General features: G+C 41.7%; 1 protein-coding gene and 2 long non-coding RNA genes across 3 annotated transcripts; all 3 read left to right on the top strand.

The window, feature by feature from the left end:
* The first annotated feature begins 17522 nt into the window (after positions 1-17522).
* LOC105089952 (potassium channel subfamily U member 1) lies at positions 17523-30681 on the top strand. Its single transcript, XM_031440120.2, has 7 exons — positions 17523-17625; positions 22973-23034; positions 24069-24159; positions 25369-25480; positions 26409-26484; positions 27648-27723; positions 30484-30681. The coding sequence occupies exons 1-7, from the start codon at positions 17587-17589 to the stop codon at positions 30679-30681; spliced, it is 654 nt and encodes a 217-aa protein (XP_031295980.2). The 5' UTR covers positions 17523-17586.
* A 13030-nt stretch (positions 30682-43711) lies between these two features.
* On the top strand, positions 43712-48139 carry LOC135318900 (uncharacterized). The gene is made up of 3 exons (XR_010377325.1): positions 43712-43856; positions 46943-47055; positions 47425-48139. It is a non-coding gene; the product is annotated as an uncharacterized LOC135318900 (long non-coding RNA).
* A 2921-nt stretch (positions 48140-51060) lies between these two features.
* Positions 51061-61029, top strand: LOC116149129 (uncharacterized). Its single transcript, XR_004132741.2, has 3 exons — positions 51061-51141; positions 51282-51379; positions 60879-61029. It is a non-coding gene; the product is annotated as an uncharacterized LOC116149129 (long non-coding RNA).
* Positions 61030-63465: the final 2436 nt, after the last annotated feature.

Here is a 63465-nt window from a genome sequence, read left to right as displayed (position 1 = left end):
TGTACGTGTAACTGGAATTCACTGTACACCAGCAACCAGATGGAGTGCTTTATCCCTGAATGCACAGGTACGGGTCCATGAGGTCAAAGTGAAAGGATTCCCTTCTATTTTTACACACATAATAACCATCTCACAAAATTTCATCTTGTGCAGCATATTAATAAACATCATTGTTTTTGACCAATATTCCAATATCACAGATCTCCTTTTGTTTTGTTTAATCGATTGCTGGAAAAGCTCAGGATAGCCAGGTGTGTGTTACAGCATCAGATTTAATGGAACCATTGTTGAGTCTTTAAGGGGAAGCACTATTCTCCTGAAACATTAAAATCTTGAAACCAGAGGAGCCCAGGGTCTGTCTTGGTATCAGACAACAAAAGATGGTATATGGCAGTGATAACTCCTTCTTTCTGATGATTATCTGAATCTCCTTTTAATACTTGGGGAATTCCTCACAGTATGAGAGGAAGATAGTCTCCCAGTCCCCTCTCCCTCCATCAATCCTAGCCTCTGTCGAGACTGTTACACAAACAGCTAGGTTTGCAGAGAACAATCACTCCACATCATTTAGTTAATTTCTTGGGACTATAGGTGGAAATAAGTGTTCCCTTTCCTCTAGGAGAGCATCCAAGATAATCCCACAATGCCCTGCTTCCCTGCTTATTTGGGTACCATCTGGACCCTCTTCTCTTTACTGCTGTCTCCACTCTGGTTCTCTTCCTGTTCGGGACATCTCATCATCTGGTATGTTCCCCACACATTCCTGCCCCTGCAAAGCCTCTGCTGTGCACCTTGGATCTTTTTATCTGGAATCAGTAAACCCTCCTCTAACTCTTCATGGCTTTACCTTTGTTGAAAATTTTCTCTCTCCTAAGAATTCTCAAGTGTTCTCAGTGGGAGGCCTTTGATCTCCCACTCATCCTCCACACGCAGGGCAGGAAGGCAGTGTGAGTTTTCCTTCCTACTGCCTCTTCCACACCACTCCTCCCTCCTCCTGCACGGTCCAAGCCCCTCTGAGACTCAGGCCATCAGCATATACAGAGATGCCACCCCTACCTCCATCGCTGCCGTCTACAGAGATGGTGCTTTCTCTTTCCTTCACTGAAGAGGTGATTCTTGCAGCTTCTGCTCAGATCCCATCTTCTTAGAGGAGCTTCCTAGGACCACCCCATCTAAAGTCATCCTACCTCCTCCCCATTTCTTCTCTAACTCGTCACCCTATTCATCTCCTTCATAGCATTCCTCTTGTAAAACTGTTTACTCGTTTATTTTTTTCTTCATTTAGTGTGTGTTCCCCTTGCTAGAATAAGTCAGAGTTTTTGTCTGTTCATTTCACCATTGTATCTTTGGTACCCAGAATAGTATCTGATGCTGTAAAGTAAGATTGCCTCTCTGAAATTGGGTTAAAATGACTATAGGTGTACTTCATCATTGTATGAAGCTCTACCTTGATATTTTAGCTGAGTAGTCAATTTCCCAGATACTATTCATAGAATGATAGGCTGCCCCCTCACTCACATGCCATGCTTTCTCTGCTACACATTACGTACTTACAAAAGGTCTCTTTTATGATTTTCTACTCTATCACTTGGATGCATATGCCTGACAGTTTTGGCAAAGTCAATCCATTTTCATCACTATGATTCGATAAACTTTGTAATAAATGATAGGGCACGTTATTGCTTTTCCCCTTTTAAGTTTTTCATAGGAAATCTTTTCCAGATGAGCACAAGAATTCAGATTATTGAGACAGTTTCAGTGTAGAATGAAAGTAGAACAAATCGTGAAGGATAAAACCCTAAATTTGTTTACATAAAAATGTGAGCTTCTGTACCTTGGGAATTATCAGAAGCAAACTCGGGGAAAGTAGTTGTACAATATCTAGCAGGGTCTGGGTGGGGGTCAGACAGGTGCTGTGAGTCCTGATGACATCAGGTCATGCCAGTCCCTCCCCCGCCCTGGAGGGAATAGCCTCTACCTGCTGACCAGCTGCCCGACTGCCATGGCGTGCTCAATGCTCAGGAGCGGGGAGGGGAGGGATGCTCAGATCAGCCTTTCACCTGGAAGGATCTAGGCTGAGAGAGAGGACGTGAATATTGAACACATTCAAATGTGTCTGCAGATCTGACAGATGGACTGGACAGAACGGAGAAAACAGTGGAGAGTGTCTGGGAAAAAGTGCCAGAGCCCAGAGATCAATGGGAAGACAGGGTCCAAGAAAAGCATGCAGCTGGCCTGGCCATCACCCCCCACAGTACCGTCTCCACACGCGGAGCTCCTGTGCTGTCTGGCGAGGGGACGCCAATCCCGTGGGAAGACTGAGGAATCCGATTTCCTGATGTGGAAAAACTCTTCCAAAGAGCTGGTTAAAAACACAGAGGAATTTACCTGCTGACTGGCCAGAGAGAAGACCCCCATGTTGGTTTGGGAATATGGAGGAAAACATCGGGCTGGTTGTCAAGGACTTTGAGACAGGAGGAGCGGCCGTCATGGAAAGGTATGGATGTCTGATCTTTATGTGAGTCCCTCCCCTTTCCTAACCAGGTTCCTATAGAATAATGTGGTGATGGGGACCCCAGAAGTGCTTGAGTGAAAGGGGAAGCTCTCAGCATTACCATTTGTGGAACTGCAGAAAGTTTGTAATCACTGGTAAGTGAGGTCAGGACATCTATAACTCACCAACAAAAGAGCCAAAGGGTTAATTAATTATTATCGTTAATATAAAAGATAATCTTAATGTGGAAATAAAGAAAGGAGTGCCTTTCCAATAGAAAAAAATGTCAGTGAATATTAACAGATAATTTACCAGTGAATGAAGGAAACCAGATCACTTGACCTCCAAGTATGCATCTTAGACATAAATATTATTTTGACCTGAAGGCAGTTAGGAAGCAGTAGACACAGAAAAAGTTCCCCCTTTTTCTGCCTAAGGGAAGGATATAAATCTCCTTTACTAGAGATAGACTCCTATTGTTACCAGAGATTAAGTTCTCGTCTTGAGCAGGAAAGAATTCAAGAGTGAGTCATAATAAAACGAAAGCACATTTATTCCAGGAGAGACACACTCCATAGACAGAGTGTGGGCCACCTCAGAAGGTAAGAGAGGTGGCCCCGAGGTGTGGGGGTGGTTAGTTTTTATGGGCTGGGGAATTTCATATGCTAATGAGTGGGAGGATTATTCCAACTGTTTTTGGGAATGGTCAAGGATTTCCAGGCATTGGGCCACCGCCCACTTTTTGACCACTTACGGTCAGCCTGGGCACCGTCATGGAGCCTGTGGGTGTGTCATTTAGCAGCTGATGTATTACAATGAGCCTGTAATGAGGCTCAGGCTCTACTGGAAGTTGAATCTTCCGCCATCTTGGGCTGAGTTGGTTCTAACCAGTTTATGTCTTATCCTCAATTGCTGTGTGATTCTTTTAATGGTTGTGCCCTGCCCTCTTCCCTCCTGTCTCACTCTTAGTCCAGAGATGGCACCAGGGGAATCTACAAACACACTTCGTTAAGCCCTTATCTTCCTAGCTACTGCCCCACCATTTACTACTTCTAGTCCAAACCCTTGGGTCTTATCAATTCTTGGCAAATGCATTGTTTCTTTTGTCTTAAAGGTATAAAAGCTTCCTGCTCTAGTCACTTCTTTGGGTCTTCATTCTCTTGTGAAGTCTCCCTGTACATGCAAAAATTCCATACAATTTGTATGCTCTTCTCTGACTGTCTTTGTCAGTTTAATTTTCAAGCCCAGCCAAGTAACCATAAGAATATTGAGGAAAAACATCTCTGCTCTGCATAAAGAACTGTGACTTATAAATGCACATGTACAAACATTCAATTTAAAAAATGAAAAAAGAAATAAAATGATAAGATACATTAAATGGTCAATGCATGGATGTCGGAAAAATGTTATACAGGACAGTGTGGGTGGAACAGAGAAGGTCCAGGAGCTCCAATGGGAATAAAAATGACAGGAGTTTTCTAAGAGATTTTGACAGTAAATGTCGAACGCTTAAAAAATTCACATCATAATTTCACTTCTAGGGCTCAATTCAAGCAAGTTACTTGAAATGGGGGCAAATATTTCCAAAGATACTGCAGCAATTTTATAATAAAAAAGCATTGAAAACCTAAATTTCTAGGAAAAGGCTAATGATTAAGATGCCATAATGCATATTATGCAGTCACGGAAGCGATGTTTTAAAGTGATTTCAGCAACGGGGAAAATATTCACTATTTAACGTACAATAGAAGGAGGGGGAAAACGCACAACTGCATATGGTATGATTGTCTACAAGCCATAAAAATCACTGAACTGTATCTCAAGCATCACCCAGGCCTCTGCAATCATTTTATGGCTGAAGAAATTTAGGTCCAAGAAAAGAAAGTAAGGATCGAAGAGGATAAATGACTTTCCCAAAGTCACAGGGTTAGTCTGGAGCAGACCAGGGCCAGGATTCTAGTCCTAGTCTGGGAAACTCCCCATTTCCTGGATTTGGCTCGCATAACTTTCCTGACTAGCATCATGTTTTCAGGGATTTCCAACCTCCCACCTACCTCAGCACATTTCTCTCTTTTCATTAACATTACCCTTATCGACCCATTATGACCCTAGTCTTTAAACTCCCTTATCTCCAAATCCATGTCTGACTGATTAAAGGGAATTCTTTTTTTTAACTACTTTACATCCTCTCCTCTCTAAATTCTTTTGTTCTTCTTACCTGGACCACATCATCAATACTTTAAGAAACATGCATTCCTGTGGGAAGTGTCCCGAGGCTCCTGAAATTCACAAATTTCAAAACACCACCATCACTTATCATTCTCTCCATAAAATGCCGTAAAGTACAACTTAAAATTTTGGCTGACCCCTGTAGACAATTCATGAGCCTATAAATTCAGTCCTAAAGTCTTTACACAGCCATTAAAATTAATCCTGGTACAAGCAGTTGCGGAGAGAGTTTCACTGATCACTTACTCTTGTCTCTCTGTAGAGCACATCACAGTTCCCCGTTGAACTCAACATTTAACTCCTTAGTACGATTTTCTGGCTGAGAAACATAACCTCTGGGGCCATTTTCATCCCAAACTTAGTGGTTGACTGTCTTGCAAGGTCATTTTTCAAAAGATCTAAATGTGTCACTTGGGGAGGGGGTTTGTTTTTATTTTTCAAATTTAATCATGAGCTGTAGTGACCAGACAGGGCCAAATAGAGACTGGAGTTGAATCGGCTCTCTTCCACTCACTCATCTTTTAAAAGGTGAACAGCTATAGACTGCATGCGCTCAATGGTAAATAATGTATTATGTTGGTTTTATGCCCTGCCCAATGTGTTTCAGTGCTTTGGGGCTATTTCCATGTTCTGAACACTGTCTCCAGGGTTGAGACCCCAAACTGAAGTCCTTCTAGGTGACTTGGTCATCTGCCACCCACAGTCCCTGCTTTCCTGTCTCCCAGGGAATGGCCACACCATTAAAGCATCACAACATCCTAGTCTGACTTTTTCCTAGAAAAACTCTCCTTCCTCTGTGCAGGCTGCAACATGCCACTGATTAGGTGTGGTGACCAGCCTCATCCCTTCAGTGTGCTCTGCCTTCTCATTCCTCCATCCCCCATCCACCTCTTCCCTCCTTAGACTGAAGAGCTCCCCTTAGCTACAACATGATTTCCAAATCAGAGCTGCAGAGGCAATGGGGATAGGTTTTTATATAAGGCCATTAAGAATCCTTCATTAGCATCGAGTGCCCCTTTGTAATGAACCGTGAGGTCTGCGGGGAGGATGGAGGTTTAACCTCTCTGCAGGGAAACAGCCTCAGAAGCTGGAGATTTCCTTGCCCAGTACACAGGCAGCTGCCTGCAACAGACCAGCCTGGTAGGCAGTATTGCTTAACAGTGATGTAGAGGAGGGTCCCTGGCTGGGTCTGAAAATTAAACCGACAAAGATAGACAAACGAGAGAGAAGCATACACATGTTACTGAATTTTCACATGTAGATGAGAGCCTTCACCAGAGAATGAAGACCCAAAGAGGTGACCAGAGCAGGAAGCTCAGATACCTTTTGGATGAAGGAACAGTAAATTTGTAAAGAATTGAAAAGACAAAAGAGTTTGGACTAGGGGGAGTTCATGGCAAAGGAATAATTGGGAAGACAAGGGTTAGTTTAGCAAGGTTTGTTTATACAGACTTCTTGGCCCTAAGTTTCCTACCCCTGGTGATATGAACATCATCTTTCTGTCCCGTACAGGGAAGAGTACCTTTCACAGGGGAGTTTTATGACCTGCACTTTTAAAAAAAAAATTCCTTAAGGTATTTAGTATGCCAAAGTGCCATATTTTGGGGTGGCCTGTCCTGAACCCCATTAGTGAGAACCCCATCAGTGATTCTGGAGTCAGCTGGACTGTGACCTGGGCATCACCACTTGTTAGCTCAGAGGTCTTGGCCAAATTGCTGAATTTCTCTGGACTTCAAACCTGTAAAGTAGGGGAATGGATAACTGTTGCACACGGTTGTGATGATTTATTGAGACAATTGGCATGAAGTGTTTACGATGGACCCCTGGGCTCAATAAATGATATTATTATTGAATGTTTAGAGTGCTACCCCACAGAGGGCTTGATTCTTTCCATGACAAGGTACTTTTTTCATAGTACCTGACTTGACCCTCATGCAATCTATGAGGTCGACTCTTTTGAGGTAGATATTTTATCTCCCAAGAGAATGTTTCTTCCCCAGATCTGGTAAGTAGAGAAGTCAAGACTCAAAGCCATCACTTGGAGGTCCAGGGCACTGTCCCCTGGCCCCAGAGGACCTCTTGACTCTCCAGGGGAAGAGCCACCATCTGCAGAGGCCGTGATTCCCCAGTGACTAATGAGTTTCTAAACGATGTGCGGTGGTGTGTGGTGGCTGTTTTCTTTCCATCGGCTTGGTTCAGCCGGGCAGCGTGAAAGCTGAGAGGTCCAGCTATCGTGGGCTGTCAATTTGTTTAATGATTACTCTAGGAGCAGGTGATTTCTATTAGAGTGCAAGTGACAGATTGCCCATTAGATAGGAATGCATGTTTTTCAAACTAGGGACTCTCAGCAATCAGGGAAGCAGAGCTGGCTTGTCCCCAGCCCCACACCCAATAACAAGGTTAATGATGTTATTATCTGAGTGTTGTTTGGCCAGACTGGGGTACTAGACCCTGAACATCCCTCCTGCCGACTGCTCTGCCTCCCTCCAGCAGTGAGGATACATAGGATGAGAGAGAGCAACCAAGAAAAACACAAGCAGAAGAAACGCTTTTGAGTGGAGAGACAATAAAATCATTTCCTAAATTCAAAATCCATTTTGATTTTTCCATTAGGGTTACTAACCCAAGGAAGGATTAACTTTGCAAACATGAGTAACACTTCTCTGACATATGAAAATCCAGAGAGAAAAGGCAACCAGAACCACCTTTCTGGGACTAATGTGATTCACGGGCACAGCCCCAAACATCTGTCCCTCCAATCTCACCGAGGTGAGTCAGGGCGTCTGCAGACGAAGGGCGAGTCGTGGGTTCTCCTTTACCTCACTTTCCCAGGACTCCGTTCTTTCCCTCTGCCCTGAGTAGGCACTACAAAGGTGTGATTTTTGAAGGGTTTATTTGTATGTGCCCTAGGGCAAAAAAAAAAAAAAAAAAAAAGCCTAATTTTGCCTTTAGAAAAAGGGGTGGGGACGGGGGTGGTTGGGGGGAGCGCTTCAAGGCAAAAGTTGGTCAGCGTTGCTCCCTAGGGGCAAGATTTCCAAAGAGCAACCTTTGCTTTGGTGAATTAATCCCTGGTGTCCACAAGTCCTTGGTTCAGGACCCCCATCTCCCCCATACCAAAATCCCTGGATGCTCAAGTCGCATAAAATGACACAGTACAGCTGGCCCTCTGTGTCCCCGGGTTCAACTGCAGTGACACTTGCCAAGCAAGAACCTGGCCCTTGGCACTAGTGATTGTAGACAGCACATGGGGAGAGAAAGGGGGCACCTGCTTACTGATGGCCGTTCCATGGGGTTTGGCTTTCTCCGCTAGCAAACAAAATCTTTCTCCTTCCACTCTCTTTCCTGGCCAGGAAAGATCAGATCCCCATCTTTTCTGTAGTTCCCTTCTTCACCCTTCTCCATCAGTTCAATGTTTGTTAGAAGTGAGATCAAAAGATGTTGTAAACTACTCAGGCGGCACAAATATATTCCCAAACAAGCTGATCATTAGGACTTGGTGATAGTCACCATCACAGGTTTATCTCTTTCCTCCGAAACGCTGTGCATTTGGGTGAGTTGGGGTAGCTCTGCTTTTCACAAACTGAGGAATATATTCCTCTGCCATGATCTCGGTTTCCTCATTTTTAAAAGAAATGAATAGAACTTAGGGATACACAGATTTAATGCTCAATAATTCTTGTACCTCAATGCTTATCTACATAGTTTTTGCATATTATATTTCCAGAAGGCCCTTACTTCAAGGACATCCTGGGGGAAAAAAATGTATTAATGCAACAATTACATTGAAACTCTGTATCAAGGGCATTGCTTATAGAGGCGGTTTTCAGACAGACACAATTAAAATCACAATACTGATGAAGAAAGTCAGAAATTCTAATAAAGAGGACAGCGCTACCCTTTGATGGGAGAAATAATAGAACTGGGTGAATAAGCCGAGCTCTGTTTTAGGAAATGTTAACCAGCTTCAGAGCACTTCATTTGCCTCGTGCATGCCTGCCTGTCATTTGTTTGGGTTTTCTTTAAAAAAGAAAAAAAAGTATAGATTAATATCAATTTGGGTTTTTAGGAAGTTATTATATATCTATAGAGAGAGTTATTTCTCTCCTGACATAATTGGAAAGTTGCTAGGTTATCCCCAAACCAAAGCTGAAGCTAAAAGCCATCCCTTCATCTCCTGCCAAAACTTGCGAAGAGACAGGGGCGTTTGGAGAGGCGTGTGTGGGTGGACACGCCAGTTCAACAGGAGCTGAGACACGAAAGATGGCTTTCATCTCCCTTACTGTTGGTGACAACTCAGTTTTGCAAGCTAATCTCCAAGTTGGATACGATTGCCCGGAGACTCAAACAAACACACCATTCACTGAAACTGGGATTCTGGAAACACACTCACACGGCACCCAGAGGAATCATGCAACCGGCTGCTGGGACAATGCCTGGTGATCCGCCTTAGCTTTTCGGTGGTAGACCAGTCATTCCAAACAGGAGCAGCAGAGAGGATGGATGGAGTGATGGCCCGGTGGCCACTGCTTTGGAACCACGGCCAGAATCGCCGGTTGGAGCTGCCAGCCTGAGCATCCCCATTGGTCTCCCTCACACCACTCTTGCCGGTGGGCATTAAGCATTCCAGCCAAATCACTGGCTTCGTGTTCAGCTGGCCTGATTGCTGAAGAAGCTGATTGCATTATTCATTCTCATGAAAGGATATTTAGGACACTCAAGGATCCATAGAGATTACATTAAAAAAAAAAAAAACCCCAAAAACTCCAGAGTTATCAATAGTTTAATTTATCCTCCTATTCTTTCAACCGAGGCAGAGTCACAGAGGATAAATGGAAAAAGCCTGAACAGAAAATGGATTTTTGGGTGAGTTTAGAAGCCTTGGGTCCTATAGGATTTGTCTCTTAGTTTGTTTTTCATTTCTCCTTTCTACTTCTCTTCTGGACGGGTCCTCCATCTTCTTAGAAATAACACCCAAACCAGAACCAAACAAACAAAAACCCTGCTGTCTGCTTAATTCCCTGTGATTTACTTCCATCTACTGGCCAAATGGGGAAGGTTCCAGTCTCAACTTCTGTTGTCCTTTGCACTAGAATCGGTGAAGATGACCTTCCGTACAATCATTGGAAATCACAAATCAGAAAATTAAAGAGGTGGAGGAAATTCTTCGCTTTGACCCTAGCAGTTCACCCCCATGTATATGATACACCTGCGGGCACACATGCAGTTTGCAAACATCCAAACTGAAGCATAACTCTGCAGTTTCACTGAAGGCAGATGAGTGAGAAGGGCTGGGAGACCAGGCAGAGAAAGAGGAAGAGAGGGCCTCTCTGGCAAATGAGTTAGCACATTTCTAATCAAACCACACGGGGAAAGAGGCTCTTGGTTCAGAGATGGAATCAGAGATTGTGGGCAAGGTAACCACATGTTTCTTCTATGAAGAAAAGTAATTCCATTAGACCTGAAAAGAAATAAAATTGTGTTCCAGGTTAACTTATCAAAGGGGAGACCCTTTCAATAGAAAAAATAAAAAGTCACTCAGAAATGATGCTGCTTCTTGTATTTTTCATTTTTACGTTTCATACCGATGACTCGTTTATTTTATTTTGCATCTCAAAGTTTGTACCTCTTAACCCCCTCACCTATTTCTTTTCTCCCCCTACTGCTCCTCTCTGGCAACCACTTAGTCCCCTTTATCTATGACTCTGTTTCTATTTCATAATGTTTGTTCTTTTGTTTTTTAGATTCTATCTATAAGTGAACTCATACAGTGTCTTTCTCTGTCTTACTGCATTTAGCATAATACCCTCTAGGTCCATCCATGTCTTTGCAAATGGCAAGATTTTTATTCTCTCTTATGGCTGAGCAATATTCCTTATCCATCCATCTATTGTTGGGCACTTAAGTTGCTTCCACATCTTGGCTATTGTAAATAATGCTATAATGAACGTAAGGGTGCATGTATCTTTTTTTAGTGTTTTTGTTTCTTCAGATAAATACACATGAGCAGAATTGCTGGATCATATGGTAGCTCCATTTTTAATTTTTTTGAGGAAACTCCACAGTGTTTTCCATAATGACTGAACCAATTTACATCCCCACCATCAGTGCACAACGGTTTCCTTTTCTCCACATCCTCGGCAGTATTTGTTATTTGTGGGCTTTTTTGATGCTAGTCATTGAGGTGGTGTCTCACTGTAGTTTTCATTTGCATTTCCCTGATGATTAGTGATGTTGAGCATCTCTTCATGTGCCTGTTGGCCATCTGTATGTCTTCTTTAGAAAAATGTCTATTCAGATCCTCTGCCCATTTTTTAATTGGGTTATTTGGATTTTTTTGATGTTGAGTTGTAAGACATTCTTGCTCATTTTTCAAAAGAATCTATAGGGGAAATGAGGTCAGACCCTGGAATATGGAAAGATGTTTACAATCTATTAAAGAACTAATCTGGGCTTAAAGAACTAAAGATCCATAATATGTCCAAGCTGGTAGGAATCTCAAATACCAGTCCAGCCTCCTTTTACTGATGAGAAAATTAGGGAAGCGTAAGATTAGGGAGAATCAGAAGCCAGTCAAAAGACTTATACTTCAGAAGTAAACCAACAGATTTAACAGAAGATAAAAACAAAACTCAAGTTTTCTGTATGGATTTTAAATACAAGTACTTTGTTTATAATGAACCCCGTATACTCACCAAAATAGCATAGACATTCTATTGGGCTGAAATGCCTACCACAGTGGACCATCTTCTGAGGTTTGTCCACTTAGAATAAACAGAGAGCAACAGAGTGAAGAAAAAAGGATGGTGCCTTTTTTAAAGGGTGAGTTTCAATAGATCATGGATCTAAAGAGAATATGAATTAATCATATCCCTCAAAAGTAAGCCTCCTCTAAAACTGGGTCATATACCATCTGTCCTAATCCATGCAACTTTACGGAGAGAAATTGAACCAAAAATAAAAACTTAAGGTGAAAGTTAAAACGTGGTAACTCAAATAGCTTCATGGAAACACCCTGAGAGGTGGAGGCGATAACATTTAAGCAGCATCCAAAGTGATAGATGCACTAAATCAACAAGACGTTTACCCCAGAAACGGCTTGATGCGCTTCCACTGTGACGTGAGTCTTCTGTGGAGGTAAAACCATCTCTGTCCTTGACTTTGGACCTGGATCTATCCTTGACTAGCTGCCTGAACTGAGGCTTCATACTTCTTAACCAGTGCGCTTGACCGACGGCATGGGTGTGCCTTGGAGTGTGAGGTAAGCCTCTGCTTGTCGAAACGGAAGAACAAGAACATGGGGTCATACCATGAAGTGTGAGGGATGGTTTTAGGCCCTTAAAAGATAACATTATCTTAACAGTATGATTTATTACATTCGGAAGCATTAAAAACACAGGCACACACACATTCGTGATCGCTGCTATATACACTTAAAAAATGAAGTTCCTGCTTTCTCAGAAATGGCACGTTTCTTGAAGAGAGCAAAGTTTTTAAATGAAACATTTATTCAGTCTTATTACAAAGTATAATTTTTTTTCCGAATATGTGAGTGCCCAGAGGTAAATTACACAGATGTGTACAAAGTGAAGCTATTTTTCTAATCAAATCACTGACATGTTAAAAAATTCATCTAAACTGGGGGGAAAAAACCCACACTTCATTAGCAAAGTCTTCACTTCTCAGATGTAGTTTTAAAGTCATAGCCTTGAAAGACCCCCACAACCAGCTGTAAGTACCATCCAGAGGGCGGGGTCAGCCTTGACACGCCCCCACGTGACCCCCTGGAATTCCCTGCACCTGCTCACTTGTCTCCGCCCACCAGCACTTCTCACCTGGGCCAGTGTCTTCTCTGTATGGAAGCCAAGACCGTCCTTTCACAGCTGACCTTCAATCCGTCAACTCCCTTCTTTAAGGCCCTTCAGTCGTTTTCTCTGAAGATAAAGCTTTTTGTTTGTTTGTATTTCTTTATCTTAAACTGGAGCACAGCGGTTCCCTCCAGACACAACCAGCCTTCTCTCGGGCCACTGCTTTCCATCCAACCAGCCCCTTTAGAAGTTCTGGTTCCCTTCCCACCTCTGCCCTTGGGAGTCCCCCAGCCTCACAATGTTTGTCCTAACTTCCCTGAACCCAGCGGGGATCCAGGCCCAGGTCGCTTCTCACACTTCAGACCCCAGCTTCAAACACGACATCCTAGAGGCAGAGTATTCAGACTAAGTAAATGATGTGAATAAACTGCCTTGGAAGCTGTGACCTTATTTTACAAATATCTATAGGCATATGTGTGTGTGAGATAAACAAATAATTCCTTCCTTCCTTCCTTCTTTGTTTCTTCTTTCTTCCTTCCCTTCCTTTACCCTCCTACCCCCTCCATTCTTTATACTCAATGCCATTCAGAAATAGATCTGAAATAGCTAATAGGATCTTTTCTTATATTGAGTTTTATGCTTTTCAAAATATAATCCCGCTACCTTATCGAATCCTCAATAATTCTATCAAGTATATATTATCTTGGACATAAAATAAGACTAAAAACAGCAAAGTGGCTTGGAGACATCACACAGTGACCTCACAGAAGGTCTGGGGCTGGAGCTCAGGGCTCCTAACTCTCAGAGCAGCGTTCTTCACCATGCTTCCCTCTGCTAGTTAGCTAGCTCAAAGACAGGATCTTGTGGACATTGTAGGTCAACTTAAAGGAAGGAAATACACCTGTGGTGGCATAGTCAGCCTTCCGTAGCTGAGTCATGGCAGGTCCCAAAGGACGATGACCTTTCTCCTGTGTCTCATCATCTCATGTCAGGTCATCATCCCAGTAACTGCGGGTAACTAGCCACTCCCTTGGATGCTGACATTTTGCCTGCACACTAAAAGGCGTAACATTTATTACACCTTTGAAAACATCAAGAGAAAATAAAAGCTATTGCTTTCATTCTGAATTTTACCTCCCGCTGGACCAAAGGGTTTGCCGACAGGGCAGGGATAAGGGGAACCGATTCCTGAGCTCAAACGCAGTCAACCGGTGTTCACCCTGGTGAAGTCACCTCTGACAAGACCTGCACTCTAGATGGTGCCTTTCTGATTGAGAGGATACACGAATATCTTAGAGTGCATCTCTCATGCATCCTTCCGAGATTGCTGAGAATGTGGCATCGCTTAGGAGAAGAATCAGATCATCCACACCGGTGGTTGGATGTCATCTCTCTCAGAAAGAGTTGTTCTGAAATTGTTTGCATAAACCAAATAGATGGCCCATTGACCATGGCCACAGAGGATGCACTTTCCACAAGGTCATGGAGAAGGTCAATTAACAGCATCTGATCTAGAATTCTGGTCTTCCGAAGACCACGTTGGGGACCTTCTGCCACCGTTTATTGATTTGCTTCCTGTGAGTCAGTAGCCAGGTGGTTACCCGACCCCCTCACTGTCACTGCACCGGCGTTAGGACTCTAATACACTGAACTCTAATTCCCAGAATCATCACCATGGTGTCGTGACATCATAGAAGGAGCAGCCCGACTATTCTGTCTTTTGATGTTCTGAGCCACATAAGAGGATGATAGCTGGGAAGACCCAGGGAAAATGCCTTGTACAGCCAAGATCCAAGCAGCGTTTATTCTTTCTTCCTTTGTGACCTTCATCAGTGGACTCCTCATCTTATTAATATCCAGGCTAATCTGGAGGGCCATAAAAAAACGGCAGAACATCAAGAGAAAAGGAATTCTCTTGGTCAGTTCCCCCGTATGTAGACAGGAGACAGGTTTGACATGCGTCTGTGTTTAGAAGGCGATGCAGGCTTCACTCAGCTTTCCCGGCTCACAGAGCTGGCTCTGACTGGTGACTTAGAAAGGGGCTGATCCTGCCCGGGGATGGAAAATAGGACCCCCGGGCGCCATTCCAAAGGGCGTAGCTGCAGGGCCAGGCCTCCTCTCCCACCGCTGGGAGAAGCAGCGCCTTGTCTGGGTGATGATGAGTGTTAGCTCTGGAAACAGAGGTCACTGTTCTGAGAAAACATCCACAAACGTTCTGTCTGTGTCTCTATTTAGAATTTTAAAATGACAGTTGTGTTAGGTACCGCGAGGGAGGCAGAAAGCACCATCAGCGTGGACTGCACTTTCATGGATTGTTCATGCAGGATGCACAGGTCCTCAGGACTGTCCACTGCTCTCTGAACACGTCAAGACAACACATGGAGTTACATACGTACGCACAGAAACCCACGCAGGCATGCTCAGGCCATCCAGCCACAAGCGCGGGGACACTTTTTACACCCAAACAAGCTTTGCAAGTGTACGCGCTGTTGAATAACAGCTGGAAAGCGGTGATGGTGAGATTAAAGGCCTCTTACCCGCATAAGGCTCTGCTTAGGAGCTTGAAATAAAAAAAAAAACTCTCAAATGCCACAGAATGGCTGTTCTGTTACCAGTGGTCAAAGACAAAGGGCTATCCTCTATTTTTGTTTTCCCACCTTTGTTTCTCTGATAGATTATAGTCCTTTCCATAACAGAGCACAGTTCACCTGTGCTTTGTAATGAATACTGAAAAGTTGCTTAAAAACATCGCCTCTCGAGGCTAAACATTGACATAAAATAACAGAATTTGTAATTCAGTAACTTTTTAAGGTCATTGGCAATGCCACGATATGAAATTCAGGTGTCAGCATTCAAGACAGTCAGTGTGAAAGTTCATAGATTTTGTGGCTGAGTTCACTCTATTACTATTATTTCTAGATTAAAGACTTTAAGTAGTGGTGTTACAATTGAGAAAATAATTGTGGAGTATTCACTTCTTAATGACACTGATAGGGTGTGTGAACGGGCACTGGCTGTGGTGAATCTTCCTTCTAACTTTTTTTTCAATGCCGAACTGAATTGGTAGAAGTATGTAATCCCCTAAGACTTCTGCTCCAGGATATGTATTTTCTTCCCCACTATATTCGTTTGTGTGTGGTTACAAAAATGTAAGAATCTACCTGTCTATTTTAAACATCTGCTGTATTCTTTCATTTCTTTCCTTTGATGTGATTCACGTCGACCCACTGGTCCAGAGGTACCTTTTTATTTCAAATAGGAAGCAAACGTTACAAAATGTTAATAAGTGGGGTCTGAGCAACCAGAATACTATACCGTTCTGACTTTAAATCTTGAGGAGAGAGGCTGATGAAAGTTGAGTGACTTCTCAATAATTTGTCATGTCTAATTAAATTGAGAGTGTTGTATTTTTTCTCTAAGCCTTTGGGAAAGTTGGCCTAATGCAAAGATGTCACAAATCTTGGTACTGTGAAAAGTTCTTTTAAAAATTATTTGGAGAGTCATAATTTTCTCCTTAAATATGTATTTTTAAAAGATTTACTACATTCATAAACACAATTTTATTATAGCTTAGGGCTAATTTGTTTTCCCACTGAAGGCACTTCCAACTTTATAATAGAATTCAAATGAACATTCCATATTAATGCATTGAATATTAAAAAAAAATCAATGCTCAGGCCACTTCCCAGGAATGCGTATGATGAGTCTTAAATATTAGAAGGCAATCATTGATCAAGATATGAACTCTCTCAAATAGTCATTTAATGAGATTTCTCTTCCTACCACTCAGAAATATGAGTAGAAAAATTAAGTCATTTCAAATCCCTAGCTCCACATAAAATGAGCTTTTCTAAAAGTCAGGGGCTTCAGCCTGCATGGTGCGGTCCATCCCAGCTTGCTTGTGTCTTTCTCAGGGGTCGTTCCAGACTGTCAACAGACACGGAGCCTAGTTCAGACTCCAACCTTTCCTCTCTGCCTGCTCAGAGGCAGGTCACTTACTTTCTCTAGACCTCGGTTTCCTTATCAATGTAAAATTTGTTCGATCAGACTTCCTTTGTCAACCTCATAGAATTATTAGAAATTTCAAATACAGTCATCCCTTGGTATCTACAGGGGATTGGTTGCAGGACACGCCCACATACCAACATCTGAGGATGCTCAAGTCCCTTGAATAAAATGATTTGCATACAACGTGCACATCTCCATTTTCCTTCAAATCATCTCTAGATTAGTTATAATACCTAAGACAATGTAAATGCTATGTGAAGAGTTGTAAATACAATGTAAACACTATGTAAATATTTGCCAGTACCCAGCAAATTCAAATGTTTTCTGGAACTTTCTGGAATTTCTTTTTTTTTTTCAATATTTTCCATCTGAGATTGGTTGAATCCACAGATGCAGAGCCCACAGGTACGGAGAGGGAATTGTATGATTAGTAAAGGCATTTTGTAAATGTGACGAAGGGTCATCATCTCAGCGGGATATGAAATCAGATGGTAATTAAAAGCAACATAAAATGGCTAAAACGTTCCTTCTTCTTTCTCTCAAAAGAACCCAGATATTTTACCTACAAATCCGTTTGTAATCTTTTTTTCCTTGTTTGCGGATCTTGATAGAAAAGGGTAAGATACTCATTCCCAGATCAGAACAAAGCACGCTGCTCCCAACCCTGAGCACCCCAGTAATGTCGGCGTGAAGGGTCTGGGACTGAGAGTGTGTGAGAAGGGCATGGCGAAGGCTGCAGAATTCAGAACGGGGGAAAAAAACTAAAACTGTGTGGAATGACAGTAAAATGCAAACCCAGTAAAATTCATTGTATGAAATACACAGTAAGTGACCTCCTCAGGGCTCCCGGGGGTGGACAAGGCGGAGTGGCTTCTGGGCGATGCCGCACCAGGGGCTCCATCAACACGCATACAGCAGGCGACTTTCTCTGAGACCTGGCTCACTCTCAGAATTCCATTCTCTTGCTTATAGGAAATAATGTCAAGGAGAGTTGGCCATAGTCATTCAAGAAGTCTCAGCTTCCAAGGAGCATTTCGCGATCGTATAGAAATGCTGCTTTCGGCGCAGACCTTTGTGGGACAAGTGTTGGTAAGTACATTTCCCATGTTAACTTGCTAACAAACTTTACTGTGTTGTACAGTCAGAATATATAATTTTATCGCCCAGGTAAGCACCTGCTGCCCCCTGGTGGCCGTATCTACAATGTCATTACCTCCCAACTGCCATCTCCCTGTGGCTACCTTCCCCGCCTTGATTGTGCTTGCTTTTTTTCTTTGGAGTGAATATAATTACTTGGCATTATATTTTTCTACTTATTGTCAGCCTGTCCACTAGAAGAAAAACTTAGGGCAAAGTTTGTATGAATTTTGTTCTCCTTGTTTGTAGATGGATGTCCAGCATATAGCATATGTTCAAAAAAGTTTGGTGCAGTGGATTATCTGGCCTGAAATGTACAGCTGTTTTCCCCTCCGATTCCAATAGCCTCCTTTCTTCCTCTTACAAACTGGTCTCTTTTGCCCCTCTGTGATATTTACCATTGACTTCCTGTTTTAATCTAGATAACTTTGACATATTGAAACTCAGTCCAGGCACCATCCCCTTGGGGAGCTCTTGCTTCATCTCTGTATTAAGCTAAGAGCCCCCGTCTCTAAGTTTCTCTAATATCCATTGAACTCTGATACTAAAGTTATCTGTGCATAAGCCTGTCTCCCCCACTGCACCGTGGGCTCCTTGAGGAAAAAAAAAAGAAAACCTATGTCCGGGCAATGTTTATGTCCCATTGTCAGGAAATAGCGGATGCCCTGTAAGTGAACACTGAACGGATCGTCATTTCAGCAGCATAGTTAGATCTGAAACATTAAAAACCAGAATCTGTAACTGAGGAGATGCTGCCATCAGATGGTGGCAGGCGGGAAGTCGAGGCATGTGAACCAAGGATTGTCCTCAGCTTTTCGTAACTGGTACAAACATTGCTGTTTTTCAGTTAATGTTGTTTAATTTGGACCTAACTGATTCTTAAAACTCACTTTAAGGTACATAAGTAAAATTGCTTTGTTGAATTCTGCAGGGGATACTGAGTCATCAGGGAAGGTGGAAGTTTTGGTCTCTTTTTTGAAATCGCTGTTGGTATGACCTATTAGAGAAGGATTTTGTGGGGGTTTTTTTTCTGATTTTATCAGGGATTTCTTGGTTAGGATCTCTTCAGATGCTCAAGCCATGTTGGATTATATGTGAATAATGTCAGGAACAATGTCCTAGAGGTCACTGGGGTGAGGCAGAAGAGAACTTACACCGTCTCCCATGTAAGCACTGCCTACAGGGAGTGGGTGGGAAGGAATGATCATTGATCACATACCAATACAAATTACTTCTTTAATGATAGAAAAATTGTTCTTTCAGTCTGTTACAGCTTGTGATTAAATGGTTGGAACAACAAGAATAATGGAGTAAAGTTTAAATGAGAATAAATAGTTTAGCATTGAAACACAGAATTGGGACTCTCAGCAGGGCTGCCAAGCAAGTGTTTTATGAAAGGATGAGAAAAGAGTGGCTAATAGATTTCCTTCCTTCCACCCACCCTTCTTTCTTTCCTTTGGAACCCCTTACTGCCTTCTTTCGACAACTATTTATTGTTTGCCAGCTGCATGCAAGGCAGATACTCTAGACATGATGAAAAATGCAGGCAAGAGTCTTCCACTTATGGGACTTAAGTTCTAGTGGGGGGTAGAGATGATACATTTGTACATAAATAAATAGGGTGAATTCAGGTGATCAGTGCTGTAAGGGATGTGTTTGAGACTTTTTGTGGTTTTAGAGTTAGAGCCCATTAGATACAGTGACCAGAGCGAGAATCTCTGACAAGGAAAGGTTTGAGCTGAGAGTTGAAAAACCAGAAGGATAAAGCCCAAAGAGTGGGAGGAACAGGTTTCCAGGAAAGAGAGCAGATTTATGGAGATGAAGAGCTCAGATCACTCTCAGTACCAAAGGAGGTGCCTGAGCTAGAGGCCCTGGAGGGCAGGGGACAGTGAGGTCTGAGGAGAGACCAGAGAAGCATGCAGTGTTTTGTTCTTTGCAGTAAGGAAGTAGGCTATTCAAATGTAATGATTGTATTCTAATGCAAAGAGGAGTCATTGAGGATTTTTAAAGCATGGGTTGACATGGTCTAATTATGTTTTGAAAATTCAAGAGGTACTATAAAATTTGAAACTAAAGAAATTGTCAAAGGCGTACTAGGCAAATGACAATAGAAGCTGGGAGCACAATTTTTAAATCAGATAAGTGTGAATTCAAGGCAAAAGAACAATGAACAAAGCCAAGTGACCCCTGTTAATTTCTCTCTTTGTTCTAACAAAGGACCACAAACTGAGTGGCTTAAACAACAGAAATGTATTGTCTCAGTTTTGGAGGCTAGAAGTCTAAGACCAAAGAAAGGTTGGTTCCTTCTGAGGGCTGGCAGAGAGAATCTGTCCCTGCATTTCTCCAAGCTTCTGCTGGTTTGTTGGCAATCTTTGGCTCTCCTTGGCTTGTAGCTGCACCGTATCTCTGCCTTCACTTTTACGTGGCATTCACATCGTGTTTCCTCTGGTCATGTATGTGTCCAGACTTCCCCTTTTTACAGGGACACCAGTCATCCTGGATTAAAGTCCATCCTCATAAACTTACCTTAGCTTCAATACATCTGCAAAGACTCTGTCTGAAAATAAGGTCACCGTGTGAGGTCCTGAGGATGAGGACTTCAGCGTATCTTTTTAGGGAACACAATTCAACACTTAATCTTTGTGATGATAACTGTAACAAATTTCAAGGTATAACATTATGAATATCATGACAATAATATAGCTTCAAGATAATTAACAAACTTAAAAAATTAGAAGAAATAAAAATGAAATATTAAAGAGACATTGGTAATAGAACCTTTTAGTTCATCTATTTCGTATCAGGAGAAAATGGAAAATAATAATAATAATGTGGAGAAGAAGAAGAAGAAGAAAAAGGAGCATAAAGAAGAACAAAGGAACTTAATTAATAAGAAAGAGCTGTTGAAAGGATCAAACTCCGTATGTCAGAAACAGAAATTAAACCTACAAATGTCTACGGGCAATTTGTAAAACTTCGGCATATGTTAGGTCACAAAAAACAATCCCAATTGTAAAACAAAGTAGAGGCAGAGGACATAAACTGACCACAGTGCAATAAATAAACTTAAAGTAATAAACCCAGAAAAAAAAAAGAACCCTAAACAAAGACCTTACAGCAAAAAAAAAAAAAAAAAAAAATTTTAATCTCTTTCTTGAGTGACTCGACTCTGAGAAATCAAAATTAAATTGCAGACTATTTAGAGAGCAAAGGTAGTGAAAACAACACACGTCCCTTGCACCTAGAGTATGAAACGGGAACTGCTCCAAGTTAAATGCGAAACACGAACAACTTATTTTGATAAATGAAAAATAACTAAATTAATTATCAACCTCAAGAAGTTAAAGAAGACATTAAATCTAAGCAGAAAAAATAAGAAAGCCAGAAATTAACAAGTTATAAAAACAGCTGATTATTTGAAAGAGACAATAAAATAGAGAAATCGATGGCTTGGCTAAACAAGCAGAACAAATGTATGAAATAAGACACTAAAATGAGAACAGAAGTACAGATAAAAAGGAAATTGAAAGATACACAGACAATTAATTATGGAAACCAAATGATTCCTTAGGACAATAGGAATTGCCAAAACTGACCATGAAAGAAGGAAAGAAACTTCAGCAGACCAAAGCCTGGAAGAAATAAAGATGTCAAGGACTTTTGTCAATATCGCCACCCTTGCCCCTTCTCCGTCTCCGCCTGTGGGAGACCTAGATGATTTCAGGGTCCCGTCTGCCAGACCTTTAAGCAGTGGATCTCTCTAATGCTCATCAGTCCCAGGGCATAGAAAATAAAAGGAAGAAAACATCCGATTTTCTCTTTCAATGAAGGCACCCTGTCTATATCAAAACCCCCAATGATGGCAAATAAAAAATATCTACATGTTAATGTCTTAAATGCATAGATACATGGCTGACAACGCAGTGTAAGAAGAAGAAAAGGAAAGAGGGTGACAAGGAGGAGAGGAAGTTTTTTTTTTTAAAAAAAAGAAGGAGGAGGGAAAGAAAAAGAAGGAAAACGAGGAGGAGAGGAAAATTCCAATAGTCACAGGGAAAGAAATTATTATCTTCAAAACTAGAGACCTTCTGAGATCCTGCTACAGATAAAACATGGCAGAGTGCTGATCAGCTCTGCAGCATCTTTGGGCTTGTTGCTCTGGTTATTACAAAGTATGTTATTACAGCTACCCGTGGGAGATTGTCTACTGAATTCGGTTCCAAACAGAATGCAATTCCTAAGCAATCTAGCCCCCCCCCTTTTTATTCTTTGATGTTGTTAACTGTATAACTATGTTTCTCTGTTGCTTTGCTGGCTAAAACACTTAGAATGGAATAGACGGCTTATCTTTAGTGTGTCTGTTTTTAGCATCATCCTAGTCACTGTTTTATGTCCACATTCTGTTTCTCTGTCTTCTCCGGGTTCTGTGTTTCTGGGTAGTCTAGCATTTTATGCATCTCTGTATTCTGCCTTAAATCTTTTCTGCAAATGTGTAATCTTTTCTCTAAATGTGTTAAGTTTTTCTGTAAATGAGTAGATAAACCCTCAGCAAGAGTGACAGGTGTCACCTTTAGTGTACAGAACAACAAAAAAAGCAAATAAAGCATCACAATTCGTTTGGAGATGAGAAAGAAGAATTCAGGAATGACGCTGAGGAAAATAACTGCATAAACATTTATTTTGCTATTTTTTGCTGATTTTCCTAATGAAATGCCACTTTTAAAGGGAAAAGGGAAAAGCATAAAACACACCAGAAAAGATCCATCTCTTACTTCATACCTTATGTCCATTGTTTATGTTAAAATATAAAATTTTAAAACCTTTTCCACCATCTGGAGATGCGTTGTATCTTCATCTGTGTTTCTACCATTTCTTTTTCTTATTTCGTACTTTATGTTTAAAGTACACTCATGCATCAGGAACTTATTTTATTATATACTACAAGACTGTGCTTTGATTTAGAGATCCAACAGTGGGCAGTGCTTGGGTTGCTTTAGGAGCAGCAGAAAGGACAAAGTGTTTATTCCAAAGTCTGTAAGAGTTAAAATTAGGTAAGTAAAATGAGTGGGTACGTGCTCATTTATTGAATAGCCAGCAAAGGTCCATTCAGTTTTTCTTGAATGAATAAATGTATGAATGCTAGCATGAAATGTGAAAAAAAAATGGCTACAGATATAAACGCAAGGGAAAAAGAGAAAATACAATATTAGTAGTATGTTTGTCTATGTTCAGGATAATAGGATGGTTCTGTACATTTATCTCTGTTTTTTTTTTTTTTTTTTTGGTTTTTGTTTTTTTTTAGGTTATCCTTGTCTTTGTGCTAAGCATTGGGTCTCTTGTAATCTATTTCATCAACTCTACTGAGTAAGTAAAATCCCCAGCTAATCTTGTCTGCTTAATATCACCAGGTTGCCAGCTAATTTGGAATTGTCTCTCGGGAATGATGCTTAATATACTTTCACATATACCCCCGCACAGAAGCTCATAAAAAAAGGATAAGTGTTTAGTTTCCCCCAGGAAGCACTAAACCTAACTCTACCACCAAAAAAAAAAAAAAAAAAAAAAAAAAAAGCATGTGTTTCCCCTGCATGCTGTCACCTTGCAGTGCTGGGAGCTGGGCTGTGGTCATAGGCCTACTCTGGGATCTCTGGGACTGCAGTCCCCAGGTGTTATCTCCTCTCTTGGACCATTTATGAGGACCTTACATGCTAGACCTCCCCTGGGATAAAGGAGCAAATTATCGTCTATTCTTCTCTGAAGGCATGCCCTTCTCCCGTGCCAAGGTTAGGACCGTTTCCTGGACACGGCGCAGTCTAATCTGAACTCCAGGCGGGTCCTCTGGGAGTCATACTGGATTTCTAGTAGACTGAGGCTGGGATTCCAGGGCCACAAAAGTCAGGCCACTTTAGGGCTCCTAGGGACACTAGGAGTCTTTGCTTTGTAAACTCCTTACTGATCTTTTAGGACATTTTTCTTTGAATTTGGCTCAGATCAGTTCGTTTGACCTAGAATAGCTCTATGTCAGGAGCATAGGGAAGCCAGAATGTCTTGGCTGGGTAGATGGCCTTGCAAACCAAGAAGAGCCACGTTCCCTCTGTGCCTCTGAATCCCATTGATAAAATGGAAACTGAACCGATAGGCTCTGTGAAAGGAGAGCAGGTAATTTTTCTGTTATTTTCAGCTCCGTTCACAGCCCAGTGTTTTTTTTTTTTCCCCTCCATGCAGCCATCTCTACTCCCAAGAGAAAAGTAATTTCCTTGAGATGTGCACTGAAGTGTCTGGGTTGACCATTCATGGCAGATAAATAGAAAATTGCCCACCCACTCACTTTATTTTTCCTCTGCAGACACAGCTTTTAAAATGCACATCTTTATAAACTGTCTTTATTTCTTTTCCAGCCCTGTTGGAAGCTGTTCTTCATATGAGGACAAAACCATCCCCTTTGATCTGACTTTCAATGCTTTCTTCAGTTTCTATTTTGGGTTGAGAGTAAGTACCTATTGGAAGTTGAGGTAAATACATGAGCACAGCAGAGGCACCATAAGGAGATCTGTGCTGTGCAGAGAGACGCCCTCGTTAGGCAGCACCCCCCCCCCCCCGCCCCCGCCACCGTTTTCAGCCTCCAAAGCCAGAGGCTCTGGGCCCTGCGTTGTTCCACGTATCGTGAGACCTGAAAACTCTCTCCTGCACTTGAAGCTGTAACCCAAGCCAGAAATTTCAGCGCAGGTGAAAAGGATTCCTTTTTTAAATGTCATCACCGCATCACCCTGTCCTCCTCATGGGCTTCCCACCCTCCACCGAGAAGGAATTACTAGTAATCACAAGCTAGCTGACCCTGAATACCAAGCCTCTGAAAACGTACCTTGGCGTCACGGATGGCATGTGTGCCTGATGGCTCTGTGGAATACTTCTGTGTCTTTCATTTTGTTGCATTCATTTATTAAATAGTTTTCTCATTCCACAAGCACTTTTTGAGGGCCCACCCTTGATCTAGATTCTAGATTGATCTCTCCCACGTTTGTGGGAGACTATAATGATGTGTATAAATATATGTGTGTGTGTAGTATATGTATATATACACACACACATATATATGTATACATATGTATAAAAGATACATTTTATATATGTGTGTGTGTGTGTGTTTCTATGACCTTCCTTCAAAACTTACTTTGACCGCACTGACCATCACAATCTTATTTTTACTCTTCCCTTCTGGAAATGCTTGCTTTTTTAATCTAAATAGGGAAGTTCATAAACACAAGCGTTAGCTGTACCTTGTCCATTGAAGAGCATCCTAGATCTTGTTTCCTCTATGCTCACAAAGAGGGGGCTTTATCTGCATAATTACATCTATCAGAAAGCCCTAGGAGCGGCAGGAAGGTCAAAAGTTTGTTCAGAAGTGTGAGCGTTAAGATCTGGTAAGTAAAACAGGTTCCTGTTCATTCATTGAACACCCATGAAAGGTACAATCTTTATATAAATATACAGATGTCTACATGTCTATATAAATATATGCTCACCTGTATCACTATATACGTATATGTCTGCGTGTGTATATATTGTATGTATACAATAAGAGAATGAGATCAGAGCTTCAATTGCTTAAAGAAATGTAGCTGAAAAGAGCCACTCTTGGGTTCACTTTAAAATTTTTGAGGGTAACAGAATGTGGGGTCTTTTGTTTCCATTTCATAGTTTTTGGCAGCCGATGACAAGGTCAAGTTCTGGCTGGAGATGAATTCGATCGTAGACATATTTACCATCCCACCAACCTTCATTTCTTATTATTTGAAGAGAAATTGGCTGGGTAAGTGAGTTGTCGCGATCAGCAGCACTCTCAAAACAATCCTTCAATATTTATACACAAGCATCCTTCATTTTCTTTTAAAGCCTAAATGCCATTAAAAAAAAAATTTTCTCCCTGGATGGTATGGTTTTGTAGTATATTTTTTTAACCCCAGTGAAACCATTTTTGTTAATCCCAGTCCCTGGAGTAGCCCTGATCGTGGTGGTTGACTATCTGTGGATTAGCTCATCCGCACCTGAGGGGCGGGACCCCAACATCCCCGCCCCCATGGCACCTTTGTGCTGCGATCCCACCAGACTGGGAGAGATGAAAAGCCTCCCGTGGTCTTTAAAAACCTATCACTCATCACATCCAGACCCGCAGTGACCTGTTAGAGATTTATTTAACGAGTTACTTCGTCTCTAAGGTGGATGTATTGACAGCGCCTGGTCGTTCTGTGGCTTTTTGCCAGTTTTTATGTAATCTTATATGATTATTTATTTCCTACGAAATACTCCTTACGAATGTTATATTCAGACTGCGTAAAGGAAAACCTCATCAAACCCTGGGGAGCCTGCCCCCAAGATTGTAGAGTCAGGAGTTTCAGTGGTTTATGGAACATTTATTTTCCATTCTCAAGAAGAGTTAAGCAGAGTGAAAGGTGAGTAGTGCTTATTATATGTTTTATATTAGCTCAGCAGCCCTGCGAGGCAGGTACTGTTAGAATTCTCATTTTACAGATGAGGGACTAGAGAAGCTACGGGGTTGCTTTAGATTACAGCAGCCACTGAGTGCAGGGGCCGGGATTTGAAGCAGGGCTCATGGTCTTAAACTGATGACTCTGGAATTGAGCATCTCGGGGAGAGAAGCACCAGTGGTGGGATGATTCAGACCGCTGCCTGCAGTGACCCTCTTCCTTCGGCAGCCTTCTCTTTTTATTGTTTTGTAGGTTTAAGGTTCTTGAGAGCCTTGCGGCTGCTGGAACTCCCACAAATCTTGCAAATTCTGCGAGCCATCAGGACCAGGTAAGTGCCCGCCCCGCCCCACGCACTCCTTACTCACTCATTGGGATGAGGAAATTTGCATGTAATCTGAACCTCCAGCTCAGCTCATCTCCCATCAGAACTCCCGTTCAAAAATCACGAGCTCCTTTACATCCCAAGATACCTTTCACTCACCTTCCCCCATTGCATTAACATCACACATGGGCTGCAAAGTGTGCAATCATTTGGAAGAGTCCTTTTTTTCTTTGTTTCTTGGAGCTACAGTGTGTCCACCCATTTAGGCTTTATTCCTGCACACACCCCCCCCCCAATTTTTTTTTTTTTTAAATCAAAGCAGTTCAGACACTTGGATTCTCCCCATTTGGTGTCATGGATCACACCTCTGCTATGTAGGAAGATAAGACTATTAATTCCTCTGTAGTAGCAGCAGTGAACTCTTGCTCACAGAAATAGAGCTGCCTAAATGTCTCCAAAAAAATTAAAATTAAAAAAAAAAAAATCCAAACCACCTTTAAGCAGCAGTACTGCTGAGGTTTTAAGCAGTTTGGTCTAACATTACCCGCTCAAAATCTCCAAGCCTCTGTGTTCTGATAAGAAGCACCCAATAGTACCAGCCAAGTGGATCTCACTGCTGAGAGTTTATGCATTGAAGGAGCTGGGATTGGAGAGGGCTGTTCTCATGTGACAGGGGCCCCTGTGAAAACCAAAGAGCTTTCAGCTAGAGTCCAGGGCCCTACTTAGGAGACGGGAGCTTGTGGGAGCCTCTTCATTCCAAGATCCTGGTGTGAGTGCATTCAGCACTACGAGATGACGTTTCCGTGATCTATGCAAAATTTCATTTCGCAAGCCCACCCCCTGGATTCCCGGGACACTGCATTGGGTCCACATAATACCAGGCTAGTGGAGATCATCCCAAATCTAAACTTTCCGAACAAGTGGGAGTGACTGGGTGTGTTTGGGAGCCTTGCGTCCCCAAGCCTCATGGGTATATGGACCATGCAGAGGATGCTGGAGCCTTGCAGGCCAGTTGGTGAAGGCAGGACCTGGGATCATGTATTTCTCATATGCTCCCAGGCAAGCATATCGCTCCTTCTGGTCCATGAGCCCCACTTGGAGGGGCGACATTGGAGGCGATGGTGTTGTTCTGGAACCTGTCAGCAGCTCTTTGCCCTTCTTCCCTCTAGCAATTCAGTGAAGTTTTCCAAACTGTTATCAATCGTTCTCAGTACGTGGTTCACTGCGGCAGGATTCATCCACCTGGTAAGCATCTCATCAAACCCCCTGATGATGCCAGTGAGCATGAATGGCTTTTCTCTGAAAAATGGAGGCACATCTCCTGAGCTCCTGTTTCCATCCCTGTAACCAGGGAGAGGTCCATCTTTCTACTTCCCTTCTCTGGGTTTTCTCTCCTCCCCATATTTTTCACAAACATGTATCTCCTACACTCAAGGGATGAGTGTTCCCTCTTCCAACTTTCAAAACCTGCTTTTAGGAAAGGATTTGATAAGCTTCTTCTTCCAAAGGTATAAACACTAGGTAAAATGTGTTCCTGTATCTTCATAGGGGCTCCAGCATTTAGAAAAAAGAATAAAAAGTCAGAGATGAAACCAATGAGAGAATTTGGCTTTCAATAAAAGCTGCAGAGTTGTGGGGGAGCAGTTTCTCAGTTGCACAGGGGAACTTTGGGGCTTTCTTGGTTCTCTTGGAATCAGTCTGTTTACAAAGCTGCCTCCTTTGCCTAAAGGGAAGACTATTTCTTATCCCACATAATCAGCAACAAATTGAATGGTTCTCAACAAGAGGAAAGAAACTCCTGGATTTCATTGCTGAAGAACAGGTATTAGAAAATGCAGAAACTGAAGTGGAATATTAAAAGCCCACAGAGGCCTTTGAGAAAAGCAAAACAAAATAAAAACTAGAGCAGAAGTCTTTTCCACTTGAGTCTTTCTCTCAAAATTAATTTTTAAAAATGACAAAGAAAACAAAAAAAAAGTAAAAAAAAAACTTAACTATGTTCAGTTCATCAAGAAAAATGTCCAACACCAAAAGCAAACTGTGACGTGAACCTTCAAGAAACAGATAGAAACTGCGAAACATGAAACAGGTAAGCAATAAGGATTTACTGTGTAGCATAGGAAATTATATTCAATCTCTTGTGATAACCTGTAATGGAGAACAATCAGAAAAAAATTAACTGAATCGCTATGCTGTACACCTGAAACTAACACAGTATTTTGTAAAATCAACTTTGATTGAAAAAAAAAGAGAGAAATCTGAAACCATCACCTCCTTCTCACCATGCAAGCAGGAGACAGATTTCCCTAAAAAGAAGTGTAACGGCAGTAAAGGTGGATCCCTGCAGGGGAGAAACAATCACCACTGTCCCTGTGGTGGGAGGGGACGGCTCAGTGGTAGAGCGCATGCTTAGCACGCACGAGGTCCTGGGTTCAATCCCTAGTCCCTCCATTAAAATTTAAAAAAGTAAATAAACTTAATTACCTCCCTCCAAAACAGAAACAAAAAAGCAAACCAGTGTGCCTGTAGAGATCTGCTGGCCGTCACAGAAAGGAGGGCAGGAGAACGCTAAAAGAGAAACCATAGTAACAGTATTTCTTTTTGCCTTCACTCGCGGTTCTAATGAGGGGCTCTCATTCTGAATGTGGCCTATAGGCATATTTTATCAGACCCGATGTATCTGTATTTTCTATATTCCACTTTTGTATGGGTTGCTAACTTTTTAGGAGAGCTCACATTAAAAACCTGGATTTCTGGATTATTTGTGAAAATCACAAGTTTCTGACAAGCCACTCTCCCAAGCCACCAACAGTCCTAGTTGAAGAGTAGTGGCTCCCTGTAAATATCTCGTGCTTCTGGGTTGAACACCGTCTCTGTTAGACTCCCTTGCATCATCAAAGTCCGTTGCTCAGCCCCTCTAAGCATGGGGACATTTGCTTCTGTGGGACATCCAGTACCCCAGCGGAGGAGCCCTCCACCGAGGAGGCATAGAGAAGCAATCAGACAGCTTGGAACTTAGGGCTATCTACTGTGAGTCACACCAACACCTGGAATGTTTGAAACCTAGAAAACCTATATACCAGAGCAAAAAAATAAAAAATAAAAAAAAAATTAGATTTTGTTGCAAGGGTATTTGAAGTGACAAACTAAAATAAAAGCGATTCAGTTATACATATACATACATATATATTTTTTTCAGATTCTTTTTCATTACATGTTATTATAAGAAACTGAATATAGTTCCCTGTGCTATACAGTGGGTCCTTGTTCTTTATCTGTTTTATACATAGTAATGTGTATCTGTTATTCCCAAACTCCTAATAGGGTGTTTTTTTAATTGAAGTATGGTTGATGTAAAATACTATATGAGTTACAGGTGTACAATATAGTGATTCACAGTTTTCTAAGTTTATACACCATTTATAGTTATGATAAACTACTGGCTAGATTTCCTGGGTTGTACAGTGTATCCTTATGGCTTATTTAAGAGTTTGTTTTTAATCACTGGAAAGATTTTTGCAGGGAGGGAGGGAAATAATCTGGAAAGCTCTTTGGCTTTTCCTTAGACACTAGCCTTCATGTGCTTAAGCTCGCTGAAATGAAGGGCCCACTTAAGTGCTTCTGTCCTTAGTGATGGGCCTGATCTGCTGAAAAGCAAGAATGAGTCATAACTGCCCAGTCTGCGAGACTCTAGTCCCCTGGATGCAGGATGTGGGCATGTGTGCACTGAAAAGAGAGAGATGTGGGCAGCCTTCCCCCCTGTGAAGCACCCCTGTATGGGCTTAAGCTTCGTGCCCCCTCAGCAGTAATCACAACAAAGGGAAACCAGACTTCACCATTGCTACCTGCAATATTTGCAAACCCTTCACGACAACCTCTGGGAATCATTTAACATTTCATCTGGATTGAATTCAGTGGAACTAATCCAGTGTTTTGCCTGTTCTTTGTAAACTTATCCCTGGATTACATTCAGAGACCTTTGCTGAGTCTTCTCTCTTTGGACAGGTGGAGAATTCTGGTGATCCCTGGCTCAGAGGTAGAAATTCACAGAATATATCGTATTTTGACTCCATTTACCTGGTCATGGCGACAATGTCCACTGTTGGCTTTGGAGATGTGGTAGCCAAGACATCCCTGGGACGGACTTTCATCATATTCTTCACTTTGGGGAGTTTGGTAAAGAATATTTTTAATATCTTTTGACTATAGCTACATAAACCAAAGACGTTTGGTTAATGGTGAGAAAGTTTTGAGAGTGAATGTTGCACTATTCAGAGCAGGTGTCAAATGAAAATGAAGAGATCCATGCATCCCCTGTTTTCCAAATCACATCCTTTGGAGTGCATGACGTAATCACCTGATGGCCAGGGATAAGGATGGTAGACAGAGGAGAGCAGACTTTCCTAATTAGCCTCTACATCGGTTTGCACAACCCCATCTTCCTTCATCTTCTGCCCATCAGATTAAAGTCCTTCTTCCAAAGAGGAAGGGGATTTGAGATTTGACCTGCAGGAACTACTGTTCTCTCCAGCCCAAATGAGTAAGCGCTTTCCAAACCAGCATTGTACTTCAGATAACTGAACATCTATGTTTGGTTCAAGAGTGAGTCAAGGACAAAGGACGCCTCTCATTCTTTTGGCGACCTTCATCTCAGTTCCTTAAGAAGCATCCCCAAGTTCTCCACTCCACCTTTCTGATATCCCCTGTCCACATCGTGGTTACTTCCCCTCATTTCAATCATTTTCCCTTAACCTCACTCTGTTCCATATGCTTTATTTTTTTCCCCCAAAGCCCCAAATAATACCAAGTGAAAATGTCAGAGGGGCAACTAGAAGTGAGGACAGGACAGAGAGTGTGGGGAGGTTGCCCTACTGCATGTCTTGGCTCTCAGCTTTTTAAATGCTGAAAAGCATTTTATTCAATTTTAACCCAGTCCAAAGGTGGCAGTAAGGAAGAAAATTGGTCTCCCTTTAAACATAAAGATCACAGTCATGCCCTTCCTGGATGAGAGCAAGTTGTATGTACCTTCTTTCTTCTTTATAACCTTGGAATTTTGAGGTATCCTTGAAAGTAATGAGACTTAAGGTTTTATTTGCTGATCATTTTAAGGTACTGTTTGCGAGCTACATCCCTGAAATGGTGGAACTTTTTGCCAACAAGAGGAAATACACCAGTTCCTATGGAGTGGTCAAAGGGAAGAAGTAAGTAGCTTTCAAGTATAATTTCTACAGTTTGAGATGTTCTGCTGGTCACTCTCTCTAAATACCTGTTGTCTGGCTGAGGTGACTATGTTGGCAAGGTCCTTCATTCTCTATCAAGGGCTGTGCTAGAATAAATACCATAAGTAGATGATACTTGCTATTTGATACTTACTGTATAGATGTTTGCAAGAAGATTAAACAAACTAAAGTGACAGTGTTGTCATTCAGAGTGACATGTTGACTGTGGCGATAATTCTGCACTCCTTATCACCATCTGTCCCCTTACATCCATTCCTAATGGTCTTACTCATTTTAATCATGTGGTTGACTCATGGCTAACTTTACATAGCGGATCAAATTAAAGTCACAGTTCGAATTTAAAATAATTCATTCACGGCAGTTGTCTTAGTCCAAAGTCCCCTAAAGCATTGGGGCTCATGCACGGGAAGAGGCTGGCTAGAGGGAGGGGCAGTTCCAGCCTCTCCTGCAGTACTTCCCAGATCCCGTTCTGTCCATGCCACAGCTGCCTGTTCCAAGGAGCAAAATGGCGCCGTTTTCACACTTCTTCTCTGTGGATATATGTTACCTCCATTTCCATCATGATTTTTCACATCTAAGAAGAAGATGGTTAAATTGGAGATCTTGAATTCGACGTGATTCTTTTTTATTTAGACTCTTTTATCTGCTGTAGAGGAAAGAGCCCCAGTAGAGGGAAGCTCCTTTGGAGTGATGTCCTAACATAGCTGGATGAAAACCAAGATTCACACAGGAGTATGAAGAGGAAAGTGAAAAAAAAAAAAAAAAAGGAAAGAGAGGGAAAGAGGGAGGAAGGAAAGAAGGAAGGAAGGACTGACGGACAAATATTGAAAACAGTGAAATAAACTAGATAAGCCAAGGTCTGACCCAGTTCATCTCAGGAAAGGGGTACGGGACACATGCTAAATCAGCCAATCAGATCTGGAAAATTCAAGGTTCACTTAGGCTGAAATCATGCTTTCAGTTTCCTTAAATGACTAATGGGGGACAAATAGCTTATATATATATATATATATATAGTCAGCCTAAGGAAATTGACAGTGATTTTCACCATAAAAGTTGCATGTGTATATTTTTGGACCTGTCCTAGATGTCTCTCCATTGGACTCATTTGTTTTTTTGGTGACTACTAGATGATTTTAGATGCAGAAGATAAACCAAAATAACCTTGATTCTGGTGCTGCGTCAACCACAGAATTTGACTGTGGGAAAGTCGATGCGCCATTCCGAGTCTCTGCCGTTCCTCGGTGAAAAAAGACAGGAGTCAGTTGGAAAATCAAGTGACATTAACACACACGCAAGTCCCTTATAAGCTACAAATAACCAGGAAAAACTTTCAGTTACTATAGTTATCCCTGTATTCCTGAAAAGCTACGTGTAATTCAACTGTGTGGAGTCGTTCCCTACGCGAGATGAACCAGACTCTGCAGAAATCTGATGCTTCTTTTGTGTATTGGAGACGCAGTCCTTGATGTTTCTAACTTTAAAATCTAGGTGGTGCAAATACCAAATCTATGTAGAAGTAAGTTTAAGCTACTTGCCCGGCTCTGAATCTAGACGCAGAGGTGGGTCCTTCTATTCCCACAGACCCACCTCCACGCCCTTGCCTCCTAGGTTCATTGTGGTCTGTGGGAACATCACCGTGGACAGCGTGACGGCTTTCCTGAGGAATTTCCTCCGACATAAGGCAGGGGAAATCAACACCGAGATCGTCTTTCTGGGAGAGTAAGTGCATCTGTGTGGCTCATGGGCTTGAAATAGGTGTCAGTATTTTTAATGGAAGAAAATTACCCTTGCAGTATTTATTTTTTAAATCATGAAATAATAATAATAAACAGGAAAGAAAGAAAAAACAGTTCATGGCCAGAGTTAACCGCAGAAAATATTTTGGAGTAGATCTTGCCAGATGTTTTTCTGTATCTGTGCTAATATTATTTAAGTGATTCCCTATCATTTAAGATATTCTGCACTTATTATTATATACGACTATAATTTTGTGCACTGCTCTGTGCAATTCACAATTTTTTTTTTTTGGTGGGGAGGTAATTAGGTTTCTTTATTTCTAATTAATTAATGAATTATTTTAACGAAGTATTAGGGATTGAACCCAGGACCTCGAACACACTAAGCACACACTCTACCACTGAACTATACCCACCTCCCCAATTCACAATTATTATTCTAAGTGTTAATTCTCAGAATTGGAAATGTGACGTTCAGTAGACTGAGAAAGGACTGTTTTCAATGGTTTTTTCGTTCTATGTGCTCTATCTTCACAAGCACAGTCTGAGACAAATATTTTGTGAAACACTGGGAAATGCACATTTAATACAAAAAGAGTTTTAAGTAGGCACAATGGCTTCTAGTTGTTTTATTTTTACAGTTTTGGTTCCTAGTGAGATTGAGCAATTTTGTGTGTTTTGATGATTTGCCTTTTTATTGGAATTCCTCTCTATTCCTTTTTTCTTCTTTTCTATGAGTAGGGTCGTCTGTGACTTTGCTGACTCTTAAACATGCTTAATATATTTTGATATTAGCTGTTTTGTGTCATCTGCTGTAAAAATTTTCTCCCCCTTTGCCTTTTAATTTTTGTGTGTTTTATTTTAGTAAGCATTTGATTGACACATGCTTCAAGCCATCACTCTTTCCTTTTGGCTTCTTGCTTTTCTGGCATTCTTAAACCTAACCTCTGTTCTAGAATTAAGTAAATACTTCTCTAGCATTTTTAGATTCTTGCATTGAAATGTTTTCCATTTGAGCTTGCCGGAAGGGACTTTGTGTAATGTGCAGGGAATAGAATTCTTTAGTTTTTCCAAAATGGTCAATCAGTTATCCAGACATTACTAAATAAATCAGTCAGACATGAAATGACATTTTGATCTTACTCAGGATTGCATGTGGGATCACCTGAACCTTCAGGCATTTCATAACTGAACACTGAATTTTTTGCTTTATGGCATCTTCAACCCACCATTACCTTGGGCTCTCGTGTGTGAGATAACCCATAAGCACTTCGAACTCCTTTATGGTCCTGTTCATGGACAGTCAGCAAGTCTGCTTCGGTATCATCAGCATGCCTATATTTTCAGTAATTTGTGCGTTACTTAAATCCTTATTTTAAAAGAATTTTGAAAAATCAAAGTGCTAATACCAGAGATAAGAGGCTAATCCTTGTAATCCAGTTGAGACAAAGAGGAAATCATTAGATGGACAGAAAGGGACGTCTTTTATCCTCTGCTGTATTTACATAGACTAATGTATGTTGTAGGGACTTGTCAAAATAATGAATGAAGTTTTTTAAATGGTGCAGAATGTCAGAAGTACCTGTCTAGAATTTTGCCAATTGCATCTATCCTCCGATGACTCCAAAATTTACATTCTCCACCAGACCTTCTCTGTGGCTTCAAATTAATTTCTTCAAAATTCAAAACTAATTGCCTCCTGGATATTTCCACCCCAGTGTTTCAAAAGCCTCTTAGACTCAAAATTTTCGAGAGTAAATTCATGATCTTATGTCCCCTTTTCTATCTCACAAGGCAAATTAAAAAAAAAATTAATAAGAAGGAAAGGAAACAGCCTTTCCTGTCTCAGCACTGCAGGTCCTTAAAACAGAAAATGAGGTGTTGCCTTTGACAATTCTGTCTCCCTCAAGCCCTGTGTACCCATTCATCAGTATTATCAGTTTTGTCTCCTAAGTAAATCCTTGGTTTCAGAAATAAAAATACTCTATTTCTACCATTCGGCTCTGCTGTCACAGCCCTGTTCATAGTTCATGTCTTGTCTCTCCTGAATTTCTTGTGAAGGCCACTTTATTGATTTGTTCTTTTGGCTCAGAAGCCCTTTTACTTCATAGGACCGATGTATCTTCATCTTCCAGCACTCAGAGCCCTTTCCCAGCCACACTCTCTAAGTTTACATCTTCTTCTGTCTCATGACTCCACTTACTTCCTCTAATCAGTGACCACAGTCTGTGATTGTGGCAGATTGTCCCTCGATGCAGAGGTTAACAGTGCCTTCCCTTACTGTGCGTTCACGCTGCTTCTCTCCATAAAGGGGGCCCCCCTCTCGCCCCAGTTTGAATCCGGGTTGGCCTTTGACTTAATTTGATAAATAGAGTGCAGCAGAGGTGACTGCAAATTTCAGAGGACTGACAGTTCCAACTTCCACTCTCTCAGAGCCCCGGGCTACCATGTAAAAAGTCAGACAAGCTTGCCTGGGAGAAGGCCCAGCTGCTCTCAGCATCTCCAGCCACACAGTGGAAAATTCAGTCATATGTGTGAAGTCATTTCAGACAAATAGACCCACATGAACGGCCATCCTCAACACTATATGGAGCAGAAGAATTACCTCGCTGAGACCAGCCGCCCCACAAGATCATGAGAAATAGTATGTCCTGATTGTTTTAGGTCAGCAAGTTCCAGAATGATGTGTTTGCAGAAAGGGCTAGCTGATACAAACCGTGGTATTGGAAGTGGGGGGCTCTGGTAACAAAAGCCAGAATGGCCAAAAAGAATGGGGCCTTTTCCTTGGAACTGGAGGCAGGTAGAGGCTGGAAGGGTTGCAGTGAATACTCTCAGAAGAGGCAGGAAAACCCATAAGGAGATTGCCCTTGAGTACCGGGAAAAGAGCAAAATTTGGGTAACAGTGTCACCAAAAATAACATGTAAGATAGAAAATGTGCCTAATAAAGTTGTAACACTGCATAAGAAACTTTCCTGGAGGAAAGCTGTGTGTCGTCTGCCTCAGTATAATCATGTGTGATAAGGTATTGTAAGAAAATTGAGCTAAAGAGGAAACTCTTTAGTTTTTCAAGCAGAACTTAAAGGAAATATAAAAGGACCAGAACAGTCTCTCCGAGAGTTGCACGTGAGTCATTGGAACATAGAAAAAAGATCTCAGAACTTCCATTTATTTTTAAAATAGCAAGGTAATAATTAAGCACCATGTTTAACACCATTTACCCCAAATCATAACTCAGAAAATTACATAGAATTACAGTGTACGTTAAAATGAATTATTATAATGTGAACATGCGTGTAACCACCACTCAAATCAAGATACGTTCTATTGCCAGCACCCTGGTATAAGATTGCCCAACTGTAGCCCCATCTTCAGTCCCTAGAGGTAATTTTGATTCTGACTTTATATCTTCTATTTATTAATTGTCCTATCTCTGAGCTATACCCTATGTTTATTTAGAGAATGTAAGTTTTTCCTGTTTTTTAAAGTTACATAAATGAAATATGAATTTACTCACCTCAGTGTAATATTTGTACGAGTCATCTCGGTGGGAGCTGGATAAAGCTGGGCATATTCATTTTCAATGATCTGTAGTAGACGTTCCATTTTATGAATACGCCACCATTTTTCTTAATCCGTTCTACTGTTGGTTGACATTTCTCCTCAGTTTTCAGCTATTATGAAGAATGTTGCCTTGAAAATCCTTGTCTATGTGTCCTGGTAGCCAGGAGTAAAATTGCAGGGTGGTAAATCTCCCTGTAATAGAACTGTCAGTTGTCCAAAATACTCCTTCTGGTCTGCACTTCCACGAGCAGCCGTGAGAGTGCCCCTGGCCCTGCGTCCTTACTACCACTGGGAAATGTAACTGCACATCCTACCTAACACTTAGAAGCATCAGTCTTTGTAATTTTAGCCATTCTTCTGGATAGTGTTTTATAAGACACTGGTATCTTATTGTGGTTTTTATTCTCATTTTTCTGGTTAGTAATGAGGCCAAGCATATTTTTATATGTATAAGCCATTTGGATTCCCTCTTAAGAAATGGCTGTTACCTTGCCCATTTTTATCCTGAATTAAATGCAGATCTGCTGATGACAAGCTTTTTTTTTTTTTTTTTTAAATGTAAAGACATCTTTATTTTCTCTTCATTCTTTGTTTTTGGAAAGTCTTTTGGGGAGGAGTGGTAATTAGGTTTATTTATTCATTTATGTTAATAGAGGGACTGGAGATTGAACCCAGGACCTCGTGCATGCTAAGCACACACTCTACCACTGAGCTATACCCTCCCCTCCACCAAAGCTCATTTTAAAGATATAGAGTTCTAAACTGTTGGTTTTTATCCTTAAGAACCATGCAGGTATTATTCTGTTGATTTCTGGCTTTGGTTGTTGCTGTTAAGAGGCCTGCTAAACTATCTTCTTAAATGAATTATCTTCTTAAAAGAGTGTGTGTTGTACTTAATATGAAAGTATGTTATACTTTTACTCTGATGTTTGAAGGATTGAATTTCTCAAAAGTTAGTGTGTTTAGTATTCATGAGTCTTCCTGAGTCTCTGGATTGGTGTTTTCCTCTATTTCTGGAAGGTTCTCAATTATTTCTTCAAATATCGCCCTTGTCACTATGTGCTTTCTCCTCCTTTTCTAGGAATCCAATTATAAGTGTGTTAGCCCTCTTTTACTGTGCCAGATAAATTTCTTACCCTCTCTTTTGTGTTTCTCCTCTTTTTTGTATCTCTGTGTTACATTCTGGAGAATTTACTCTGACCTACCTTGCAGATTCTTACTTCTCACTTCTATCTGCATTTAATTTACTTACCGACCAACCCATTAATTGAGGTGTTTTTTTTTTTAACATTTTTTATTGATTTATAATAATTTTACAATGTTGTATCATATTCCAGTGTAGAGCCCAAGTTTTCAGTTATACATGTCCATCAACAGATGACTGGATAAAGAAGATGTGGTATATTTATACAATGGAATACTATTCAGTCATAAAAACTGACAACATTGAGTTTTTAATCGCATTGTCTAGTTGTTTGCTTTACGTATTAAGAAAAAATCGAATTCACTTTTGTATATTAACCTTCAGTTAATCCAAATTGTTAACTTAGCCTCTATTATTTCTAATTTTTTCTGTAGTGTTATTAGGGGTTTCTATGTAAATAATCATATAATTTCAGATAAAGACAGCTTATTTCCTTCATTCCAGCTTTGCCTTATGTTTGCAGTTTATTTTCCTATTGCAGTTGCTAAGACATCAAATATAATGTTGGGGGGAAATGCAATGACTTTTCCAATATTTTCCCACTAAGGTCACCTTTTCTATTTTAGAGAAACCCTTTATTTGGTTAAGGACACGCTCTTCTATTCCTAATATACCATGAGTTATATGTCTTGACTGTGAAAAGATACTTGATTTATCAACTTTTTCTCTGCATCGGCTGTGGAATTTTTCACCTTTAATTTGTTAATGTGGTGAATTATATTAATAGTTTTGGTATAATGGTTATTTTGGTTTTGTAGTATTAGTTGGGAACCATTCTCTCTTTTTAAAGTATTTGAAAGACTTTGTATAAAAATTGAATTATTTGTTACTTGAAAGTGTGGTAGAAGTTGCTCATTAAGCTGTTTAAAACTTGTGGTTTTAAAATTTTTGTTTGGTGTGTGGGTATTTCTATGTGTTTTGTTCATATTTGTTTGTTTTGAGAGATTTTAAACTAAATTTCAATTTCTTTAAATCATATGACCATACAGAGTTTTTTGTGCCTTCTAGAAGTTGTTCTGATAAGATATATTCTTAGTAATTTGTTTATTTTGTCTTAGTTTAAAAAGCTGTTGCATTTGGTTTGTTGATGTATTCTTTCATTATTATTTTTTATCTCTATTTTATCTTCTTCATTCAATATTGTGAGTCATTATTGTCTTTTTCCCCTCCATCAATTTTACCACAGCTTTGCCTATTATATTAGTGTGTTTTTTTCCCAAAGAACCAGCCTTTGTCTTTGTCGCTCTTCTCTGATTTATCTTCCTTTTCTATTTCACTGTTTGCACTCTTGCTTTTATTGTCTCTTTCCTTCTTATTTCTTTGGGTCTATTCCAATGTTAATGTACAAAGCTGTCATCTTTCCCCTAAAAATAGCTCTTAATGCATTCAAAGACTTAGATATTTAGTGTTTTCAACATAATTTATTTCTTAGAATTTTATTACTTGTAGTTCAATTTCTTCTTAGCTCATAAGATTTTCAGCAGTCTGTTTTTCAAAATTTCCAAGTATGATGAATATTGAAGATGTTTGTTATTAACATCTACTTTAATTGCGCTGTGAACAGAGATCATAATATGTATGGAAGCTATTTTTTGCAGTGTGTTGAGGCTTTTTGATAAAGTGTGTTGATATTTTGATAAATATCTGTGTGCCCTTGAAAAAAATTAAGATTATTTGCAGTAGCTAAGATATGGAAGTGATCGAATCTGTGGATGAATGGATAAAGAAAATGTGGTATATGATATGAATATCATTCAGCTCTAAAAAAGGAAGGAAATCCTATCACTTGCAATAACATGGATAAACATGGAGGGCATTATGTTGGGTGAAATAAACCAGACAAAGAAAGACAGATGCATGGTATCACTTATACCTGGAATCTTTTTTAAAAAAAAGTCACATTTATAGAAACAAAGAGTAAAAAGATGGGTTGCCAGAGGCTGAGTGTTGGGGGAAAGAGGGGGAGTTTGATAAAAGGATACAAACTTCCAGTTTTAAGATGAATAAGGTCTGAGGATCTAACATAAAACATGTGACCATAGTTGATAACACTGTGTTGTATCACTGAAATTTGCTAAGAGAGCAGAATTTAAATGTCCTCACCCCCCAAAAAGGTAAATATGTGAGGTGATGGATGTGTCAATTAACTATCCTTTCAGTGTATACGTTATCTCAAAACATCATACTGTACAATAAATATCTTACAATTTTAATTGTCAGTTACGCCTCAATAAAAATGAAAAAATTTAGATACCCTAAACATTGTTCCAAATTTATAGATATCAAACTTGATGATACCTTTTTTGCTCCTTGATCTGTCAATAATTGAGATGCGATGAAATCTTCCATTAGAGTGGCAGATTCATCAGTTTCTCTCTAGTTTCATCATTATTTTTATATTTAGAAGCTATATCTCCTAAATTTATAGTTGTTCTAAGATGCTGTGTCTTTTTGAATAATTGAATTGTTTTCATTTGATTCTGAACAATTTCATCCTTTTTAATTTTTTTGCATTAATATGATTTGGATTTTTTCACATCACTATGCTTGATTAAACCTGAGCGTCAGACCCATCCTTGGAATTAGGCTGGTGATATCAAAATCACCTAACCATGTGGATTAATAATGGAGGATGGACGTTTTCCAAGAGGAGATTAGGGCTTTTATAAAATGCATGAAATAAATATAACAAACTCAAAACCACAGCCAGTCTTCTTTTTCCATATCTGGCACCACGTCCTTTGTCCAGGGTTCCTCCTTCTTTGGAATTGGAAACCATATTCAAGTGCTACATGGCCTACACGACTTTCGTGTCTGGATCTGCGCTGAAGTGGGAGGATCTGAGGCGGGTTGCGGTAAGATCTAATGCTCTTCCTCCTTGTAATTTCACTTAAGATGGTAGGGTGAACGGCTCTTTCCAAACGTATTACTCCAGACTCTTAAGCTGGGGGAAATATGACTTCTTCCACTTTAAAGCTGATCATAAAGGAGATGTAACAGACCTCCAAATCCTTCTTGACAGATATCAAGCCGACCTCTCTGTTTACCTCCACTCATACTTAATTTATTTATATCACAAAATTCTCTGTTTATCTAGAACAGTCCTATTTTGTCAGTCTAAGAGACCTTAAAAAGTCAAGGATAGCAAAAGTGTGTTCGGTCTTACTATCCAAGCAATTTCTAGCGGATTTCTAAGAGTCTGTCAGCCTTTACCAGCTGCCCCTGAACACACTGGTGTGCCCTCTGGTAGGAAGAACATGAAGGGAAGTAGCAGAGATCCCATTTAGGCTGAGACTGAAACAGATGAGCAACAGACAGCCCTCCAGGCATCGCTCATTTAAGAGCAAAGCCAGCTTCCTCTCATGTTTTAGATTTCACAGATTCATATACAACAAAAGGCTTCAGTTTTTAAAGCAGAATTCTATAGAGCCAACACAGAGAATGGAAGCAAAAAATTGACACAGCATAATCTCTTTCCTGCAACTGGGGATTAAAGAGCCACTTCCATAATTTTCTAGAACTTTAAGATTCAGAATCCACAACTGCTGAATGACTGCTTGCTTTGAGCCCAGCAAACTTCCAATTCTTCCATTCCTTGCTATCCTGAAAGGTAAATAAATATACAGGCAGTTGCTTTAAAAGATCCTATTACACATCACTAGTATGTTTATGGATGATAGGAAACATATTACTATGCACTTGACCCCGTTTTAAAGCAATCTACATCTGTGCCAGAGACGCTATGCCCTGGTCCCTCTGATGCAACCCTTACAGCATTGACTGGACTGTGATTCTGATGTCAAGACATCCTTATCCCGAATCCTTCCCAAGTGTGCTCGCTTTCTTATTGCAAATTGTATGACAAAGTCAAAAGGAAACCCAAAAGGGGAACACATGGGGGTTTCCCATGTTATTAACGAGGTGGCTGCTGTTTAATCTTGAGGAACAGGTGGATTGTGCAGAAGCATGCCTGATCATAGCCAACCCTCTGTGCAGTGATTTCCATGCTGAAGACACTTCAAACATCATGAGGTAAGAAGCTCACACTGTGTCTTAAATGCGCCAATGCTGACTTACTTTCACCTCTTTTAAAATAAAGCTCAGTGCGTAGGATTAAACAAGAGAAGATGTCATCTGTCACAGCACTGGGGTTAATCATACTGCAGGTTTCTGTCTGTTTTTTTTTTTTTTTTTTTTTTTTTTTGCCCCAAACTGTGCAGATATATGAAAAAGGAAGTCAAAATAGAGTATTTTGTGTCTCCGTGTGCTTCTCCACTTACTTTCCTGGACTCCCAGATGGATAACTGCTATCTAAATTTGAAAAGCAAGCATACAGATAACTGATAACTGTTCACATAGCACCATTCTAACTAGCTTCCTCTCAAAAATAAAGCTGGCGTTTGTGATTTGTGAACCTTATTAGTAAGACTTCTATTTATTGAGTTTTTTCTCCAAGAGTTTGAGTGAAAGATTGTACATGGTTCAGTATGATATGCTTTTGACTCTTAGCAAGTATTTTCCAGATGGCTAGGGTCAGCGTTACCATCTCTAACTGTGAACTGTCTGTGAGCAGGAAGTTGATTTGTGGGAACAGATTTAAACCATTATTGTGCTGGCAGTGGCCTTGTACCTAACCCAGATGAACTTCTGGCCCCCAGAGCAAAATAAATGTGCACAGCTGAAGGTGACTCTACAGACAGCAAGAAACAGCTGAGAACAGGCACCATACAGGAAATATGAGATAGAGCTTTATTTCTTAATTTGTAAAATGAGAAAGTTGGTTTAGATAGTCTATGAGCTATTTCAAGCTCTAGACAGCGATTCAGTCTCTATTTTTTCCTGTAATTAATGTGTCTGAGTTTGAAGGCTAAAACAGATGAAGTCGTTTATCTTCTCCTCAAGAACTGGTCTCAGAAGGCCACAGTCTTTTAACACCAAGAGCTGACCTATGCATAGTGTTAATTTCCTAAGTCCCTAAGATGTTAGAACCCTCCTGTGTATATGCTATAAAACAGGACATTTTTGAAAATCGTCACAATGACCTTCACAATATGCTGTTTTCCTGTGCTTGCCCACGCGTCACACCACCACGATTCAACTTTGGGTTGAGTTACGTAACAAAGACGTTGGCTACGGCACACCCCCGATGAGCATGTTTGTCACTTGTGTAGGGTGCTCTCCATCAAGAACTATTACCCGAATACCAGAGTCATCATACAGATCCTTCAGTCCCATAACAAGGTACTGTACGTAACCTTCCAGCCTACCCGTCTCCCCCTCTTTTAGTCGGTAGAGCTGGATGAACTTAGTTCATCTAAGTAATATGTGAACTTACTACTTTCTAATGGGTCTTGCCTATTTTATACATAGCACATTGTGTCTCCTGTCCTGCCCCTCCCTCCTTCCCTTTCCCCATGGTAACCACGAGTTTGTTCTCTGTATCCACGAGTCTGTTTCTGCTACTTTCTACTGTGAAACAGGTCTTTCTGCCAAAGATCCCCAGCTGGAACTGGAATGCTGGAGACAACATCATCTGCTTTGCCGAATTAAAGCTTGGATTTATCGCCCAAGGCTGTTTGGTGCCAGGCTTGTGTACCTTCCTGACGTCTCTATTTGTCGAGCAAAACAAGAAGGTAACCTTGTAAACTGATGTTTGAATCTTGGCTCTGTCCTCATGTCTTCAAGTATTAAGATCAGAAATAGAAAATAAAAATTGAGGAAAACAAGAATGACCCAAGAAATGAGATTTGACTTCTACCTGAGCTGGGAAGGGATTGAGAAATCTAGATGGAAGTCCCAGGGAGCACACTGACCTTGAAGAAGTTATTTATCTTACTCTTGCCTGAGAATATTTATCTGCAGAGTAGGAATCATAACTCTGCTTCCTCCCTGCAGCCCGTGATGTTATGACAGTAAATATATTTGTAAGTATAGAAGCACTTAGACTTATTGAAGGTAAAAATATAAAGGTTATGTTATTAGCGGAGAAGTCATATATTTAAATGTAAGTTGTATACAAAGTAATTGACATAATAATAAATAACTATAGTCATCAAACAAATAACAATACAAATAAGTAAGATCAAATTTTCCAGGTTATTTGGGGACATTCTATGCAGCAATAATCACAGTAGCCACATGTTGAATGTCTACCGTGTCTTATGCATTTTAAAGACATTATGTTTCCCCTTGATATTCCAAGGACGTATCCCTGTAACAGAAGCTAACTAATTTACTGTAGCATAAGTCAGTGAGCTGCGGAGGTAGACTTGTCTGACCTACAGTCTTACCACTGTGCCCTGTGCCTCTGGCTGTGGGAGTATCTACTCACAATCTCCCACATTAGGTCTTTTGATACCTTTGTTTGAGGCAAAATAAGTGGCTGAATGGGCCACTGGGATGCAATACTGCAGCACCTCGCACGGCCTTCCAAATGCCCTTCCCGTGAAACGCTCTAACCTTCAGCCGGGCTTCGTATCCTGTTGTCCAGAGGCTCCCCAGAAAGTAACCTTTCCCTCCACTTAACTGTGTGTCCACATTTGCCTTTTCTTATATGCAGTTTTCCTCCTGGCCCCTCTTTGCACTTTATTTCCTTTATTCAATAAGTTAAAAAAAAGTCTCCATCTTTTCTGGTTCCTTCCCCGGTGCCGTTAAGGAAAAAGCAAAAGAGGGGAAAGATTCAAAAGATGGTCTGGCCACCAAAATGCTGACTGGAAACCACAGAATTCTCCAAAACTTCCTTCTGTGACTGTGAGGAACACGCAGATGAAGAGAATGGACCATCAGGCAGTAAGGACGAGCCTTGATGGTGCTACGTGAACGTGCTTTAACCTTCTTCTGGCCACTGTGTGTGGCCCAGGAAATGGCTCAGAGGGAAAGTGTGTTTACCTGTGCGTTGTAAGTTTAGAAAGCGTGAGGTGACTGCAGTATCTTTTGCGATGATCGTGATTTTAATGTCCACGGCTGGAGAACATAAATGGAGGCAGACCTGTGTATGAAGACTTTGTTTCCTTCATGGAAATAGAGAAGATAGACAAACAGCCAGCCCTATTGTGGGTGTTTTGTTGTTTGTTTGTTTATCTAAGGTTGTAACCTCAATGATGGTGGTCACCTGTCAGTGTTCATAAGATGCTTTTGGAACATAAGACTTGAGAGAGATTTGTGGTCATGATAGTATTTTTTTGTGAGGAGTGGGGAGTGATGTCTGAAACCCACTTTCAGAAATGCTAAACTGGGCAGTATCAGGGCAAGATTTTTAATGTTGGACTCTGCTCTGATGCTTTAGATTCTGTAATTAATTAAATTAACTAAAATTAATGTAGTTAATTAAACCTATTAACTTAGGTTTAATGGCCAGGACTCCAGTGTCTTATGTCCTATTTTGCTCGGATTGGACACTTACTTTCTCTGTCAGTTTCTGCATCTAATAAGACTTGTTAGAAAATATATATATATATATATATGAATCACTTTGCTGTACCCCTGAAACTAATACAGCATTGTAAATCAACTATGCTTCAATAAAAAATAATAAAATAAATAAGACTTGTTAATCTACTCATAACCTGATATTTTCCAAGTATTGAGCTAGCATTTGTAAAACTTCTGAACACTCAGATTGAAAAGCCTTGGGCCAATGCCATGTATTTTGACTATATTGATCTATATTGATTACATGGTGAGAAATTGTAGTCCGAGGAGCATTTCCGGTTGGTTCTAGGCACAGAGCATCGCCTTAAGCTTAAGTTTAGATTAGATCTAACCCAACTGATTCACTTGAGCTCCCTGATTCTGCCATCCAGATCCAAAATCCATCTTTTCTTTCTGTTTCCCTGATTTTTTTTTTAAACTAACTCAGGAAATCTTCATCTCTACGGGTTTTTTTTTTTTTTTAAACCCTCTTACAAAAACTGAAACATTTGGATTGGAAGCACTAAGCCAGTCTTTAATAATGAGGACTTGAACTGAGCTCGAATTGCCTGGGGAGGGAGCCTTCCTCAACAGAGGGCTTTAAGAAAGTGGGGGAAAGCAGGAGATCAGCTGCATCTTGGGACGAGGAAGGGGTGTGCTGGACATAGGTGGTCCTTTTTAGCAGGGCAGAGTTTTTTGCTTGTGTGTTTGTTTCTGTCTTGTTCTTGCTACACCACAAGGTGGCCATCTGAGGATAGTTTCTGGGCTGGCCTGAACTGCCCACAGCCGCAGTGTTCTGGAGTTCATAGAAATCCCAGACTTCCACTGGAGATTCTGGGCTCTGCGGGGCCTGTCCTGCTTGAACAGCCATATTTAGGGGGAGACAGGGTAGATTCCATATTATCCTTCCCATCTTATTGTTCTTGATTCAAAAAATCAGTCTACCATGCTGAAATTATTAGGGGAATTGTAATTTCAAGCAAAGAGGCTTGGATGCCACCAGGGTAGAAACTGAGTCATGATGTTCCCACTTCATTCCAAACCCTCTGGTGGAAATGGTTGAGATGCACTTGAGAGTTTCAGTTCTTCTTCTGACTTTTCTGCATTCTCCTAGGGTGCAGGGGGCCTGGCGGGAGGAAGGCCCGGGGGCCTGCCTGGTGGCGGAGCTCCTCCGACAAATGCAACAAATGTTGCAGTTATCTGGTGCTGTCTAAGCTCACAATGCACAGGCAGAGACAACACACAACTTGAACCCCAAGATCGCACATCCCGTGTCATTGTATTCATGCGGCATAACTGTGTATTCCAGGTTTGTCCTAAAGAGCCCTGGCAAAGGTATTTCTTCAGTGGCCTGAAGAACAAAATCCTGACTCAGCGTCTCTCCGACGACTTTGCTGGCATGAGTTTTCCTGATGTGTCCCGGTGAGTTAAGAGCAACCCTTCCCTCATCTGTGTGCCACAGCGTTCTTTCCACCATGTTCGCGGGGGGCTCACTGTAGGCCAGGCTCTGTGACACACCCTGAAGATACAAGAGGGCTTCAGCCTGTGTGCCTGCGACCTGGAGGTTAGCAGTCCATGTGGGACCGTTTCATCTCCATCCCAGGTGGCACGCTGGCTGTGAGTTCCTCCAGCGTGGAGTCACTTGACAAGTGAACATTCCAGATTTGAGGGGCCCTTTGTCTGCTGGGGGTGGCGTTTCCTGGGGCAAAGGGCACATAGTATCAGCCGTGTTCTTGGGCACGAGGCCCCTCTGTCCTCTCTTGCCTCACAATTACTTGTCTTCCTTCCCAGGCTCTGCTTTGTGAAGATGCATCTCATGCTGATAGCCATCGAACACAAATCCATGTGTCACGGTTACTGGTACCAGTGGGTCTTCCAACCTCTTCCGTTTCTTTGAGGAGAATCTTTATGATTAAGATTTTCCCAAACATGCAGCCGTCACTTAAGGTTTTTGGCATTTGTTGAGAGCCAGCCTGTTGGGCACCAAGGCTGCTGTGGTGCTGTTAATACTGTCTCTCACGACAGGGGTTAGAATCTAAGGATTGAGGTTAGAATGGTTACCCTTGTGGGTGGGCAGGAATTCTGCCTTGGTTCCTGTGGCCTTGCCCCAATTCCCTCTCATGATCAGGGGAGCGAAGAATTGGTCACTTTCTCAGATCTGTTTCTTCTAATCTATTACCAGATCTTGTAAGTCTTGCCCATGAAATAGAATCATTTGTGATGAAAATTCTCCCATAAACTCTAGCCTTAGAAACTAACCTGCGAAATATGGAAAAATGGGAATTTGACTGGCCTCATGGACAAAGTATGCTGTTAACCAGGTAGATAAAGGAAAGAGGTAACATTATCAGACCAACAGCATTTCCTGAAAACCCATATTGGATAATGTAAGAAGTAAGAGAAGTTATTGTATAATGAAAAAGAAAATCCAGGAAAAACAGAATCAGCCACAATGATACAGAGATAAAAGGTGCTGAAAAATAAGGAAAAGTGGGGCTTATGTGGGATGAGGAATAAGAAAGGCCTCTATGTTGGCTTATGTGTATTTTTTTAGTGGAAAACTGCCTTGAATTCAGTTGGAATCAGTAGATGAGATAATGATCCTGATTATGATTTGCTGGCCCAGTGGCCTCGGAGAAGTGTCCGTCATCTGTAAAATGAGGAGATCACATGAATTAGTCCCTAAGACCCCTTCCAGCTCTAACACTGAACCCTTGAATTATAGAGAAATAGTCAGGACTCAATAATTTTTGAATGATATCCGATGGGCCATAAAGGGATGATTTTATTGGAAAGAAGAAGCAATCTTTCAAGTAGGGAGGATGTGGAAGATACCTGGGCGAAAAGAATTGGTGAGATACTGTAGAAAGTAAATCCTTAAGCAGAGAGTGAGGAATAGTGTTAACTGGCTGGCTACATTTTATTGAACAATTCTGCCACGCTCAAGAAAATGTCAGACTCTAAACCCATGTCAAGTCTCCTTTCTGCTAGAAATAGGTCAGAGGAAAGATGATGACTTCTTCCTTAGCCTCATTCGCCAGGCCATTTAGGTTTCATACTAGCTCAAAGCTTGATCAAGTTCAAACATCTTTGGCCTTCCCCAACCTGGGTTACACATCAGAATTATTTGCAAAGTTTTAAAGACGTATAGAATTCAAAACCCCAATTCTAACTTTATAAAATCAAAATCTCCAAGGATACCAAAATCTCCTGTGAATTTTTTTAAGTCCCCATGAGATAGTCATTTTATTCACTGACCTTCAGAAACAGTTGGACCAAATGCTCCTAATACTGTTTCGACAACTAATATTTCTATAAACTTTATTAGGATGGTTGGTAGGACATGGTAGACCAGAAACATGAATAAGCAACTGATTTCTACACGTATCCAAGGCGCCCTGGTGCTGCTTACTAGCTAGCCATATGTCTGCCCCCACTGAAAGGGGCACCTGCTCCAACATAGATTTAACTGTGTTTTCTCACCGAAGAGTCAGATGCCTCAAAGGGATGAAATCCTGATCGGGCAAACATACTGACATCAGCAGTCTTACCTGATCGCGTGTTCACAACCAACACTGCTGTAGACCCTTCTCTTCCATCAACTCCTGAATCCTCACAGCGATGCTGTAGGAAGAGTATAATTAATAGGCCCATTTCATGGGTTGGAGCTCAGAAGAGTTCAGTGCTTTCCCCAAGCTTACACCACTAGCAAGTGGCAAAGCGAGAATCCAAACTCGGTCTGGCTCAGGGCACTTCCGTTCACCAAGCTGTACCAAACCCATAGTCACTGTACATGGAAGGAACGTGGGGCATCGCAGTGCGGGGCTTGAGGCAAGTACACTGGAAAACTGGAGGGAAAATCTACCTTTTCTCCCCTTTTACTTTCTCCCCTAATTGATACAGTCGACCATAGGACTTGCAGACGCCCTGGACAATGCCCAGGCTCTGTCTTAGGGAATAGCTTGCCACCTGCTGAGAGGTAAGGCTGGGTCCGGCCCCCATCAGGTAATGTTCCAAGTTTGTTCCACTGGTGAACTTTCTCTAGGAGAACACGTGGCTGTGATTCACGAAGGGGAGAGTCAAGCGATGACGGCGGTTTGGGAAAGTCTTCAAAGGAGGTTCGCGTCTTCTTTCAGCTGCAGCCAGAGACACGATCATGGCAGTATCTGCATAGCTAAATATTTAACATGGGTTCAGAGGACCCTGCCTTTAAAAGAGGAGATACGAAGATATAATGGAGCTCAAGTGAACATCAACCAATGGCATTGGGGCAGGGGAGGCACAAATCCATGTCCTTTCCTTTTCAAAGTGCAAAGCAGTCATTCCAGTGACGTATTAATATCAGTCAATACTCAGAAAGTGCCAGACACTGTCTCAGGTAATGATGTACTTGAACACAGCCATTCAGCATCTTTCTACTCTTGGCCTAGGGCTAGAGAGCTTTCGTTGCACCCAGTCTTTTATTTTTGCAGGGCTATCATATGTGCAGGTTACTTTGGACTCTCCTAACAACAGACTGAGCTTTGCCCAAATGAAGACTTGAACTCTTTCCAACGTGAGTAAGAAAGAAGGTGTGTGTTTTCAAGGAGGCAAGGAGTCCTTTCATGACACGCAAACGAAGGGAGGGGAGGTAGAGGGTAACAAGTCCTCACCATACTGGAGGTCTGAACTAAAGGAAATAGAAACAGGAGATCCTGACCGACACAGGGAGACATGCAAGGAACTCAAAGAGTCACGGTGGAGTCCTGCCACGTGGAGTGTCATGAATGAAGTTTGTAAGACAGTGTTTTCAAACACACAGACCATAAGGAAATAGAGAATCAAAATATTCAAGTAGTGTGGAAGGAGAAACAATTCACCTGGTTCCTGCTCTCAAAAATCTTGAAATCAAGGTAGACGAAAGTGAAGTCAGAAGAAACATACAAGTTGGAAAATTGTACAGGCGAATAGAAGGAACTTCTGAATCCAGCTCATTAAGTAGACGTATCTTAATTTTAGGGGGCAAATAGCCAAAGGATGTACAGACCAGTATGTACGACTGGTCTGACCAGAAGGGTGACCAGAAGACTAGCCAGCATGTGGCCGTGGCCTGTTTGGCATAAGATAGCTGAAATTAGCAAGGCGTCACAGATCTGAGTTGGTTTGACCATTTCTGGTTCAGGGTTCAGTCCAGGAGGAGCTCCTCCTCCCTCAGCTCAGCGAGTGGGTTGTCACCTGGCTCCACTCAGCCTATTCAGCAGCAATCAAATAATTAAATACAGTCGCGCTCACATTTTCTGTTGCAAATTTTGGCGGTAGATGATTGAGTCCCATGAACCCTGCCCCTTAGAGAATCCATTGGTAAAGACAGAATGAAATACCATATATTGCCCTGGAAATAGGAGGGGGAAATTACTGTTTTTTATTTTCTGTTCCCAGTGGTCTGATACTAAATCCACCTGCACAAGTGAAGCTCCATAAGAACACATTAGGGTTCTTTATCGCTGAATCTGCAAAGGATGTCAAAAGGTAAATTTTTTTTTTATTACTTTACAGGGACAAAGTCCTAAAGCAAATGCAATCTAATGTCAGGCAGACTGAGTCTGTGTGGTACTTCCTTCCATGTGCAGCCTCACATAAGTCATTCTTGATTTGTTTGTCTTGTCCAGAGCCTTCTTTTACTGTGCCATCTGTCACAGTGATGTGAATACTCCAGAGCTAATTGGAAAGTGTGGCTGCAAAAGCAAGAATCATCGGCACATGGCAGGTAAGCGTACTTTCTGTCCGGCAGTCCCCAGCCCACCTTCCAGGGGGTGTGGCCAAGGGACAGGGAAGGGGGAGTCTGTCTCTTAAGACAAGTGTCCATTTGAACTTGGCCAAGAATTGGCAGGTGTTTACTCACTGGGCATCCAGGACCTGAGAATCAGTCTTTTAGAGCTGGAAGAACCCTTACTGGGTACCTAGATCAACCCCGACACAGCCAGGCAAATGCATTCTGATAGAGCTTGAGTCACGTGATTCCCAAGTCACACAGCCAGTGGGAGGCCCCTCCCAGCTCAACCCCAGGCACGCTGGCTTTTATCCTGCTGCTTTTTTGTTGCATCGCACTGGTCTTCCCACCTTCAGTCTGCATCTGCATGCTTGGTTGGCCATAAAGATGCCACCTCATGACCCTTTGTATTAAAAAAGTCATTGGGTTATCACTGACATACAACATTGTATAATTTTAAGGTTTGATACGTTTATATTGCAGTGTGATTGCTGTGGTAGCTCTAGCCAGACACCTGTATCATGTGCATAATTAGCATTTCTTCTAATGGGAACAACACCGTTCCTTGAGGACTCTGTTTCCTTCATAGATTGTAGGGAGTTTAAAGTTTATTCATTCTGACCCAGTGCTGAGGAAATGTGACTTTCTCTCTTTTCTCAAATTGAACCCGAAATAGCTCACCAATGACCCTTTTCACTTCACAGCAGAGAAAGGAAAATGTATCTCAAGCATGCATGATAACTGAGTCCCTTCTGGCTTAAAACAGTCTCTTCCCGGTACATTGAGATTGTTTGGGTAAAAATCCCAGTGTTGAAACTTAATCAGTTCAAAGTCTGAATTTCCTAGCAAGACTCTCATCTCTACGGTTCTGATCTTCTGCTCGCCCCAGTGGTATTCTATTTAAATGCAGAAGTAAACGTGCTTAGCATCGTTGTAACCTTGTACAATTGGACAGCCGGGCATCATCTCGTGCAAGTCTTTGCTGGTTCCTGAGATCTGTGCCAGCTTCTGTGACCTCTGCATTGGCAACTCTGTTCCTCCTGGGATTGGGTCACCTTCGGTCGTTTGTTACTGAAATCTGTCGTCCCTGCCATGGCCTCTGGTCTGGAGGTCATCAGGGCCCCTGTACTCCTAGCCTTTATGTCCTAGTCCATATGTTATTTGAGTCTCTCTGCTGTGTGAGAGTTTCCCATCTCCCCACATAGGTATGTAGGCTTGTCAGGATGCAGGAACCTAAGTGATGCCTTCTCGGGCTTTCGTCCTGCTTAAACACACGTGCCGCCTTCTCTTCCATAGTCATCTTGCCTCGTTACCCAACACTCCTCGGAGTGTGCTGCGCACCAAGAATCCGCATGAGAAGGACTTTCTCCCCTCGCACATCACAAAACTATCACATTCTCCTTGCCTCGCTACCCTCTCACCATCCGGAAGCACTAGATGTGTGTGTTGGGGGTGGAAGGGACTGAGTCCTTTCTCAGGGGTCCAGGGACTGCCACTTTTTTTTTTTAATAATAGCTTTATCAAGATATAATTCAAATACCACGAAGTAAAATACCATATGCTTTTAAAAGGTCCAACAATTCAGTGGGCTTTTTGTATGTAAGCAGATTCATGCAACCATCACCACGGTCAATTTGGGAACGTTTTCCGTATCTCAGGAAGAGACTCCATACCCCGTAGCAGGAACTCCCTGTTCTCTTCTCCCCATGCCCCTGGCGACCTCTAGTCTACTTTCTGTCTCTAGATTTGCCTCTCCTGGCCAAGTCATAAAAAGGGAGTGACACCTGACCTCGCTGCTAAACTCTCTTCCTCTGCTGGTATCACACCCAGCTCTTGGGCCGCACTAACTGGCTGCTGATGACTCTCATTTTTGACAGTATAAATGGCTCCATCACACTGTGTGGTTTAAGTTGAGCCCCTTTGCAGGAGTAATTTCTGAGGCCAGTCTGACGGTTGTTCTGACCCTGAGCACTTACTAGCTGTCTCTCTCCTGCTTCTCTGTAGTAAATTCTGGCCCGTGGTTTACCTTGTGTTCTCATGGGGCACAGTGTCCTCTTAATTATTTGCCACCAAAATCACCATTGTTTTCAAGAGCAGCCTTGGGCTTGAGGTTTTCCACACTCTGTTCCAAGTAAAGCCGGTTCCCTCGGGAAGAGCATCAGTGCTTTCCATTCTGGTGGCCCGCCTCCCCCTCCAGGCAGAATCTCTGAGCCACCACCCAGGAGCTGGGGGGTAGAAACAGTGGCCCCCTTCTCTCAAATTGACACCTCTGCTTTTTGAGGAGGTCTCTGGGCCCTGGTGGGAGCTTCTGGCCTTGGTTTGCCTCTCCCACTGTGAAGCCTCTGCCTTGGGTGTGAGCTGGGGTGAGAGTAACCAGCACACCATGGTTTTTCACCCTGTGACGCCAGGGCTGGCCCTCTGCCCCGAGAACGAGGGCTGCGTGGAGGAGGGGGCCTCCATCCTCTTGACTGTACTCCCCTGAAACTTAGCCTCGGCATCATGAGACATGCTGGTACCCTGCCCCTCCCAGAGACACACGAGACACACCATAGCCCTTGCCTGGGAGCCGGAGGGAGGGGGGGCTCTCTCTCTGTTCCTGGACACACTCATCCAGAATGGGGCATCTGTCACACTTGGTTGGGTTTGGAGGAAAGGAAACAATTTGTGGCTCTTTTGCCTGTGGCCCTAATCTTCCTAAGATTTGGTATAATTTTTTGTATACATTGTCTTTATTTGCTGCACACCTGTAGGGCAGTTCATTATAGAGATTTTGAATGGGCGTGTGTGTGTTAATAATTGTCACTGGTTACTGCTGTTTTACAGGCAGGTGCATGGAACTTTTCACGCTTCCATCCGCATGCCAAACTAAAGGCTTTGTCCTAACCCTATCTATTTCCTCTGACTCTTTGAATTTTTTCCTTGAAAACCTAAGACAATTTTGAGCAAAGAAAGAAGCTTTTCCTATGTCATTTTCTGAACTCTGCATTGCATGTAGGGTTTGCAACTGCATGCTTGAGTCTGAAGAATATTGTTAATTAATTGCAAAATGAAACTTCTCTCCAACTGCGTTGTTAACTTGCCTGGCACATTGAAAAGGTACCTGTGGAGTTTGTCACTGCCTTCCAATACTCTCCAAGAGGAGGGTGCTTTGATTCTAGAGGACCAACAGCCCTAATCTGGATTAAAATATCCTCAGAATAAGGAAAGCTTATTTCCTGGACTTAGATGACTTAATGGAGATATCGTTTTAGAGCATCTAACCCTTTATGTCCTGTTATTGATATGTAAACTGGTTTTCATAGGGAACCTGATGTATAGATAAGAGGATTCCATTGTCAAGTCAGGTTTATTTCTCATTGTAATGTATTATTTTTTCCACTGAGGAGAACAAAAAAAGAAAAAAGAATACTGTTAATTAAATGAGTTTCAAGATCCTATTTTGGATTCAGAAGTTAAAACACTGACTCTTTTTACACTCTACAACAATCTGCATCTTTCTTGAGGCAATGGAAGAGGCTGACTAAATGGAGAAATGTCCCATTAAAGAAGGTATGAAGAAGAAAGAAAAAAAAATACACTTAGAGTATCATCTTATTACCAATATCTTTATCCCATATAGAAATTTAACATGATTTCCTTCAGTAGGCCCATCCCTGTAAACAGTGTACAAATCAAACTTTTGCAGACAAATTATACACACTCATATGCATGCACTGCTCAATCGTTTTGTGAAACAAACATATTTTATAAATTGAATAATCAGCCCTTTATTTAGCTGGCTTTCAAATGTGGTTTTGTTATAAATATTTTAAAGCAGGATGTTAGTTGCCCTAGTATAAAGATGGAAAGATTTTTGTATAAATAGAAAGCCTCTGTCTTCGTATTTGAAGACTGGCCAAATTTTACCCATTTCTATGACATGCAATTTATAGGGAAGAAGTAAGACTTTCAATTTACAATCTAATATTGGAGTTTCTATGTAGTGATCGCGTGCCCCGGACCTTTCATTCTTCTCACAGTGGAATCCTTTTTCCTCTTGCTCCTTACCGATCCTCGGGCACCATGTCTGCCAAGCCTGTCCCACTGTGTCCAGGAGGATCCTGCTGCACCTGGTACCAGGACCCTTAAATAGCAGGCCGTGAGTGAGACGGCTGTTCTTGACTTTGGTTTGCCAGATGGTGGCAGCAGAGTACCATGAAATGCTCACGGGTCTGGCAGCGGGGGACTGCACGTCTGTGCAAATCTGAATCTGCAGAGTTAGTTTGAGCCAAAATGTGCCAAAGAGAACATCATTGCAGAAGGGGACTGCTGGGCCTTATCGATTTAAAAGCCATGATAGTATCTTGGAAATTTTCACTAAGAATTAACTCTTCAGAGGGACTTAGGGACTTACCAATAGATGAGCAAATGGAAAATTTACTGACTTCAAGTTGGTACGAATTTCAGTTTGAATATTTTACATTTCAGAGCCTGATGAAGTGTGTCCCCAGTCCATTCCCTTTGAAGAATCATCTCTTCATTAGGCTAATTAAGCTTGCTTGGTCCCGCCACCTTCTTCCACGTCTTGTACTCAGTCAGAATTCAGAAGAGCTGAATTCCGACCACATCCGTGCCGCTGATTGGCTGTGGTTTGGGGAAGACATGTTACCTTTTGGGGTCTCAGTGTCATCATTTCAAACTGGACAGTCCTAATCATCTTTATGGCCTGTTTCAGTTCTGATGTTCTGTGATTTATAATCCTTCTTCTTTGATGATTTCCATTTCTTTCTGAACTAGAACCATACCAGAGTGTCTCCACTTAAATTCGTAGTGTAGCATCTTAGAGAGACGGCATGGTGCGCTGGTTAAGAGTGTTGCATTCTGTGTTGGTGACTTACCAGCTGTGTGACTTTAGGCACATCATTTAAGCTCTCAAGGTGCTTCAGAGTTCTGTAAAACACTGATAATAATATTACACATCTCAGAAGATTAAATGAGCGTATTAGTCCATAAAGAGTATACAAACTGAGTAAATTAAAATAAAAAGCATGAAGACCCGTTCCTGGCAAATAGTAAGTACCACATAGATGGTGATTATCATAGTACCCATGGGAACATGCACTCAAAAAGAATCTCATTATTTCTCTCATCAATGAAACGCAGGTGAAATATGAACTGGCAGAGAAGTCCTGGTAAATTATATGTATTTGAACCCGTTTCCTGATGTCTTTTGGATTCCTGAGCATGAAGACCAGTAGGGCCAGCCTCCGGAGCAGCGGGAACCATTGTCTTTCTGCATTTCCACTAAATGTGATTAGATGGTTACTGGGCAGAAACTTCCCCAGCGCCAGCTATACAATTCACTGACTGCCATTACACCACTGAAATCTCTGCTGCCCAAGGGATCAGAGTGGTGGTCCTCAGCCAGGGCAGGGAGGAACACATATGAGCTGTAGAGAGAGGGGGCCGCATGAAAATGGCCTTAGGGAAGTTGTGTCCCCAGTTCCCCTAATCCTCCGGAGAACTGTTTGAGTCCCCCATAAAATGTGAATTTTTGCAATGGAGTCACACCTAAAGGAGAGGGGAATTACAAAGAGGAAATTGGAAGGAGGATATGAAACGAGTCTGGGACAGGAAGAAATGATAAGAAACTGTTTGAATGGATGGTCCAACCTTGAAGTTACTCTACTTCACTGTTTTCTTTAGGTTTGGCTCTGGGTCACTTTTTCCATATACATCCAAGACTAATTGACCTCTTTAAGAAGGGAGTCACCCTAGCCAGTGTGCCCTAGGGGTGACAGTTGCAAACCCAGAAGGTTGAGATCTAATGACGCCCATAATGACTCTACCAGCTCATGTCTCTAGCTTGGCTAGAAGCCATCAGAGATCTGCTCCTGCATGAGTGACCTTGGTGGGAGAGAGATCCGAGGTGTCCCTAAATGACTCTTCTTCTCCAAAGCAGAGTCAGGAACCACATGTCCACTCAACCCCAATAAAAAGGAAAGCAACCTGGTAATAAGTCTGCAAAGACCAGTGTCTTGAGTTCCTGTCTTCGTGGCAGTTGCCATTGGTCTTGTAGTCAATCCTGTGGTTGACGGTGGGGCTCCATTTCTCCTGTCCTCAGTGTCCATGTCCCCCTCGGCTGTGGCCCTCATTCTTTCTCATCCCAATGATTACAAGCACGTCCTAGCTCATTCTTCTGAATTTAGCCTCTCTTCATGCCAGTCCATGCCATCTTCCACGGCTATAATAATTGTCTTGAAGTTCTCATCGTGAACAGATGTGTAAATTAAGAAACAAATAGATGGATGAATGTTATCCCTACTGTTGCGAGGCGAAGGCAGCGGCTTGGTCTCCTGTCCTGTTGCTGCTTCAGCTCCTGAGAGCCGTGACTGGTAAATACTAAATTCTATAAATAATTGGAACAATTTAGCTACGTAGTGAATTGGAGCAGATTCAGGATTATCCAGATAATGCAGGAATTATTTTCGCTCACTTGGACTATGATAAGATTTCTTGAGGGAGACGGGAGTAGAATTATTGCTGTCCTTACGGAACTCATGTATGAGGCATGTCTTAACGTGCAGTCCTGTTGTCTGGCAGGGAAGGGAAATGTCTGCCTGTAACTGTCCAAGAAATCAGTTCTTGAAGAAGAGAGAGAGATAATCAAAGTACTGGCCATGCATAGGACTTTTTTTTTTTTCAGTCACCCATAGGTCTTAGACATCTTAGATGCCATGTCTTTTGTGATGTCTGCTGCTTTATATGGAAAACATTTTCCATATTTTTAGAATATGTGGAGGGAAGGAGTCATAGTAAGCCATGGCAAGCCATCAACAGTCTGATTAGGGCATTAGACCAAAGTCCGTTTTGTTTTTCCTTTTCCTAAAATATGAAAAAAATAACTACTTGCATGCCGTCAACCGTAGATAGGTAAATAAAAATATAAATAAATAAAGTGATCAAACTGTCTGAGAAATCAGGGAAACTTCAGTTCCCTCCCTGCTGCCTTGAGAAAAGGGGACATTGCTTCCTATTGTTAGTTTATCCTTTGCTTTTCCTCCCCAACTGTTTGAAGCAGCTTAGAAATTGGGCAGAAAGGGAGGAATGGGTTGTTGCACGTTCTGTCTACAGCCTAGGAGAGCAGGCGCTTGGAGACTTTTTTTTCTTTCTTTTTTTTTTGGAAATTCATTAGGATTATAGAATTTAGACCTGGAGGGACCAAAGCGATGGTGTGGACCAGTTTTCTTACACCTTCAGGCAGCCAACGACACACACCAGAGACTCCAGCAGCCCTCCTCCCTCCTGCTCTTCCCAGCCCCCACATACGTGCACGTGCTTCCATAATGATGAAAGCTTCCCAGATTATGCCAATCACTCATGTGTTTTCAGGAGAGATTTTGTTAAGTAAGACACAGGGGACGATTCAAAGCTTTAGCAAAAATTTCATGAGGTTGTTACCTAGCGCTCACTTCACCCACCTACCCCAACTCCCGCCTTTTTTTTAATACCTTGCAGACGTTGTTGGCAGGAGAGTTTGGCTCTGAGGAAGCAGAGACTTCCCGAAAGGTCTGTTGCTCCCAAGCCAGTTAAGGCATGTTGCCTTTTACATTCCAGAGCTCAGCTTCCATCACCCATCCTAAGCCGGCTAGCCTTTAAAGACTGACAGTTGGTAACACGTTAGTCCTCGCTCAGATTTTTCTTCAGAAGTTCCCTTCCCAAGCCATTCCCCCAGGGCAAAAGGTAACCACAAAAGAAGGAAACATCAGTCAACCTGAAAAGCCCCATCAAAATTCCGTATGTAAGTGAAGGCTTCTGAGGATTACGGTTACGGAGCAACCTTACCCCAAACTTGGCTCTTAGCACACCTGCGTGATGAAGTGACTGCTGATTTAAGCCGACAAATCACATATCCCAGGGATGTCCCTCTTCTTCCAAATGTGTGTTTTGACTTCGTTGATAGTTTCTCCAGATCAAAATTGTTTAGAAAGAACTACATCAAAAGGAAAAGGATTCCAAGATATCTCTGTGGCTCTTTCTGCCTGCCCTTGTCCAAAACCTGGTGAGATGTGGGTTTAAAAGCTTGTTCCAGGTGAACTCCACATTCTGAGTCATCTAAGTACAGAGAGATTCTTAAACTGACACAGGAGGAATGGTTATGTCTCTCTTCTCCACGTAGGTGGGCAGAGGAAGGGGAGGAGCAGTGATGGCTCCTCTCGGACTTTGTCCATCTCCTTGATAACTTCTTCCCAGGCAGTCTCCCCATCTCTGATTACCTGGCAACCAAGTTCAGGCAAACAGATAATGAAGGGTTTTTGAATAGTGAAAGAGAAGCATTTAACTTCCAGAGCATCTTTTAGAATGTTCTTTTTTTATCACCATACCAAGTGTCAACTCTTATAGACCAAGGATGGCTTCCTAGCCCAGGGTGTTGAAAGGGTTCCTAGGCTTAATCTCAAGTCTGGACTAAGAATGGCATGATGAAGGGTCAACATATGGGTGCAGGAAGAAGTCATGACTCGTGTGTTCATTTTTGTTTTTGTTTGTTTTCCATCTCAAAGCAGCTTCCTGTTGCTCATTTAATTATTAAACTTCAAACATTCTTGCATTTATCCTCAACAGCCCCCCTCTTTGAAGTCCCAGTAGTAACTCCATTCTGCAGGTGAGAAACTTACCTGCTTCTGTGTTATTTCCAGATGTGGACATTCACAAGTGTTTTGAGATAGATCCCATGTAAGATCAGGTTTCTTTAAAAGTTAAAATTAATAGTAAGGGAAGCCTTGAAGGAAAAATTAAATGAAAGGAAGCAATATCGAAGGAGCCTGAAGGAATTACAGCCTGACCAGTATCTGTAGAAGGGAGGAGGTGACTTGTATAGTAACCTTCTCTTAGAGTCCTGCAGAAAGGCTCTCCAAATGCTGCACTCCTGGGTGAGATGGGAGGAATAATGGATTAGAAAGGTGCCGAGTGGATTAGAAAGTACTCAATAGGTACTTACTGCAAGCATACCATATGGTATTAAAATTCTCATAATCATTTTCCACGCGCTCTCTAACTCTGTAGAGGGAAATTAAAGAGTTTTTTTTTTAAAAAAATTTGATTGAAGGGTAGTAGATTTACAATGTTAGTTTCAAGTGTACCGCAAGGTGATTGAGTTATACATATACATACATATATATTTTTTCTTTTCAGATTCTTTTCCATTATAGGTTATTACAGGAGACTGAGTATAGTTCCCTGTGCTATACAGTAGGTCCTTGTTGTTTATCTATTTTATATATAGTAACATGTGTCTGTTAAGCCCCAACCCCTAATTTATCCCTCCCCGCCCTTTCCTCTTTGGTAACCATAGTTTGTTTTTCTCTGTAAACGGTCATCTTAGAACTAGTCTGTAGCTGAGGATTCCCAGCTTCTCCTTAGTCAAGAGCCTAGAACTGTCTCAGCCAGTGGGAATGGTCCAAAAATCCCTTAGAAAGAGGTGTCACGCCAACTCACCAAGACTGCCATGCTATTACAGGGCCAGCGGTCACGGTGACAGCAAACAACCTGAAGGAATATCCTGGCCCAACGAGACGGGACTCCAATCCAGAGCCACAGCCAAACATGTTGAGCAACTTGAGCCTTGCCACCAGGTAAGAGCCTCAGAGGACCCCGGTCCCCTGCGGTTTTCTAAGAATCACTGGGCAGTCAAAATTTGACTTAAAACTGGAAGATGTGCTTTATCAGCTCTTACGCTGACTAATGCAATTATTCCTCACCAACATGAATTCACCCCTACTTCTCCCAGTACCACTGAGCTAAGCAAATATACCTCCCCTCATCGTTGCTCAAACAGTGTATACTCATGACAACCAAAGGTTATGTGCCCAGTTTGCTTTCAGATCACCTTACAGGCACTCTGGAAATGTGGATCGGGGCAAAATTTCAACTCTTTCCAAATGTATTTTATTCTATTATTAATCCATCCCTTACTTCCAACAAATTGATAACAAGATTGCGTTTGGTTTTAAATCTGCAAAATAAGACAGCAAATTCTTCCTCCCCTACTCTTTTTTCCTACAGCTCTTTGGTCCATTAAAACCCTGATTAAGCCAAATGCGGGGCTGGAGGTGGAGGGTGATCTGTTTCGTTAATTTTTAAATAGAGGGTTGGTCTGAAAGTTCTATCACCCCAGATTTTATTATGAATAAACTCTCTTATATGCTGGCAACATTTCAATTTAGTAGCTGTAATATACCAGGTAAATATTTAATGACTGAGAATTGTGATGGGCTGTGGGTAAGTACTGCATGATCTGCAGAGCCTAGAAATTGTGCTCTGGCATTACACAATGTTAAGTGCAAATGCTGTGTGATCGTGGGCAGGGGCTTTACTTCCAGGTGTCTCAGTTTTGATATCTCAAAGGAGTATAATAGGAAAGAATACTCTGTTGGGTTTTTTGTAATGACGGAATGAGAGGAGGTATTTAAAGTGTGTTCCTTGGTTCCTGGCTGAGAGTAAGTGCTCACTAAGTGTTCCTTATTGTTGCAATTATCAATGATTGTATCAAGGAAGGTGTGCAAAATTGAACTGAATATGTAGTAAGTGCAGAAGCCTCCAAGGATGTGGATTTTGAAATAAATCCTTGCTCTTGTCTTTGCTATAATTCACCTTTTCCTTTTGATGCATGAAGAATGATGCTTCCATTTAACTGAGGATTCTGATGGCCGTCCTTGCTTTCTGCTCCAGGGTTTTATGAAAACTAAGTGAGATGATCTGTGGGAAAGGATTAAGAACTGTTTGGAGGAAAGGTTCTCTGGAGTTTCAGGAATTCATATTTTGCCTCACTCTTAACGACCAGACTAGCATTGAGATTTGTAGATTTTGTTCCTTTTAAAATGGTTGGTAAATAAGTTATGTATTGAGTACCTCTGTACGCCAAGTGGGCACCCTGCTTGATGTGTTCGTAGGTGTAAAAGTCACGTTTCCATGCCCATCTTGGGTAAACAAGATGAATTCATGTAAATTAAATCAGAGGCTAAATAAGGCAGCAGCCCTGCGACTGCTCCACTGATGAGTCTGGCAGGAGGTCAAAGAGGAAGAGGTCCATGGGAGTTGGGTGGATTGTTCCAGAATGTTTCCTGCAGGAAGTGGGATTTGGGGAAAGGTAAGAAAGTGGGGATCTCAGTTCCTGGGAAGGAGGTGACATGGGCAAAGCATGGGGGAAACGTGGAGCCTTCCACGCACCAAGGAACCTGACTAGGAAGGTGAGACTGCATGACAGGCTGAGAAGAAACATCCCAACTTTCTCAAGAATACACTCTGGGCGATTGGTATCGTGCATGCGCAGATTGATGCGTGTACGTGATGTTTGTGTTATGCAAAGTAGTTACAAACACATGATTCCAATTTGAAAAGTGTTTTGGGACCATAAAGATGACACCCATGGTGACACATAACATGCCCCCACCCTGTTAATGCTTTTATTTATTCTCTCCCATGCCTTCTCTGCGACCGTAGAGGATGGGCGAATCATGGCCACACAAAACCCACAGAAAACCCTTCAGTCTGCTGTCAGCCATCTAGTTTCACTGACTGTTCCCACTGCTCTTTAACACAGATAGAGACCAAACAGCTGACTCATGTTGTCCCCATTGTCTTTAATTCCTTTATTGCCCACAATAAATAAGGAAATGGTCTAAAGCAGACTTCTAAAAGGCGAATCGATCCAGGTGGCCTGGTCCATCCTCAGACTGGACCCATCACCCTACATATGGCTGGAGGATCCCTGAGTATGCTTGAAAGCCCTGAAAGAAGGTCAAAGATAGTGATCGTTTCCCATCCAGATCGTCTCTAGAGATGGTGCTTGATTCACTTGCTCCTCTTAATTCAAAAGCAGATTCTCATGCACTCACAGTGCTTAAGAAACTAATCAAAGCCACACTGTGGATCAGATGGTCATCTACACTTCCACAGTTAAGTGCCATCTGTAGGTGAATTTCTGTGACGTTCCCTCTAGGGAGCAGTCATCTCTGTGGATGGAAGTGCAGTGTTATCCGTGACGCGTCCCGCTCCCGCTTGGGATGATAGAATAGGATGGGTTTGGGTTTGGGTTTGGGTTTTGT

Source organism: Camelus dromedarius, chromosome 22 (assembly GCF_036321535.1).
Source record: "Camelus dromedarius isolate mCamDro1 chromosome 22, mCamDro1.pat, whole genome shotgun sequence".
In the NCBI taxonomy this organism is placed as follows: domain Eukaryota; kingdom Metazoa; phylum Chordata; class Mammalia; order Artiodactyla; family Camelidae; genus Camelus; species Camelus dromedarius.
Note: the sequence above shows the minus strand (reverse complement) of the source record. Positions and strands in the feature narration are given on the sequence as shown.

Coding starts and splice junctions, on each gene's coding strand:
- LOC105089952 (XM_031440120.2), top strand. CDS start 17,587: ATGCTGCTTTCGGCGCAGACCTTTGTGGGACAAGTGTTG. Junction 17,626..22,972: donor CCTTTGTGGGACAAGTGTTG/GTAAGTACATTT, acceptor GTTTTTTTTTAG/GTTATCCTTGTCTTTGTGCT. Junction 24,160..25,368: donor GTTTCTATTTTGGGTTGAGA/GTAAGTACCTAT, acceptor TCCATTTCATAG/TTTTTGGCAGCCGATGACAA.